Below are 72089 nucleotides of genomic sequence, written 5' to 3' on the forward strand. Positions count from 1 at the left end.
TGGCTTTTGTGGTAATTTTTGTAATCTTGTAATTTTTCAAAATATTTAACCATCAGTGGCAGAGGCACTGACCAGTCAGTACCAGAGAATGATACCATGTTTAGATGAGGACCAAGCAGGTTTGGTGGTTAGTCTATTCAGTACCAGTCTACATGCCCACCCAAAAGGTAGGAAATCATAGAAGCACTATTCATAACAGCCAAACTATGGAAATGACCTGTGTCCATCAATAGATGATTGCATAAATCAAAATGTGTGGCATATCCATATAGTGGAGCAGTATTTATCCATTAAAAAGGAATGAAGTAGTGATACAAGCTACAATGTGGATGAACCTTGGAAACATTATTCTAAGTGAAAGAAGCCAGACACAGAGGACCACATATTGTATGATTCTATTTACATGAAATATCTAGAACAGGTCGATCCATAGAGACAGAAAGTAGGTTGTTGGTTGGGGGGGGTTGGGGGAATGTGGGGAGAAATGGCATAACGGGGATGGGATTTCTTTTTGGAAATAATGAAAATGATTTGGAACTAGACAGAGGTGGTGGTTATACAGCACTGTAAGTGTAGTAAATGCCATTCAATTGTTCACTTTACAATGGTTAATTTGGTGGTATGTGAATTTCACCTCCCAAAGAAGATATCCAACAATCCCTCTCTGGGTCTATATATGCAAAAGAATTAGAACCAAGGTCTCAAAGAGATACTCACGCACCCATGTTCATAGCAACATTATTCACAATAACAAGAAGTAGAAGCAACACAGAGGTCCACTGATGGAGGAATGGAGAAAGGAAACAGCGTATACATAGTAATGGAAAATTATTCAGCCTTAAAAAGGAAAGAGATCCTGTCATATGCTACAACATGGATGAAACTTGAGGACATTATACTAAGTGAAATAAGTCAGACACAAGACGAGTACCATATGATTCCACTTACATGAGGTATCTAAAGTAATTAAATTCATAGAAGCAGAAAATAAAATAGTTGGGGCTGGACGGTGAGAGAAATGAAGAGTTATTGTTTGATGGGTACAGAGTTTCAGGGTTGCACGATGAAAAACTTTCAGATTGCACAACAGTGTGAATATACTTAACACTGCTGAACTGTATACTTCAAAATAGTTATGATGGCAAATTTACATTGTATTTTTTACCACTGTTTTTCTTTTTTTGAAGATAGAAGGGAGTTAAACACACACTAATGACAAGTAGACACTGGCTTTCCTTTTTAATTTTTACCAATTTTACAGGCTAAATCAGTATCTACTTTTTCTGAGGTCCCTATCTTTTATTATCAGTAATGTTCATTCATTTGCTCAACAAAAGCTTAAGTGTCATCCCAGCCATCAGACACATGACTGGTGCTGGGGTTATGAGGTCACACAAGACAGTCGCTGTCCTGGTGGATTCACTAGTAGGGGCAATCCCTACCAACTCCCATTTGTCACACAGTGAAATAGAATTATACCTGTGTTAAGCACGGGGAAGGAGCCAGATGGGTGTTTCTCAGTTTTGTGATGGGCTCCTGACCCAGTCTGGGAGTTCTCCTTGAAAAAGTGAGCTTTCAGGTGAAATCTGAAGGATGAGCAAAAATTGGCCAATTCACGGGAGTGAATGGATGGGTTAGGATTGGCGGGGAGAAAGGTACATCAGTGTTTAAAGGCCCTGAAATGAGAAGGATCCTTAAAGGATCTTGATCTTAACATAAGTAATGGGAGGTCAGGGAAGGGTCTTAATGGTGTGTGGAGTTGAGATATAATTAGATTAATCTTTTTTTTTGTAAAGATTTATTTATTTGACATACACCGAGAGAGAGAGATCCTGGGATCATGACCCAAGCCAAAGGCACAAGCCCAACCAACTGAGCCACCCAGGGGCCCCCAGATTAGGCCTTTAAAAATGATCTCTCTGTGCAAAGAATGCAATGAAGGAGAGCTAGCACAATGCAGAGAGACCACTTAAGGGGTATTGCACTAGTCTTAACCAGCTAGGGTGATGACAGTGATGATGGTGAAGACACTTAGGTAAAACTGACACCACCTTGCAATATATTGGATATGAGGTTGTAGCAGAGGGTGAAATGAATGATGACTTCCTAGTTTAATATTTTTACATTCCCCCCCTTTTCTGACTAGTGTATTTCTATCCATTGCTCATAATTATTTGGTAGTTTTTCAAGTTTCTTTTGCTTTATAAAGATAATAAGTCCCGGGGCATCTGGGTGGCTCAGTGGGTTAAGCCTCTGCCTTCAGCTCTGGTTATGATCTCAGGGTCCTGGATCAATACTTGCATCGGGCTCTCTACTCAGCGGGGAGCTTGTATCTCCCTCTCTCTGTCTGCCTCTCTGCCTATTTGTGATCTCTCTCTGCAAATAAACAAATAAAATATTAAAAAAATAATAAGTCTCATTTTTTGCCTTTATTTCTTTTTTTTAAATAAAGATTTTATTTATTTATTTGTCAGAGAGAGAGAGAGGGAGAAAGAGCGAGCACAGGCAGAGACACAGGCAGAGGCAGAGGGAGAAGCAGGCTCCCTGCCGAGCAAGGAGCCCGATGTGGGACTCGATCCCACACCGCTGGGTCATGACCCTAGCCAAAGGCAGTTGCCCAACCAACTGAGCCACCCAGGCGTCCCTTGCCTTTATTTCTTTTGAAGTATGCCAATTTTACATTTTTCCAGTAATTAAATATTTTCATTGGCATTAATGCAATTTTTTAGATGCTTACAATAAATTCAGTCAGGTTATTTTAACAATTCTTTTGGTGGAAAGTTGACTATATATAAATAAGGCTAAAACAAATAGGTAGGAACTTAAAGCTGATGGCTAATGAACAACTGAATTAGTATTTCAAAGATGTGTCAAAAGGATGCCCCTTGCCCATCCCCTTCACCCCCATGAATGTGGCCAAAGTGAAAACCAGTATTTGAAATTTTAACTTCTGAATAGTTATGAGACATGTCTTGTATAGAGGTAAATGGTGAGCAAATCTCATTTTCTCTTCTGTGTCCATTCCACTCAAGGCTCCCTCCCTGCAGTCACTTTTATTAATTTTCAGAACATACTTATGCAAAGATAAACAAAGACTAATATATGATCCCATTCTTCCTGCTTATTTTTAAAATAAAAAGTAACATACTAAACACATTGTCCTACCCTATGGTTTATTAATTGAACAATATATCACATAGCCCTTTCCATATCAGAATACAGTGTGTCCTCTTTTTTCAGAGTTGTGTAGTATGTGCCTGTACTCCATAAACTGTTCAACCTACCAAGTTCAACCTTCTTTTATTACGAACAATTTGGCTCTGAATAATCATCATTTCACACCTGTGAAGAACAACTGTGTGAAGTTCCCACACTTGAGATTTTCTAGGAGTTGGGTAATTACAAAGATGGATTCAGGTTGTATGGAGTCTGAAGATTATAATTTTGTGGGCCTTCACTAAGAAAAAGGATACAGGGCGCCTGGGTGGCTCAGTGGGTTAAGCCGCTGCCTTCGGCTCAGGTCATGATCTCAGGGTCCTGGGATCGAGTCCCGCATCGGGCTCCCTGCTGAGCAGAGAGCCTGCTTCCTCCTCTCTCTCTCTGCCTGCCTCTCTGCCTACTTGTAATCTCTCTGTCAAATAAATAAATAAAATATTTAAAAAAAAAAAAGAAAAAAAGAAAAAGGATACAAAATTATCTCACTCAAAGTAGATACAAAGTGAATCTTTTTTTAAATATGAAAGGAAAGAATATTTACATAGAATATGAAAGGCAATCACAATAGCTTTTTATTTTTTTTATATAAAGATTTTTTTTTATTTATTTATCAGAGAGAGGGTGGGGAGAGAGCAAGCACAGGCAGACAGAATGGCAGGCAGAGGCAGAGGGAGAAGCAGACTCCCTGCTCAGCAAGAGCCCGATGTGGGACTCGATCCCAGGATGCTGGGATCATGACCTGAGCCGAAGACAGCTGCTTAACCAACTGAGCCACCCAGGCGTCCCACAATAGCTTTTTAAATTAAAAAAAAAAGAAAAATGACATGAAAATCACAGAAACTTGTAAAGTAAGATAATATCATTCCTAATGAACTACCCAACATATCTCTATAATGCCTTCCTCATTCTCCCCCACCTTTTTTTTCTTAGCTGCAAGCACTGATTACCTCTTCTTTGGCCAGACATTTGTAATATCATTTTAAAGACAGAAAGCAGAAAGATAATTTAGTCTTCTCTTTAACATGGTTGGTTGAAATTCCTTCTTAAAAATTTTTGACAGTTGGGGTGCATAAAGCATCCAATTTCACACAAACACGCTTCCAATATGTAGTGCTGTTACAAGTTTGTGTCCTACAACTCAGAAATTCTGATACATTCTATTTCACAGGATTCCCATTTAAAAAAATATTATAAATATATGGTGCATTTATAATTGCTACATTATCAAGTATATCCTAGCAGGTAAAAATATGCATTTTGATTGGATATCTGTGAGAAGTAAGCAGTCTGTATGTAATTTTACATATCTAATGATTAAAATAATTTCTCACAGATTGGTTTCTGGCTCCATTTATTTCAAGCCTCATTTTTCCCCCCACTATCTACATAATTCTAATACCAGTCACCGTAAGACATATTGATATTTTAGTATGATCTCCAGCCCCACAGCTTGTAGTCAGACTAGCAGGTGGTTGGCAAAGTGAGTGGTAGGAGTATTTGTGGAAACCAGTCCAATACCAGGACGCCTAACGATAAGCTGGCTCTCATGGAAGTGACTGCATACCACATAAATATACCCTACTACATCCAAGCTGAATGTGTCTTCAAGTCTGCTTCCTTTTACCTGATTTCCGGAGCTCCTGATGCCATTCCAATGCTACGCTTCACAAAGGAAAGCATGATGGAGACGAAGTCTGAGAGGAAAGAGAACAGTGGGCTTAACCAGTTGTGATTAAAATATCTTACTTTGCAAAGTTCTCAAAAACGACGTAACATGTTGAAAAATTGTTGGGACACTTCCCAGGGCCTCAAAAGGGACCTGTGCAAGTGAGGAGTCCCAAATTTTATCCTAAACTTACTGTTCTACCCATAACGCAAAGGCTTCCTTTTCCATGGTCTTGAATGCAGAGTGTGTTATCAAATTTGTAAATTTTTGCCAATCTGATGGGGAGGACAAAACAACTTAAAACAGTTGTATCTTGTATCTCTCAAATTCTGAGTTAAATTGAGCATTATTTCTTAGGCTCAAGAGCCATATGTGTTTCTTTTTCTGTGAATTCCCAGTTCATTTTTTCCCCTCTTGTTTCTATTGGGTTGTTGGTCATTTTCTTATTGATTGCTAGGAACTCTTTATACATTGGTAGATACATTTTTATCTTTATATGAACTGCAAATCTTTTTTATCTGTTGTTATTTATTATCTCTTAGACTCTTTAGTATTATTTTTTGGTTGAGGAATAATCGGCCTCCAACTTTATGTTAGTTCCAAATATACAACATAATGACCTGATATTTGTATACATTTCCAAAGTGATCACTACAATTAGTCTTGTTAATATCTGTCACCATACATAGTAACAAAAATTACTTTTTCCTTTTGATGAGGACTTTTGAGATCTACTCTCTTAATAACTTTCAAATATACGATATAGTATTATTAACTCTAGTCACTATGCGGCACATGACATCCCCAAGACTTTATTTTATAACTGGAGGTTTGTAAACTTTGACCCCTTTCATCCATTTTTCTTCCCTATGTGTGTCTGTTTTTGTTGCTCTTATTACCACACTGAAAATATTAAATTATTATATTGTTAACTTTACCATGATTTCATTTTTTATATTTGAGTATTTGATCCACATGGTATGGAAAATTTTTTGTTTTTTTTTTAATTGATGGTTTATATGAATATTCTAGCATCTGTAGAAGACGGATTTCCAGACATTCATCAAGGAAAGGGTAATGTTCCTAAGTCTCACCTTAAAAAAAAACTATACTTCTAATTGAAGTTTAATTATTAATATGCTTCCTTCAATGAGTTCATATTTATTGGATACCCGTTATATGTTAAGTCTTCACGTTTCTCTCGTTGAAAAATGAGACTCCATGAGTGGAAGAGTTCCAAGCAAAGGAAATAAAGACTCGTCTACTGTCAGAAATAGAAATAACAAATAAATATAATGCTCTGTGGCCAGAAATAAATATTCTTCATGCTTCCCAGACATCTTAACATTTATAGTATTATAGGTGGTTCTGTCCTTTCTTCATGGTTGGCGCCACATGCTTCCTGTGTGGGGACGAGCAACCTTTCTTTGTAGTGCAGGTAGTTATTTTCCAAGAAAAGATCAAATGCTCCTCTCAGCTGGAAACACCCACTCTCCATGTTGTTTCAAAGGGTTTCTCACTCCTACATTCCAGACATGTCCAAACTAAACCCTGGTCAGAAAGAGACCTGGCCCTGAGTTTCAATGCAACTTGTTGTCTTTTACTCTGGACTTAGATCAGAAAAATGTGCGTATTCTTCACTTGTGATTATAATTTATTAATTATGTAATAACTTTACAATACTTATTCAATATTCATCATTAACAAAAGTAGTCTTTATTCTTCTTTGGTGTTCAAAGATGAATCACGACCTGGATTCATTTAACATTCAGTTCTGTGGTTCTTCCCTCAGTGCTTAACAGATCTTTGAGCAAATTTAGGGAACTAGAACCTACTTATTTTTGAAGGAAAGTGCCATTTCTGTAGCATAATCAGGAACTAAAAGACTAAAGTAACATTACAATTGAGAGGTGCCTCTGAAATCACTTTGTTTGATCCCCTTATTTTTAAAGATGAGGAAGTAAAGACCCAGAGAACTCTGAGGTTAATGACATGTTTCTTATGCTTATCCCAAGTCAGCACACCCATAAGTAATACCTTCTTTATTTTTATTTGGTTAATTCATGTGGTTAGTATGTGAGTTTGGTTTCTTTTTAAAATGTGTAAGTGTAAAATAGCTGGGAGAAAAAAAAAATTATCCCAAATCTCTCTACCAAGGGACAGTCACTGTTAAAAGGCAGCATGATCATCACTAAGGGAATGAGCTTTGGAACCAAACAGTGCCAGAGAGAACCCCATCATTTAACCTTTCCAAGTTTCAGTGTCTTTATGGCCACATGGGAGATGATAGCATTCACCTCATGGTGCAGATTAGCATATATTGCATAGGTAAAGCATTCAGGTCAGTGAGCTAAATGATTGTATGCAATTCATATTAGCAATTATTAGTGGTACCGTTGAGATAGTACTCTATACATTTTTGTACCATGCTTTTTTCACTTCCTGGATCCCATGCATTTTCCTAGGGCCCCAAAAAATCTTTATTAATACACATCTTTTATGTCATGACCATCTTTGTAGAGAAAAAATGGAGGTATTTTCCATTTCAAAGCCAAGGTTACATATACCTTCTCAAAAGAAGAAAAGCTGAATCAGCAGCTGCCAACAAAGGGGAAAGGAAACAAGGGTTAATTAAGAGGAACTATTTTGGAATAAACAGCTGGATTTACAAGGGTGTGCATGAGAATGCTTTGATGCATGCATTCAGAGAGGAAAGGATATGGAATAATTGATGGCTATATTGGCAGATCAAAGTGTCTCAAGGGCATGTAGGCTGCAGAGTTAAACTGTTTGCACTTTTCTTGCATTTAGTGTGTGTATTTTGTGAGCATAATAATAATTTGTACGCACACAGAAGCTTTCATCTGGGGAGGAGCTCAGAGCACTTTGAAGACGTTAATAAGAAGAAGACCTGCTAATTAAGATTGCTTAAAAATAAAAACTCTCCTTTCAGCATGTTTACATGCTAGCCAGGAGGATTCCAACTTACAGAGATTTGTTATCCCAAGTGAGTTTTCCACGTTTTCTTTTTAAAACACATTGTTGGATTTAGTGTACGGATAAAATCCTTTTCTGGAGGGTCACACCACATGGAACAAGAATAATTCAACCGTCTCTGACATGTTAATTTGGAGATCATACCCAGAAAATGTTGAGGTTAGAGCAAAAGCAATACCATGTTGGATATTTGTAGTGACTTTTCAGTTTCAGACTACACCCACCAAAATATGCTTAGAAAGAAGGACAAAGCATTCCCAGACCTTTCTGAAATTATATTTGCTAAAGATAATTCAGGTAGCAAAAATCGTATCTCTGGGCGTGGTGAAAAGGATGACTTCGTTAAGGCTTCTACGAGCTTACCCCTCAACTTCCCTACATCCAACACACTAAAGCACATCTCTACATAGATAGAGTCAATTCATGAAACCTTTCCTAACCCAGCTGTTAAAACTGGATGCCTCCCTTCTCTCTGCTCCCCGGGCAGTGAGTGTTATTTGTTTGAAAATATTCTTTGTATAATGATTTAGTGTTTGAGTCTTTTTTTTCATATGTCAGATATTTATAGTTCTTCCCCACCAGAGAGGAAACTCCAAGTAGGCTAACATATATTTTATTCATCTTAATATCCTATAGAGGGCTTAGCACAGTGTATGATCCTTAACACCACATGCCCATTAATAATTATTTTCAAAAAAATAATTATTATTTATTTTCTCGTATTTTTTTTAAGATTTTGTTTATTTGACAGAGAGTGAGTGAGAGAGTGAGCACAAGCACATGGAGGGGCAGAAGAAGAGGGAGAAGCAGACTCCCTGCTCAGCAGGGAATCCAGCACAGGGCTCCACCCCAGGACCCTGAGATCAAGATCTGAGCTGAAGGCAGATGCTTAACTGACTGAGCCATCCAGGCGCTCCAATAACTATTTCTTTTAATTAAGAATTTTTATTATAGCAGTTTTGTAATAGAAAAAGAAATTGGATACAGCATCGATGTCCATCAACAGGGCAAGGGCTAAAACAGTTACGAGACATCTGTACGATGGGATACTGTGTCACTATTAAAAAGAATGAGACAAACTTGAAAAATTCCATGGTCTACGGAATGAACAACTCAAGTAGAAGAATATGTATTTTAGCATCTCCTTTTTGCAAAAATAAGACAAAACCAAACGGGCAATTGAGAGATGCATGGGATGAATAGATATATGGAGAGCTAGCTAAATTTTTTAATTATTCATAGAAATTAGAGGATCTGGGGGAGCCTGGGTAGTTCAGTCAGTTGAGCGTCTGCCTTTGGCTCAGGTTATGATCTCAGGGTCTTGGGATGGAGCCCCATCTGGGCTCCAAGCTCAGTGGGGAGTCTGCTTCTTCCTTTCCCTCTGCCCCCTCCCCAAATAAATACATAAACTTTGAAAAAAAAAAAAAAAGAAAAGAAAAGAAAAAGAAATTGGAGGCCCTGAAAAATATGAGCAAATCATCAACAGTGAACATTCCTGGCACGTGGGACTGAGGGGAGTGGGCTGGCTGTGAGAAGAAAGTCCCTCACTTGTTACCCTTACCTCTGTATTGTTTGAAATTTTAGCAGGGAGCAAGTATTATTTTTGGTCATTAAAAAAACGGAAATTTTTTATTGACTTCAAGTTTGGATTTGTTGAACTTGCCTTCGGTCAGGCAGATGACCTAATATCCCATATTTCTGCACTTCAAGCCTGTCTCCCTGACAGAGCATGGAGCGAGCTGGAGGGGACAAAGCCTTCCTTTTTCAAGAGTAAGCATTTAGCTGGATTCACACTGACTCCCTTGGGCATCCTCCTGGGGCACCTTTCCAGGGCCTTGCTTTCTAAATTCAGTATACTAATGGGCTGGGACAGATTCCCTGGCTGACTTTGGAAGTTGTCAAAATCTCTCTGGTAACTTTCCTAGGCTTTTTGGTCTCTAACAAGACATGGACCTTTTTCAGTTGTAAATCAGCTTACATCAAAATTCAAGCAGGAGGCCATGCTGCCCCTGAAATCCCTTCTGCTCCCTCATTCTAGTCTCTGAGTTCTCACTCCCTTAAAACTCCTGCCTCTGGGGTAATCAGAAATAGCCACCTGGGCTAATTTCCTAAGTGGCCATTCTCTTGTTTTGACCAGCAGGAGGGGTGTGATCTGTTTTCCACATACAGTGTGTGTCGGTTGGCTTGCTGCCAGCCTGATTCTCTCAACTGAAAGAAAACCGAACTCTCTCTAAAATCAGAGGACAAGGGGCGCCTGGGTGGCTCAGTGGGTTAAGCCGCTGCCTTCGGCTCAGGTCATGATCTCAGGCTCCTGGGATCGAGTCCCACATCGGGCTCTCTGCTCGGCAGGGAGCCTGCTTCCCTCTCTCTCTCTCTCTGCCTGCCTCTCCGTCTACTTGTGATTTCTCTCTGTCAAATAAATAAATAAAATCTTTAAAAAAAAATAAAAATAAAAAAAAAAATAAAATAAAATCAGAGGACAAGAGGGAATTTGTGGGAATATTGCAGATTAATCCACTTTGCTGTGATCTGGCCTGGCCCATTTTTAGTGGGGGCTGGTTCAGGGTTAGTTTTTGGTTACATAAACTTGCCAGCCATCCGGAAGAGGAAACAATACCCTCTGGTGGTAAGATTATATCCTGCACCATGTACCCTAAATTTCAGCTCTAGGCCAGGTTGCCTTACTTGCACTTGTACCTCAGTACACAGGAACATTTTTAATCACAGAAATCTACGCTTTTTTAAGTTTGTTTGTTTGTTTATTGTAATCTCTACACCCCACAGGGAACTCGAGCTCACAACCCTGAGATCAAGAGTCACATGCTCTACAGGAGCCCCCAGAAATCTATACTTAAAGAAATCAACCCCATCTTTTTTTTTTCTTAAATTTTTATTTATTTATTTTGACAGAGAGAGATCACAAGTAAGCAGAGAGGCAGGCAGAGAGAGAAGGGGAAGCAGGCTCCCCGCTGAGCAGAGAGCTCGATGTGGGGCCTGATCCCAGGACCTTGAGACCATGACCTTAGCTGGAGGTAGAGGCTTTAACCCACTGAGCCACCCAGGCGCCCCTCAACCCCACCTTTTATCTTGAGCGATAGTATAGAAATACAAACAGTAAAATTTCCCTTTCCCGATTACGCTTTTATTGTTCCAAGTTACTGTGTTAAACAATATGCAGATCAAAATTATTAAGTGCGCTATCATTCTATTATGGAAAAAAATTCCCGTCATTCTGCAAACTACAGAGCTGAAGTTGATTTTGGAATATACCATTTTTTATGGTGGTGTTATTGTTATGCTTCTTGAAGGTCCATTTTGTTTTCAGAATGTGTCTATTGGTATGGTATAGGTTTTTGTCGCTCAGAAGGTATGCCACTATGTTCTGCTGCATGCAGCAGCGTTCAGATGTGTTCATAATCCTAGGTTCCAGTTTTCTTGCTAATGTATCCACTCGAATTGTCACAGCTGGGTTGATTACAGGGGAACATTATCACACCAGCTGCTCTGGCTCTGCAATTAGCAGCCCTGGTATGGAATGTTTGGTGTAAGCTGGAGTTCTCGTGGACTCTGGACGTTTGCCTTCCTGAGTCTCTGCCTTTGACTTTCCCTTTGGGAATCATGCCATAAAGGTCACTGTTTCCTGTTCCAAATATTCCTTTTAGTTTCTGTTTTGTGAGAACTCTGTATAAAGCTTTTTCCCTTGACCGTTTGTCCTCCCAGGCCTGAGACTGCTTCTGAAGTCAAGAGAACTGAATACACCCAGGATTCCTTCTTGGGAACTGGGTACTTGTCTTTGAAGAGTAGAGTGTCTTTGGAGAAGCTTGTGGCACCAGGATTTGAGGTGAGAGAGGAGGAAGAGGGGGCTCAGCCCATCATTTAAAACTTGCATTTGCTTCTTGTCAGAATGCTCATGGGCACTTGGTAGGTGACCGACCGCGCTGGTCTGTCTGGGATTGAGGGATTGTCCAGGACATGGAACTTCTAGTGTTAAACTGACAACGTCCCAGGTAAACTGGACTAGTTGGTCATACCGGTATGGGTTTAGGACTGTATGAATCCTTTCTTTGTTCCTCTCGCTCTCTGTAGGTAATTGCTCTTCCCTTTACCCCAGATCCACTGAGAGTTGTTTCTTACGCAACCTATTAAAACCCATGATGTCTGGGGTCGCCTGGGTGGCTCAGTGGGTTAAAGCCTCTGCTTTTAGCTCAGGTGATGATCTCAGGGTCCTGGGATCGAGCCTCATATCGGGCTCTCTGCTCAGCAGGGAGCCTGCTTCCCTTCCTCTCTCTCTGCCTGTCTCTCTGCCTACTTGTGAGCTCTGTCAAAGGAATAAATAAAATCTTAAAAAACAAACAAACAAACAAACAAACAAACCATGATGTCTGAAAATGACAACCTATTAAGGATATACTACCTTTCAAACATGTTAACCATGGAAAAACCTTTCACTGGGGTTTAAAAATTACATAGACTTTACATAAGCATGAACTTGAGACAGACCTGCTTACACCAGTCTAAAGAATTTCTCATCGTTTCTAGGCACAGAGTGAAGGTTGACTGTTAGGTGCCACGTCTGATGCTGGGGATGGGGAACTGAATGGATACACAGATAAATGGCACAGAATGACCAGCGCTACGAGAGTGGTGTAAGAGGCTGAAGAACAAAGTGATTACTGTGGGCTGGGACACCGGGAGAGGCTTAAAACAAGAAGTGGGATGTGGAGATTGCTAGAGAGGAATCGGAAGAAAGGGTAGACTCAAGACAGAGGAGAAGACTTTTCCAGGCAGTGGAAAAAACAGCCTATAGACTCAGAAATGCCTGGGAAGGATGTGCCTAGGCGAGTTGCTCTGAAGCTAAGTTTTCAAATGAGGGGTCGGTTTGAAGAGGCTGTGTAGGACAATTCTTGTATTTCTATACGGCTGCTTTTGCGATCACCGTAGACCCAGTGAGCACATCTTTACCGAACAGAGGGAACCCTTCTTTTTCCTCCTGTCCCTCTGCCAGCTCTTTGAGGTTAGGCCTGGAATCTCCAAAGAATGACCTGACTGTCTCAGTAAATATTTGGGATGCAAAGAACTAGACCATTGTGCAAGCCCTGTGTGCCCACTCCACCCTTCCTCCTATTGAGTCCACTGCAGAGTGGGGCGGCTCACAGAGTATGGCCACGGAAGCCATCCTTCCCCTCCTTGTAAACAAGCTTTGGCACAGAGATAAGGCGCGTTGGTCCCTGCACCCTGTTCTCAGCAAAAGCAATGAACATTTGTGCATGAAATGGGACTGTTAAATGACTGCTGGTTTTCTTTACACTTTATGGTTCATCAGTGGGTTTCCAATGACCTTATCGTAGACTGGACATAGCAAAATATCACGGCACAATTTTACCTAAATGGCCTTTTGCTTACACAAATCCCATTGTTCTGTGTCGAAAGGAAACCCTTTCCTTTCCGGGCAAAGACAACGTGAAGGTATGTTTATGAACTGGATAACAACCCCTGTCATGAATGAGACCAAGGAAGACGGAAGTAAACATAGAAGGTGCCTTCAGTGAGGTTTGGGAGAAAGGACCTGAGGAAGGTTCTCGTGCCTCTTCTACAAGCTTTCCATCTAAAATTTCCTTCTCATGGAAAGAAGAGCTTTATTCTGTAAATTCTCCTGGGAAGATTATGACCGTCCTAATTCTTACACTGACAAGTCCATATCAGTGTTTTCCCTTTGGTGAGTAATAGGTAGGGCCTTGAATGCTTAAAAAGAGGTATCTGCAGATATGAGAAAATGCTGCCGAAAAGGAAGGCTTAGCATCTTAAAATCAGATTTCTTGCACCTAATTTTTTTTGGGGGGGGGTGGAATTTGTCATAGCTTTTATCTGAAATGGCTTGAATCACAACCACACTTGGGAAAACGGTCTTTTATTTTCTTTGTTTGGGACTTGTAGTTTCTTAATACTGTAAGGTCTCGACCGTCTACCACCTTCCTTTTGTTGTTCAATGTCCTTCCTTTTCTCTCAAAGTCTTTTGTAAACTATTTTAAACTGCCCCATTTCTGCTCCTGAATTTCCCCCTTGATTCCCGTTGTATTTATTAGCTCACAATGATTGCTTTCTTTCTCAGGTCTGGAAGGGCATAACTGTGCTCAGGTATGACTCTGGCCCTTAAAAAACATGAATACAAGGCATAAATATCATTAAGTTGATGACTGCATCTGTTAGAAATATTTTGATCACCATTCTGCTGCCATTTGTTTTATCTGCAAACATAGGTTGACAACTAATACGTATATGCTGTAAAAAATGGGAGGATAATTCCTCTAGACAATGTGGATTAATCAGAAGCATTTTTATTTTTTTAAAAACCCTAGCTTTATACTTCTTTTTGTGCCTGTTGGCCCTTAATCATAGCTACAGCTGAAACTCCTTCTCTCCCCATTCTTTGAGTCTCTGGTATCTCCTTACCCACATCTCTTTGTAAATCATTATTATTTCTTTTAATTTTGCCATTGTTTCTGCCCTTGGTCATGTCAGTTAGATCACTGTCATCTGAATTAAATGCTAAGACAGAGGGTTTGCAATTAAGTTAAAATGTTTCCTTGGAGTGGGTCCAGTTCTTCTTATCTTTCTGGATAAGCAATAGCTTTCAAGGTCCTGGCTGGAAGATTGTTATTTTGAATTAAGGATCCTTATCTCCACATAATTTGAACAATCCCAGACTACAGGGGCATTACCCAGGTCCACCAGACCATTCTTCATTAGCGCTGTTCAGTGTGAAAGTCTAGAGAAGAAATTGGGCAGCCATGGTGGACCAGGCAGCTCAACAAAGAACATCCGAAGAAGCTACTAGGAGAATATTCTACCATTTATGTCCATTTAAATTCCACTTCCAAGTCATACTGTTCTCTAAAAGTTCAGTTAGTCCTGGTTCATGGCTCAAAGCGCTTTGAATGTATCAGCCCATTAGCCCTCTGAGGCATTCCCCTGAGTCTGAGAGCGGACAAGTGGAAATAACCCAGTTTCCAAATGTGGACTCAGAGGCACAGGAAGCTTAAATAACGTCAACAGGATCACTAATTCAGGCAGCAAACCAGTACACACATGGGACCGAGAGAGTGTCACAGTGTTCCATAGGCCTGAATGTGGTAACCTCTGCTGGTGTTCCTATAACTAGGAGATCCACAATACTGTGGTGAGATAACCCACCTCTGTACTGAACTCCTCCTTATCCCTGACACTTGGGAGTAAACAGGCGGACTTTAAGGAACATCATTCACAAAGGAAAGTTTTGTTTCCTGGGCCATCTTCTCTCTGGACTAGAAATGCCAGAATTCAAAACTTGGCCCTACCAGAGTGACCCTAAGCAGGTTTTCTAACTTCACCATGACTCAGTTTCCTCATCTGTAAAAGCATGATTAGTAATAGTATGTCCCTCAGACAGGGTGCTGTGGGGACTGAACAAGTTAATTCATGTAAAGCACTTAGAACCTGACACATAAGTATGCCATAAACATGAGTTGTTTCTCTTGCTCTTCCTTTCCTTCTTTGGGAAGCTTTTTCATGCCAGGACCTTCCCATTCTCTTACTTCCTCTTCTTATCAAAATAGCAAAGGATCCAGTATCAGCTATTAATATTTTAGTGAGAAAGAGTTTCATGTTACGTGGGCCAGCTGGTTTGCTTATCAAGCGTTATCTCTAATTGTGGGATGAAAAACTTGATTCCCGGTTTAAGGAAGGTGGGGTACCATAAATGTTTTGAGGAAGTAGGGGAAAGTGGGAGATGAGAACAGGAAAAGCCTCAGTTAGCCTTAAAAATGTCTGAAGGAATCTTCTTAAGTATTTGCAACGTTCATCTTCTGCTTAAGACCAGTCTATCCACTTGACCAGAACCCCTTCCTTCTTTTTTTTTTTTTTAAGATTTTATTTATTTATTTGAGAGAGAGAGAGAGAGAGAGCATTAGTGAAGAAAGGTCAGTGGGAGAAGCAGACTCGCTGCCGAGCAGGGAGCCCGATGCAAGACTTGATCCCGCAAATCCGGGATCATGACCTGAGCCGAAGGCAGTCGCTTAACCAACTGAACCACCCAGGTGCTTCCCTTCCTTCTTTTAAAATCCCTCTCCATCCCTATTCTGTTCCTTCTCTTCTCAGCATGAACAACTTTTCCTTTACTCACCATTAGTATTTTATCCTTCTTTCCTCTTACTCTAGACCAAGACCTTTAATTGCCAGGAATTCAGGGCCTGTTTTCAACTGTCTTCTGCTCTGCTCCATGAGCCAAATCTAGCCTTGGTTCTCTTCACCCCAACCCTGCTTTGCCTTGATGACACAGTTGTGTAGGCCAAAAGTGAGAAGATTTAAACTATGAAAGTATAATTTGCATATACCTATTATGACTGGCTGTCTATTGGCATAATCATATAGAGTTTATATTTTTAAATATATAAAACATTGACTTTATTAGACTGTATTCGGGAATAATGAAACTGTTCTCATATGCTTGGCGTTCTTAATGAATCGTTGTCTGTGGCCTTATCGTTTGATCACAGCCTTGTCCATGGCATTTTTCCTGCCAGGCATGTGTAATTAAATACATGAAACTCAACTCCTAACTCTTTGCTACATGGGGGAGACGAAGGTAAAGAATGGAGAGGAGAGAAGACCAGGGGAGGGGAGATGAGAAGAACTCCCAGAGGCCAGAGATAACTTTCCCCCAGGCCTTCCCCTCAACATCACCACCCAGGGGTAATATTTTAAAACCACAAGCCATAAAAATTAATGGTTCTCAGATTTAAGCTCTAGTCATCTTTGAAAGACAATCTACCTTTCAAAGCCTTTTTTTTTTTTTTTAAACAGAAGTAGAAATTACAGTTTATGTCGCAGTTTTAAATGACCTAAAAACTTAACAAAATCCCTGGCCACTTCTTATGGCGCTGGGCAAATCTGAAGTGGTTGTTAATTTCTTAGTCAGTGTTTCCCAATTTGTTCATTACTCTTTTTGTGTCCTTTGTTTAAAACTTTCGTATTAGTATATGAAATTCACAGGCACTTAATTTTTTTTACTCACTATCTCACCAACATCCTATTATACATGTCTTAGAAGCTTCCGTGTGTATTCACGATAACCCCAAATAACAGATTTTTATTTCCTCTGCAGTGGTCTCCTGTTAAATGTTTTCCTTGGCATTGTCAATCATAAGCCCCTTATATAAAATCAAGATCACACCTGTTGGCATAGGCACCAAATGTCAGAAGGAATGTGTTCAGTGGGCCCAGCTTTTGGGCCTCTGGTTATTTCAGCTAGAGTGCCCTCAACTATAATCGGTTCAGGATATATTACTTTTTTTTCTTCTAAGATTCTATTTTTTTAAGCAATCTCTGCATCCAATGTGGGGCTTCTACCCACAACTCTGAGATCAAGAGTCACACACTCTACCAACTAAGCCACCTAGGCACCCCTAGAACATAGAGCTTTTATTTTTGGTCCAGTAATGCAATGGTTTCCAAACTATGTACTATAAATATTTTAGGTCAACAAGGGATTTTTGAGTATCTTAAAAAAAAAAAAAAAAAAGAGTGTATCACAGAGTATGCTTTTGATCGATGCATGTTTCCTGGTTCATCTTCTCCAGTGACCACTCCATAACCAACTATTGCTCTACGGGCAATTACGTAGGAATCTTGCCTATGTTTGGACACATAAGATAGGATTCACATTTTATAAGTCAGGTTGTATTTTGCATGTATGATAATGTTTATCAAGTACTTTGTATATGCTAGAATTGACTTGCATTACTTACAGTAGTCTTCTTAAACGCCCTGTGACATAGGTGCTCTTGTTACCCCCTTCAACATAGGAAGAAGTAGAGACCTAGGAGATGAGAAAACTCACTCAAAGTCTCAGAGTGAAAGAAATGAAGAGAAGATTGAAGCCCTAGCATTTGGCTTCCAGGTCCAGGCTCTTAAACCCCCTGCTGTGCTACCTCCTTAACACCGGAGGCAACTGCTGCAGAATAATCTTCTATGGATCAACTTTCCCTTTGTATGGTATGTTTGGCCCTCCCTTCCAACATAGCCACCTTAATATATGCATGAATTACAAGCTTGGAATTTGTGTGAATCATGTCCCAGGGGCCACCACCCTTGTGCAAGTGAGTCCCAGGGCTGTTCTCCGTGCAGTGAGATGAGAGTTCCCAAATTCCGCAGGCCAGGAGAATGGCAAAGACTATGTTGACTGATGACCATTCTTGTGCTACGACCTCCTCCCAAAGGCCAGCAGGAGTCAGGGAGGGGAACCGCAGGCCCCTGCATTCCTCCAGCTCTTTCATTTCCTGGATGAACTGTCTCCTTCTGCCTGCTCATATGTCTGCAGGGGCCTTCGCTAGGGGACATTTCTCCATTTTTTGGAGGGGCTCAATGAGTTAACTGTTCTCTTGTTATTCCGTCTTGTCAGTCTCAGTCTGAGTTGCCCTGGGAGGAGATGGATTTTGCTGTGGATGCCCCACGGCGCTGACCTGACCAAACCCCTTCATAGCAAATATGGTCCCTGGAACTCACCACTGCCACTCTGAAGTCTGCAGGCAAGGCCACGTGGACTCTATTCATAAAGCTCCTCCACCCATCACTCCCCACAGTCTATCCATTATGAGGACTGCGCTGTGGCCTAAGACACCCATAACCCAGAATAGTCCAGGCAGATGGAGCCCTTGCCTCTCAGGATAGCTACTCCATGGATAGGAACGAGGTAGATAGGCTCTCTGCCCTTCTCAGAAAGTCCTAATGCTCTTACTTGTTCTTGGTCCTCCCAAGGTCGCCTTATTTATCCAATAGCAGCTTGCTCCACTGGAAGGACAGTGCAGACTTCTAGGATGATGGATTAGGAGAAACTATGGCAAAAACAAATCCAAATTTTCTTCTTCCCCATGACTCTGGATGAGATCCCTCCTCAGTGATTCTTACGGGTCTAAGTCAAACAGGCTATTTTGTCTTCCCTTCACTTCAGCACCATTTCCTGTATTTTTATGGAATTTCTCTTTATGGCCCAGGAATCCGTCGATCCATCCATCCGTTTGTTCACCCCCCCTTCCCTCCATTCATGGATCCACTCGCTTACTATGAAGTGTTTACAGAGCCTCTCCTCTAAGAGACTTTTCAAGTAGTTGGGGTTACGATGATTAATAATAAACAGTCCCTGCCCTTCAGGAGCTTCTAGTCTATTGGAAAAAATTAAAAAATAAATAGGCAGTTACAGTTATCATATATTGTCACAAGTAATGTTATTGCCTTTCTGAGCACAAAGGGGGGCACATGTAAACGGCTTTGATCTTCCCCTTTTCTTTCTGGGAATCAGGCAAATTCCATCTCATTGTGACTTCTGACCAACCTCATTAGACTCTCCAAGGTCAGGGCTAAAGTTCAGTTTATAAAAGGGAAGTGGAAAATGCACACTCTGATAATGAAACCAGCTCACTTCAGAAGCAAAAGTAATACTGAGAGAAAACATGTTTTCCAGCTTGAGTCAGCTTGTCTTCCTTTCTTTTTTCAGATGACTTATTTGGAGCACTGGAAAATGCTAGTATCTGAGTTATCAAGGCCCTTACCCAGTCAATTCAAATATTTACCCTGAATTGCAAATTTACTTTCCAGGCTTCGTTGGGTGCATTGCAGTGTTTACAGTTGAAGATGTCTCCGAAGTACAATTATTTTGTCACGCACCTTAACTCTGAACATGTTGATGAAGCAAACTACCTTGTAGTTCTTTCCAAATGTTCCAGACCTAGTAGGGCACTCACATTTCCAATGGATCTCAACTTGGAGCCCTGTGGTTGCTTCATTGCACCCTCCACAGGTTTCTGAGGCTAGCTTTAACTTAGACCTGCTTCATTTTCCCAAGGGCAACATTTTGCTTCCAAAATGTATTAAGTTAAAGGTCTCTTCAGTCTTGAATCCCTTATTCAGTCAATTCTTTTGCTTTGCAAAACACCCTGATATTTGTAAAAACACTCTGAGTGTCTCGGCTCATTGTTGGCCTGATCCAATAATAGCTCAAATATCCAAAAAATCCTCTGGTATAAAAAAATAAATACAATTAGCACCTGGTAGATTCTGGACACTGTGCTAAGTCTTTTAACTTAGGTGATTTCATTTAACTCTCAGAATAATCTTATAAGGTAGGTAGAACAGTACCTGGTACACAGTGGACACTCATAGAACACTTGCTGAATGAACGAGGAAATGACAATTCCTATCTTACAATCTAGAAAACCACAGATGAGAGAGGTCATGTCGTTTCGAGACCTCTTAATGGCCAAGCAGTTCTGCCTCTTCCTTGTCTGTGCCCTCTGTAGCATGTGCTTTAGACCAGTAAGTCGTTAAATATACTCTCTGAGAAGGCTTATGTTGCATCACCATCTGACGCCCTAAGGATTTTCTAAATCATTGTAATCAACACTTACTAAGCCCCCTCAAGTAACCCAAATCCTTTAATCCTCAAATGTGAAAGCAAAAAGTAAGGCTTTATCTTTGTGTCTGTGTTAGATAAAAATCTCTCCTGAAACTCATTGGTCTTGGGTATCAATTATCCAGAGAAGCATAGAAAAATTCTCGGAAAATTCACATGGCAAAATTAGTTTTAATGGCTTTAATTGACGTAAGAGCCATGAAGTAACTCTAGCTTCCTGACAAAATCTCTGCCACATCACCCCTTGTCTGCCCCGTTGAGCTCCAACTCTTTTCCAGGCTTCAGGTCCCTCCTCCCTCTCTTCTGCTCCCAGCATGCCCCTCCTCTGTCCTGAGCCTTCCACCGCTTCCCCTCAGTGTAATGTTACCTGTGAGCCATTGCTTATGATCCATCCCACACCTGAAAGACTTCTGTGTCTCCCCATGACTCATGTGCATGTGTATGTCTGTGTCTCCCCATGACTCAGGTGCACATGTGTGTGTGCATGTGTATCTGTTTCTTCCCAGGACTTATTAAAAGTAAGGCCTTTTCTCATTTCACTTACAGTCCTGCCTCCTTTTCCAATAGTGGACAGGTGCTTTTGTGGACATTTGTAGCACTGGCTGTATAGTCCTTAGTCTTGTCTTCCCAAGTGGACTGGACATTTTTTGGTCCCATCTTAAGATACTCCTAAAGATGTCTTAATTATTCCTGGGTGTAAGAGGTAGGTGGTGTTAAGTCCTATTAAATACTTTTGATAAACTACCTTCATCCCCTACTGGGCACCAAATAAAAGAGGAAACCTGACGTTTTCCCACCGATCATGGCCTTAGTTCTGAGTTTTTTCTACAACAAAAGGATAATCTTCCTGGTAATGTCCATTTACAGTTTTCTTTGTCTCCTTATACTGGACTGTGGGCTATGTTCCTCAAATCCAACAAGCCCAAATATGAACTCTCTATTTCCCCAGATCTGTTCTTCCTCATCTAAATTAATGATACTACCTCTTCCATGTCACAACCTAATTTAGTCATTTTACTCTTCTCCACCTCCCCCAACTTCTCTATCTCCTAAATTCAATCAGTCAGCAAGTCCTTGTTATTTATCTACTGAATATATTCTAAATTGTCTACTCTTTCCATTCCCCATTATTCCTATCTTAGTTCAGACCCACATTACTTCTTTCCAGGACTGTTGCATTATTTCCTTATGTGATTTTCCTCCTATCTCTCCTAACTCCCCTCCAACCCATTTACTATATGGTTGTGTCATTCTCTTGCTTAAAAGTCTTTCAGTGACTTCTTATAAAACCCAGTCCAATTTTATTATGATTTCTAGCTTAATTCAATCTAATCAGAAAAAAAATCTATAAAATTTCTATGTAAGAAAACTTGTTAAGATTTTCTTTGTAGCTAAATGCATGACCAGTATTAGTAGATGTTTCATCAAAATAGGAAAGAATGTATATTTTTTTCTCTAATTCATAAAGAGAATGGTCTATATTCCTTATTTGTAGTGTTCGTATTTTGACATTTTTCTACTAAGTTGGGTCCAATTATATTTTTCAGTAGAATGTTTGTTCTTTTGTGTTTATTTGATATTTGGAATTGAAAAACCTACTTACCAATGGCTGTGTAGTAATGGTGTTTTGTCAGTTTCTTTATATTTCTAGTTTGTTGGTTTGTTTTTGTTTTTTAGTTGGAAGATATATTTCAAGCATTCATTTTTGCAACTGGGAAAACTTCTTTGTTGAGAAGATTTATACCATTATTATTTTTTTTAATTTTAGAAATAAAAATGTCTCTCATGATATGACTTCCTTTTAACTCTCCAGGCTTTTCTTCCGCTATTCCCTACTTTTCTCTTACATACCACTAATATAGCCTGCTTCTGGTGCTTCAGCTCTTTCCAAATATACTTATAATTTTGCCGTTCCTGACATTCCTATGTAACTATGACTCAACCTTCGCATCCGGGCTCAGCAGTTATATCTTGAAACTCTTTGTAAACCCTCAGCACCGGTCTCCTCACTTCCCACCTTATGTTATCTGTGTACATGTCTATGTTTCTCACTAGAGAAACAGCGGGTGCTGCACGGCTCAGTCATTAAGCATCTGCCTTCAGCTCAGGTCATAGGTTCCTGGGATTGAGCCCCGAATTGGTCTCCCTGCTAAGAGGGAAGCCTACATCTCCCTCTTCCATTTCCCCTGCTTGTGTTCCCTTTCTCACTGTCTCTGTCAAATAAATAAATAAAATCTCTAAAAAAAAAAAAAAGAACATGGGCCAGATTTTCATCTTTTTTCTCTTTTGCTCCTATACAAGGCCTGAAACGTAGTAAGTCGCTTGATTTTCATGTATTGTACCCGACCAAACTGAACTCACAATGGTCACCACACTTGAGACTTGTCCCATTCTAACCCATCCTCCTAAGGTCCAACATGATCATCTTGGGTTTCCATCATCCCTTCACTTCCCATTGGATGTTCGACCTGACTTCTCCAGTATAAACTGGAGTGCTTAACCAAGAGGTGACCCCTTGTCCAAGTTCTTTTGCCTCATCTTCTAGGAGTAACCACCTCAGGGTTTGTGCTCTCTTGCCTCAGAAGTGGTTTCTTATGATCCAGCATCACCCTCTAGAGACTGAGTGGAAGAGAGATGGGTCCATCAGACACCATGGCCATTCAATACTTTTTGTTTGGGATCTATGCTCTTCAAGCCACTTTTTGATTATTGTTGGACTTACTATATTGAAAAGTTGTTGATCCATAAACAAGAACATCTATGATCATTTAGAAGTTTCATTTTTCACTATAATGGCATTAATTTGCATTCTGTGGTAATTAATTCGCTTCTTGAATAATTAGATGTTTTTAAAAAGATTTATTTATGAGAGAGAGAGTGCAGGGGGAGGAGCAAAGGGAGAGGGACAAGCACAGAGCATGGAGCCTGATACTCCGATCCCAGAACCCCAAGAACATGACCTGAGATGAAACCACAAGTCTGGTGCTCAACTGACTGAGCCACCCAAGCATCCCTTGAAGATTTAGTTTGCATAACTATTACTGATTTATTCAGAGTCCTTAAGTTGCAAGAACTAAAACTCAATCAAACTAGCTTGTGTGTGGAGCAGGGGGGGGATCCTTTAGGTGCAGCAATAAGGGAGCCGGATATCATGGGAATTCATGAACAGAGCTTATGATAGAGTTGAAACTTTGGGGAACTGAACCAGGAAAGCTGTCAGAACCTGGGCTGGCCCTCCCTCCCTCTCTCATGGGTCTTCTTTCCCATTACCCTTTTCTTTCCCTATACTCTGCATATCTTTCCATTTCTTCATAGCATCTACATATTCTTACTGCATTATAAATTTGACTTCCATAATCTATCATGGCCTCTTCAGCTTTTCTCTGTGTTCATTTCATTCTCTCTCTCTCACTTTCTTTTTCTCCCCCCTCCCCCCCCCCCAATTTTTCAGAAAGAGAATTGGTGTCAGGTTAAGCTATGGATAAATGTGTCTGTAATTAGTCTACTTTGCTTTATCTCTCTGACTACTATCTTGGTCAAATGACGATCATTTCTCACTTGAATCAGTACAGTGATCTTCCTACTACCATCTTCCTCCACTCCCAATCCATTTCCCATATCTTTCAGAGATTTCCCATTACCTACATGATAAAATACAGCTACTTTAACTTCCTTATAAGACACTTCATGTTCTAGCCTTATGACCTCGTCCCCAGGTACCTCACCAGCCTCATGTCTTAACTTCTCAATCTTGTACTCTGCCTCACATCATACTGAAATTATTTAAGTTGCTTAAAATACGCTGTGTTTTCTCTTACCTCTGGTTATATGCTCTTCCTTCCATTTGGAAAACTCTTCCTCCTCTACAACTGGCCTTCTCTTACTTAGCTTTCAGCCCCCAGCTTAAACATCACTTTTTCCAGGAAGTTTTCCTTGATCAGGTTAATTGACTATGCTGCTAGATGCTTCCATAACTTTCTCTATCATAACAGAGCAATTTATGTCTGCCTATTTAATCATCAGCTTTCTAGAAAGAGTGTAAGACTCATGATAGCAAGGAATGTGTCTGTTTTGTTCACCATTGTATTCCTGCTATATAACAGTCACTTAATAAATATTCGATAAATGAGTGTAGGTCCTACCATAGGTAATTGATATTATTGGGAGCAGGGTCAGTTCATGGCATGTGGATGTACCTTTATCCTAACTAATGTGTCTTAAGCAGATATGTGAGAAGAGAATCTTCCCTTAGTAGGGGCTGTGGTGCTGTTAGACAACATGATGGGAGCGTTTAACACAATTACCCAAAATCTGATTTGTCAGATTTGGTGACACAGAAGATTAAATGACAACTAGGTTGTAAGAGTCCTGTGGAGCTCAGCCTGAAGCAACTTAGTGACTGCCCTCTGCACCCCCATCATAACAAAACTAAAATTCCAACTCCTTGCCATGACCTGCAAGCGCTCACATGATGAGGCCTCTGTGTGACACTCTCAGCCCATCCCACCCACAGTTTCACTCACTCAATCCCTCCAGTAACGCCAGATGTTTCCCATCTTGGGGTCTTTGCACTTGCTGTTCATTCTGCTTGGCGCTCTCTTCCCTAGATCACTGTATAGTGGGGTCTTCCTTTATTCTTCAGTTCTTACCAAAAACATCACCCTCTTCAGTGATGGATTGGATTCCCAATAAAAGGATTGGATTCCCAATAAAAGGGCCCTGATTCCTTTATAATACTCATCATAAACTAAAATTATCTGGTATGTTTGCTTTGCCATCTCTATTTAGAAGGTAAGCTCTAAAACAGCAGGGAATCTAGATGTAATGTAAGAATCTAGAACAGTATTTGTGACAATAGTTGCTCAATACATCACTGAATGAATGAATGAAGGAATGGCAAGGCTTGGGCCCAGAGTTAACATAGGACTTTTTTTTTTAATTAAATTGATTTATTTTCAGAAAAACAGTATTCATTATTTTTTTCACCACACCCAGTGCTCCATGCAATCCGTGCCCTCTAGAATACCCATCACCTTGTACCCCAACCTCCCACTCCCCGCCACTTCAAACCCCTCAGATTGTTTTTCAGAGTCCATAGTTTCTCATAGTTCACCTCCCCTTCCAATAAGACTTTTAAAATCTGAACCTTCTTCAGCTTTGCACTACTTTACTGTTTCCTAAAATAAACATAAGAAGGAGACAGTCTCATGAAATATATGTCAACTATCCCAGATAGAGGCTTGCATGCTATCCACTCTTCCCTGCAGACTCCTCCAGGATCCCTCATCTCTCCCTGACCCACTTCTGACATTGACCCTCTATTCCGACAGCCCAGGGCAGGGTCAGACATCAGCAGTCTCTTTTTTCCTGCTGACTAGGGCCATTCTGGGTACTACCCAGGCTCCTGGGGTCCATGCACAACAGAAGCTATATGAATAACAAGTATTCCTTGGAATAGGAAAGAGAGTTAGAGCTTTATGGTTATGATACCTGGACTTCTTCCTGTCTCACTGTCCTGGCTGCACAGACATGGGCCAGGCTCTTCTTTAGAAGAGCATGTAAAGTTGACTGACCAATATCTTGGGATGTAAACTATCCAAAAAAGTACAATTCTGCAAAAAGATTTAAATATGCATTTGTCAGAATGGTCACTTGTCAAATGTTTCTGTTCCACCATTCCACCACTTCATCTGTAAATCTGGCATCAAACCCACAGCAGTGTTGGTATCTATAGATTCAGGGAGGAATCACTGATGCCACTAAAACCAAATGATCTCAGTTACCTTTGAAACTGTAAGGCCTTTGTTGAGGAATGACACGGTAGTCCTGCCAGAACCTGAGAAATACCTTTGGAGCCCTTTGCACAGCACATTGGCCCGGCAGGAGCATTGTGTACAAGTCGATCTTGGAAGTGGATGGATTGCCTGGTCATCCAGCAAATGAGGCATTACGCGTTTGTCTGGTTGAGAAGAGATAAAAAGCATGGATCAGACACAGTGAAATGTGGCCAACGTTTGGCAGGGGCTTTCCAATGAAAATAAAAGGTCTTAACAAAGAGTGGAGCTTGCATTTTCAGATCTCCTAGGAGAGAGAATTTGGTGTCTGTAATTAGAAATTTTATATCAGGTGTTAGATTCACAAAATGGGCCGGCCACTCTCTGGAAGCCTGACTGCCGAGGACAGAGAGTCACTGTGCTCACGGCTGGGTTGGGGCTGCCTGAGGGGAGTAACTTGTGGGTTGGTTTGAGGACCAGACCTGGCTGAGGCCCAGCATGTCGAAGAGCAACAAGTTATCCAAGAAGAGGCAAGGGCCAAGCACCAGAGAATCTGCAAAGACAAAGAAGCTACTGTTCAACCCTGACAAGTGCCAAGAAACCTCCTTTAACCTCATTGCTTTTATTCAAACATTTAGCAGGAAACTCATCCTTATGCCTTTCATGGTAAAAATCTTCTGGCCAGCGTTAAAATCAGATAACACAAGGATAGATGTATTTGAAAGTAAATGGAAAAATGGGAAAGAATGATGATGTCGTTCTCTTAAGAAGTCTCAGTGGGCTGGGAATTTGGTGGTTTTGAGGTGAATTCAATTCTTCATTTCCTGGCACTTGGATATTTATCTCTGCCTTTGCAGGGGATACAGTGACTCATTTGCACACAGGGTCATACAGTGCTTTCTGGATGGTGATAAACATTCAGAGAGACAAGGTTCAGGTGATCTGAGGCCAATTTTACCGATTGAACTACAGTGTTTAGCTCATAGGGTGTTTTCCTAAATTAAATCAAATCAGTAAACATTTATCAAGCATCTGCCTATCATATGAGGGGCTAATATGCAAAAATGAACAGGATTTGAAATGCAGGGAAATGAAAAACAAACTGGCAGCATGGAGATTATAGTTAATCTTTTTCTGAATTGTCTCCACAGTTAGATACAGGAAGGGAAAGAACTTTGTAACAGCCAAAAGGGAAACTTTTCTGGGAAATCTCCCTTAATCTAGCCAAAACAAATATTTAGATCTGGGAGAAAACAAAAGTTAAAGTGAATGTAAAACTGGTCTCCACATTAATATGCTAAGAAAGTCAACCAACTTTAATAAAAATACTGAACCTTTACTATGCAGTAGGTACTGGTTCTATGAAATTAATAAGACTTGGCCAACATGCAAATTTAAACATGTATTATTCCATGTATTATTCCATACAGGAAGATGTTCCATTGTCCTCATTTGGGGGGGGGGTTGTTGTTGTTGTTTAGAGATATTAGTTAAAGAAGAATTTTTTTTAAATATTATATTTGAAACTCATGAATTTGGCAAAATCTATTATGGATTCCCTGTGTATCGACAGAAGCCATGTGGGTCATGGTATAATTAGGTGGATTTGTACTTGGTTAATTGGCCATAACCAGCTGCATTGGTTTGTTGAATGATGGCTGCAGCACCCCTGAAGATTCTTTTCTTTTCTTTTTTTTAAGATTTATTTATTTATGAGAGAGAGAGAGTTTGCAGAAGGGAGGGGAAAGGAGGGGAGGGAAGAGGGAGAATCTTTTTTTTTTTTTTAAGATTTTATTTATTCATTCGATAGAGATCACTAGTAGGCAGAGAGGCAGGCAGAGAGAGAGAGAGAGAAGCAGGCTCCCTGCTGAGCAGAAAGCCAGATTCGGGGCTTGATCCCAGGACCCTGAGATCATGACCCGAGCTGAAGGCAGAAGCTTTAACCCACTGAGCCACCCAGGCGCCTGGGAGAGAGAATCTTAAGCAGACTCCCCGCTGAACCTGGAGACCAACACATGCAGAGCTCAATCTCACAACCCTGAGATCATGACCTGAGTTGAAACCAAGAGTCAGATGCTTAACCGACTAAGCCACTCAGGTACCCTGTCCCAGATGATTCTTGAAGACATTCAGGCTGTTGGGGCTAACTGAAATATCACATACCTTTGTTTTGCATTGGAATTATACTGACTTTATTCAGCCAACACTAGCTGAGAAAAGCAGCAATGAACATTTAGAATGTATGCAATTCATTCATTCCTCCAGCTAACCTAAATTATATCCTTAAATCAGATTATACCACTAGAAGGTATATTCCAGGACATTAAGTTAGCCTTTCACAAAACTGTCTTTCTTGGCCCCAGAGGGTTCTGTGAGGCAAGGCTTCCAGAAAAAAAGGGATATGAAAACTCCTGATAGGTTGGAACTTCTGTAAAAATAAATAGAGAATTATTGTGAGAGATTACAAGAAGAAAAAGAAATAGACATTACTAGAAAAACCAAAAGCTGTATAAGAGGGGATAATGACATTAATATCCTGCTTTGTTCTACTCAAATGACAATTATACATATTATTATATCATAAACATCGTTGAGCACTTAGCCATGGTTTAATGGTAGTTTACCTGAAAAATACTAGATTTTTATTTTTAAGAGATAGACCTTGCACTCTCTGGGGAGTGGGGAGGAAGGACGGAGGGAGCGGGAGAGAGATATAAGCAAGTTGCACACTCAGTGTGGAGTACAGTTCAGGACCCTGAGATCATGACCTGAGCTGAAAACAAGAGTTGAACACTTAACCAACGGAGCCACCCAGACACCCCCAGAATTTTTTTTTAAATATTTTATTTAGTTGTCATGTCTCCTAGAGCGCCTCTTGATTGGGCCAGTTTCTCAGACTTTCCTTGGTTTCAATGGCCTTGACATCTTGGAGAAGTCAGCTGCTTTGCAGAATGTCCCTCAGTTGGATTTGTTTGATGAGGTTATGAGTCTGGAGGAAGATTACAACAGAAAAATGCCATTCTCATCATATTATATCAATAGCACTTACTACATATATATATACATATATATGTATATATATATATATATACCACATCTTCTTTATCCGTTCATCTGTTGATGGACATCTAGATTCTTTCCATAGTTTGGCTATTGTGGACATTGCTGCTATAAACATTCGGGTGCATGTAACATATAATGTATTATTTGTTTCAGAGGTGCAGGTCTGTGACTTATCAGATGATTTTGCCTGCATTCCCTCCTAGGGTCTTCCAACTTCCAAAATAATTTGTTATATTTGTATACATTAAGGTTCACTCTTTGTGCTGTAAAGTTCTATGAGATTTTATAATGCATAGTGTCATGTATCCATTGCAACATCATACAGAATAGTTCACCACCCTAAAAAATCCTCTGTGCTTCACCTTTTCAACCCTCTCCACTTCCTGAGCCCTTGGCGACCACTGATCTCTTTACCATTTCAACAGTTAAGCTTCTTTTAGAATGTAATATAAATGGAATCATAGAGAAGGTAGCCTTTTTGGACTGGTTTCTTTCATTTAACAATATGTATTTAAGATTCTTTCATTCATCGCTTGGCTTGATAGCTCATTCTTTTTTATTGACAAATAGTAATATATTATATGGATATATATTCTATTGATTATCCAACATATTGAAAGACATACTGGTTGTTTCCACTTAAAAATTATTTTTTTTAGGGGCGCACGGGTGGCTCAGTGGGTTAAAGCCTCTGCCACGGCTTGGGTCATGATAATTTTTTTTAAAGATTCTATTTATTGGGACGCCTGGGTGGCTCAGTTGGTTGGACGACTGCCTTCGGCTCAGGTCATGATCCCGGAATCCCGGAATCGAGTCCCGCATCAGGCTCCCAGCTCCATGGGGAGTCTGCTTCTCCCTCTGACCTTCTCCTCTCTCATGCTCTCTCTCTCACTGTCTCTCTCTCAAATGAATAAATAAAATCTTAAAAAAAGAGATTCTATTTATTTAACAGAGATCAAAAGTAGGCAGAGAGGCAGGCAGAGAGAAGAGAGGAGGAAACAGGTTCCCTGCTGAGCAGAGAGCCGGATGCGGGGCTCAATCCCAGGACTCTGGGATCACGACCCGAGCCGTGGCAGAGGCTTTAACCCACTGAGCCACCCAGGGGCCCCTTAAAAATTATTTTAATAAATTGCAAACTTAAAATGAATCAGCAAAAATTTATATATAAATATCAAGCACAATATTTAAGCCCTTTAAAAAAAATGAATTATTCAAGTTTTATTTTGAAATCTAAAACTAAGATTTTTGAAATGTATATTTGAAAACATAACTTCTTTAGTTCTGTAAAAACAGTTCACATTGAGAAAAAGAATGAAAAAAGAAAAACCTTGATGGTCTGTTCTGTGAAAAAGAGTATAAATGTATAACTTGTGTAATACATTTGTAGTACTTATGTATTACTTACTATTCAGAAGACAGGTTAGACCCAATGTGTGGTAATTATCTTGATGTACCTTTGGGCTTAAAATGAATGAAAATGGCTGATAGGTGAGGAGGGCAGCTTTCTTCTACCAGGAAACGTTTAATCACGGGCTGGGGTCAGACCAGAGCAGATGACCTCTCAGTTCTCTTTCAGCTTTTATTCCATAACCTGGGCTTCTACTAATGAGCGCAACATGTTTTTAATTGCTTTAGCTCATCATGCACAAATTGATGCTGCTAATGTAAATGCATTTAGTTTAGTACTTTTCATGCCCCCCAAGAAACCCTTAGCAATTTGCTTTATGTATGAGAAGAAATGAACCCCTATCTCCTTAGAATCAAATTGAGAACATCTATTCATTCAAACCAGTAGTATTAGTTTCCTAGGGCTGCTGTAATAAATTGGCAGAACCAGAGGCACCTGAGTGGCACAGTCAGTTAAGCAACCAACTCTTGGTTTCAGCACAGGTTGTGATCTCAGGGTCTTGAGATCAAGCCCTGCATCAGGCTCTACACTCAACACAGAATCTTTTTCCTCTCCCTCTGTTTCTCTCCCTGCCCTGCCACACCCTCCCCCGCCCCCTGCCAGCTCACTCTCTCATTCTCTCAAATAAAGAAAGAAATAAAAATCTAAAAAAAAAAGTTGGTGAGATATTTTTATCATTCTCTATCTGACATTAACTCCTTAGTCTAGTTTTTCCTTCCTGTAGCCCTGCCAGTCTTTCTGCCCCAAGTGCTTTCTAAGAAATTTCTGCTTTCACTTCCTCCAGGAAGACTTCCCTGACCACTGTTGTCTTACTCACCCTTACAGGCCCAGCATCTAGTGTGGTCCCTGGCATGTGAACAGAGTTTAATGAATATTTGTTGAAAAAATAAATGAACCTATGAAAGGAGAACAATAATGTTATCCACCTTTCTTTTGAGTTATGGAGAAGTGGTTAGTTTTCAATGATGCCTGGGGAATTTCAGGAAGATGAGACTTCATAGGAGGTCTGTTCATTCTAGAAAACCTTTCCATTGAAACCACATCACAAATATTTAAAGAAAATAAGATGTTTAACCTAAACTGTTTTGTTTCTTGTATTCTCGAGGACCAAGAATGTAGGGAATTAAAGATAAATGCCACGCTTTCCATGGAGCCAATTATTTTAATTAACATCGAGCAATTCTGGACAATGGAAGTTTTTTGTTGTGTCGTGTTTGGGAATGAGGAGGATTGAGTTCTTCTGATGAGGCTCCATGATATCACTAGGACGGTGGGTGAAAGAGATAAGAGGCTTTATTCAGACTGTGAAACTTCTGTTGTTGTAGAGAAGCCCCAGTTGGATTTACCAGAGATAACTGGCTTAATGAAAAGGAGTTTAGGGCCCCCTGGGAGGTTTAGTAGGTTAAGCGGGTGACTCTTGATTTTGATTCAGATCATAATCTCAGGGTTGTAAGATCGAGCCCCACATCTGGCTCCATGCTAAGTGCTGAATCTGCTTGAGATTCTCTCTCTTCCTTTCCCTCTGCCCCCCTGCCAAAGGCAATTTAAGGGCACATTTGAGGCTTTGAAATTGACTTAAAAATTGAAGTTGCTGTCCTAAAAGCCAGCTAGTTGCTGAGAAACCACCTCTTCCCACAGTAGCTTTTTGAGAGGTAATTCATGGTTTCAAAAACCATAAATGGTGTTTTTGAGACAGAAGCTTTATCCTGAATTGAATGTTATTTTCACCTGGGGTTAGAGGCTCGGAGGCCCAAGTGCTAAAGTAGAGTTTCAAGGTTTTTTCCTCTTGAAGAGAGTTAATGAATGTATTGGACTTGTTTTCTCATGGTCTGACTACTGGGAGAGAATTGCCTGACTCTAACTCTCTAGCCCACACTTAATGGGTTTGACCTTGAACATGAACCCTCAAACTTACTCTGGTAACTGGCTGGGGAAACAAGCTTCAGGACTAGTGTTTGTTGGATTGCAGAGTAACCGTGACCACTGTCAATGGAATATTCCACTTCTGGTGGAGGATTTTATAAATATTTGGAGTTGCTTTTGAGAATCTCCAAGGTGAATATGGACAGAAAAGACTGAAAATAAGGTTTTACCATTTAGAGGCAAAACTACAGATATCTAAGTTTGTTTGGTGATTTTTAGCACCTCTGTCAACAACAAACCCAGCAACAATCATTGGTGCCCACTTTGCGTCAGGCAACATTTTGGCACTGGGGTCATATCAGTGCCCCCACCTTGCTTACATTCCAGAGGAAGCGATATTTAGCAAAACACACATCAACTAATAGAATGTTAGAAGATGACAAATGTTATGGAAAAAAGCGGAGCAGGGTAAAGAGAATGGAATGTGGGGGTAGAATGCAGTAGGAAAAATGACAACCAGATGGGCCTCCTTGAGAAAAGGAGATTCCTGCAGGAAGTGAGAAGTTAGCCATTTGACTAATAAGGGACCAACAGATGAAGGCAGGGAGACTAGCCAGTTGGGGGCCACTCAGGCAGGATGGTTCTGGTATGCTGTAGAATGGAATGGCTGGAGCAGAGTGAAAAGAGGGAAGAAGAAAAGGTCAGAAGGGCAATGCCAGGTCAAATGATGCTAGGTCTCATAGCCTAGCTCATGGTTTTACTCTGAGTGGAAGGGGAGCCACAGCAAAACTTTGATCAGAGGAATAACATGATCTGACTTGAGTTTTAAAGAGATCCCTATACTGCTGTGTTGGAAATAGCCCACAGATGTGAGGGGAGAGCCAGAGAGAACAGTGGGAAGGCAATCTCAGGAAGTGCAGCTGAGGGATGATGGAGATGTGGACCTGTGATCAGAAGTAAAAAATCGAGATGTGGACCAGTTATGGGCATGTGCTGACGGTAGAACTATCTTGATTTCTGGGTGAATGTGGTGCATGAGAAACAAGGAGGCAAAACCCTATGTTTTTTTGCCTGGACGAGGAAAATGAAGAAGCTGCTATCAACTGGGTTGAGGGGGGCCGCAGGTAGTGCCGTGTGTCTTGGGAGCGAGGGGTGTAGATCAGGAATTCAGTTTTGTCTACCCAAGTGCAAGTAACAGCCAGTCTTAAGAGCTAACTTGCCTCAAGCTTATGCGCTCCTTGCTTGCTGACCCAAGCCCCTTGGCGTGCAGGGGACTAACCTACTTCCCTTGAGACTCGCACACCACTGGCCTTGAGGAGTGAAGGACCAGAATTTCCCAGAAGATAAGCCTGACCACACTGGAAAGAAAACAGCTGCAGCTGATGCCAGCAAGGCTATTCAGGGTCATGTCCACCCTGGACTAACTGCCCGGGCACCTGCTTCTCCTGTACAGAGCAGCCCCCTTCCCTGCCCCCCCTCACTATCCTGCCTTCCCTTTTAAGCCCTTGCGGCTTCTCCTGGACAGGGAGGATGGTCTTCGGGGCATTAGTCCACTGTCTTCCCAGGTTGCCTCCTTCCTGAAATAGAACAACCTTTCCCTTCCCAAAAGTACTGCCATCTCAAGTATTGGTTTTCCAGGAGGGTGTTAGCCCTACCTGAGTTCAGAACTGTTTCTCTGTGCAGTAACAGAAGGTAAGTAGTAGGAACTGAACATACAAACCTGAGTTCAGAGGTCAGGTCAAGGTGGGAAATACACATTTGGGAGTCAGCTTACAGGTATTATTTAAAAGGACACCTGAGTGGCTCAGTCGGTTAAGCATCTGTCTTCAGTTCCAGTCATGATTTCAAGGTCCTGGGATGGAGCCCCACATCAGGCCCCTGCTTCATGGGGAGTCTGCTGCTTCTTTTGTCCCTAGCCCTGTCCATGCTCTATTTCTTTCAAATAAATAAGTAAAGTATTTTTAAACTTTTTTAAAAATAGAGCCTCTGGGCTGGGTGAGATGACCAAAAGTGAGTTGGTGGAAATGAGGACCAAGAAGTGTCCCCCAAATGCTCCTCTGTGTAGAGTCAGGGTGGAGAGGAGGAACCACCCAGAGAGACTGAGAGGAGAGACCAGGGAGCAAGGACAAAAATGAAGAGAGCCTGGCATGCTAGAAATCCAAGTGGAGAAAGTGTTCTCCAGGATAAGGGAATGATTGACAGGCGCAGGGCTGCAGAGCCTCGAGCACAATGCATGCCCGCCGTTACCTGCAGCAACACGGGGGTTTTCAATGACCTTGCAATCTGAGTGAGGATGAAAACTAATTGAAGTGGATATAAGGAAGGAATGGAATTGGAATCAAAATATTTAGATAACTCTTTGTAGGTGTTTCGCTGCAGAAGGAAGCAAAGAAGTGAAGCGGTTGCTCGTGCAGAAAGTGGGGTAAGAGTGTTCTAAAAACAGGAAAATAGCAGCAGATATGGTGATGGGAATGATAAGTACAAGATGAAACATTGACAGTTGGGAGGTGGGTGGACCACTGGTACAAAGCCTTCAGAGAGAGAGGGCTACGGGGAGAGAATGTTCTCTGACTTGGAGCAGGGAAAGGGCATGGGCAGTAGCTGGTCCAGCTGCAGGGCAGAGGGGAACAATGCTGGTGGCCAGACACTCGTGGTGGCTGCAATGTGTGGGTGTTCAGGTTTCTCCTCTTTCTCAGCGAGTTAGAATTCAAGGTCCTAAGTTGAGAGTGGGAATCTAGGGGAAGGAAGTGTTGAAGGTTTGGAGAAAGAGGAAATAGTGAGAAATCGTGTCTAGGGCAGTGGAGAGGGTCTGAACAAGGACGCACAGTCTCATGTACAGCCATTTGCAGCTTGTGTAGCCTAATGCATGCTCTAGCCAAGGGACAAATAAAAATAAAGTCAGGGAGGTCAAAGGTATATGCAAGGCATTGTTTAGAAATCTCCAGATGTCCATTGACTTGCAACCTCTCTGCGTTAGTCTGTTAAGGTTCTTATAACAAGATACCCCAGACTGGCTTCAACAACAGACGTTTATTTTCTCACAGTTTTGGAGGTGGGAAGTCCAAGGTTCGGTTTGGTTTCTTCTGAGGTTTGTCTCATTGGCTTGCAGAAGGTCACCTTCTGGCTGTCTTCACATATTTCTGTAAAAACACAGATCAGATTAGACCAGGACGACCCTGTCAGGGTCATGACCCTGTTAGCCTCATTTTAACTTAATCCCTTTGAAGGCCCTATCTCCAAACACAGTTACATTTGGAGGTACTGGGGTATCAGGGCTTCGTTACATGAATTTTGAGGGCACACAATTTAAACCACAACATTGTCCATCTATGCAATGCATCCCAGAGAATCATCTCAACATACACTTTACTTGTGTATGTTTGCTTTAACTTTCTGTCCGCAGAATACAAAATTTATACAGATTCTCCCTTTGGGAGCCTTAGATGGAAGGAGCTGTTTTTCTAAGAGGTAGGGTTGGTATCTTCCTTACTCTCCAATGTTTGCAAACTTTTTCAATCCACAGTAAAAATATAGACTTTGTATTTGACTCAGTACAGACACATATAAATATGTAACTGACAAGTTCGCACAAGTCAGTGCAATGTGCTTTGATGTCCAAGACATTTTCTGTTCTTCTCCATTTTATTTTTCAAATTTATTTGAGATAAACAAATAATAATTACATAGTTATAGATAAATAATAGTGCAGCAAGAAAAGAATGGGCTATTGATTTAACAAAAAATTGGATTCTATCCATTGAGAGGCCAGAAGGAGGGGAATGGGGCAGGAAGGAGAGATAAACTCCCTATTCAACATAACAGAAAAGAAATTCCTCAAAGAGTTGAATAGAGGTATAGAAAACATGCCAATTACTTTAAAATAGGGAAACAAAGCATAGAAGAAACAGTTAAGAATGGGCAGAGAAGCTGCCACTAGGGAGAGCAGGATGTCACAGGATATGAGGGCTGAGGAGGTGTGACCGAGAGCTTTTTGTTTTTTGGTAGCTTCTGAGCGGTATTTGACTTTTTAAACTTTATATATAGATTGCTTGATAAAAATGAAAAAGAATGTATAAAAATACACATAAGATATGTAGCCACCCTGTTCTGCAGACTTTTAGGGATAGGCCGGTTGAATTTCCTGCTACATACCCAAACCTCCACACCAAATGTTTATAGATTTTTACTCAAAATGCCAAACTGTGTATTCGCAAGTGCTTGCATTTTAGACCAGAGGTTCCCAATCCTTTTCCAATGTATGAAGACACCTGTTTCTTTAAAAAGAGAGATAGGCAGTTCTCCAAAAGAAGACTGTCCACTTGGTTAATTTTTTTTTTTAATCTATCTTCATTCTTTCAAATCCAAGTTTACCAAGCAACATTCTGGTGATAATTTTTCTTCCTGTATAAATTTGTCTGTAAGTAAAATTGTGTTTGGCATTATTACTTTTCCTTGTAAGTGAATAAATCAGCATTCCGTATTATACAGCAGTTTCTATGAATGGCTTTTTTTTTTTTTTTTTTTTTTTAGCATGAGTCTTCAAGAAAATCCTCAAGTCTGGGTGCCCAGCAGTAAGAAGGTTCAGCACTTCCAAAAGAACAGGCCGAAAGACAGGATGATGGAATGATGGATACAGGTACTCCTGCCTTAATCCCAGCTGTTCTGTAGGTGACATCTCTCCATCTTGTCTTTTAAAATCTCACACCCTAACCTGATACAGAACCCGCATTCCCCATACTGTTGCAACTTTGAGTTTTCCTGGTAGGGAAAGTCCCCAACTATAGTGTTCTCTCCAGGAAAAGTGGGCTAAGGTGGAGTTTTGACTTTAATTTGGAATCTATTTTATATTGATTATTTAAACCATTTTCATAAACTACCACTTACATATTATCTTGATTCATTCAACAGTCATCTCAATCAATGAACAAAACACTTTGTTGGGAGATATATGATTACAAAGATGGATTATGAGAATGTAGAAGTAACCCAAGTGTCTGAAAGGATAAGCCAAAGGTGGTATCTATATATAAGGGAATATTATTCAGCCTTGAAAAAGAAGGAAAGACTGACTCATGCTAAAACAGGGGTGAAAGTGGAAAACATTCACTAAGTGAAATAAGGCAATCCCCAAAAGACAAATACTGTATCATTTCATTTATTTGAGGTCCCTAGAGTTGTGAAATTCAGAGAGAGAGAAAGTAGAATGGTGGCTGTTAGAGGCTGGGGTAGGAAGGAATGGGGAGTTGTTATGGCACAGAGTTACAAGATGGAAAGAGGTTATGGATGATGAGGTTATGGGTGGTGGTCATAGTAGCATTATTACCACATGAATGTGCTTAATATCACTGAACTATATATTTAAATATGATTAACATGGTCAATTTTATGTTATGTATATTTTACTACAATAAAGAAAAAAAAAAAAAGACAGATTATGGCTCCTGTCATAGGGTGCTTACAACCTCTAGGAGAGGCCTAACAGCAAGGTTAGCATTATAGAGATGCAGACTAAAGATGTAGGTTAATGCTGAGGCCAGCCCATTTCACAAAGAAACTAATACGAGACGTAGGTCATTATACAATTTCCTCAAATGCTTCAGATCCGTTGAATCTCCCATTCCTACTTGAAAACCATAAGGCACAGGGCAACCTGACCGCCTTGCGCCTTTGTTTTCTGGCTCTCCTCCCTGGTTTGGACCTGAGAACCCCTCTGGCTCATCAGATGGCGCCGCCGCCCGCAGTGCATCTCCAGGTGCATAGGTGGCGCTGTGACCCTGGCCTCTTTACCACCACCACCTCCCCACCCTAGCCCACCCCGCCCCGCCTCGGTGACCCTTACTTCCGCCTCCGGAGCCCGCCTCTCCTCGTAGGAACCCAGCTGCGCAGTCTCCGGCCGCGGGCCTGTGGCGAGCATGGCGGCGTCTTCAAGTGGAGAGAAGGAGAAAGAGCGGCCGGGAGGCGGTTCTGGAGCGGCCGGCGGTAACAGCACGCGAGAGCGACTGCTGTCTGCCCTGGAAGATCTGGAGGTCTTGTCGAGGTAATGCCGTCGGCCTCAGGGCCTGACTGGGCTGGGCCCGGAGGACTGACTGTGGGTCTGCCGCCCGGGGTGGCAGGGTGGGTTCGCTTCTGGGGCTCCCCGGGGAGGCCGCGCTCCCAAAGACGGTGAGCGAGGTATCGTGGACTTGGTGTCCGCAGTCCTCCGGCTCTCCGAGACGGCAGCCCACTCCACCCTCCTTAGGGGACATTTTAGAAATGACAGTGATGCTGGAACCCCGACGTCGTCAGAACCGTAGCGGACCTTACAGGTCGCCAGTTGTGAGTACCTTCGTCCACGGACTCTCGACACACCTTTAAGGAAACCCCCCCTGGGTCCCAAACGCTGGGAGACGGTAGTGAGGGGGAGACTAGTTGCGGACACAGAGCACCTAGTGTCAAGGGGAAGTAACAGACGTAAACAGACATCATGGTGCGGAGCCTGTTCTTAACAGAGGTGTGCGCTCCGGGTTACTGAAACTCGAGGACTGTAGGTTCCCGTCTCAGTTGTAGTCAGGGCAGGCTTCTCGGAGAAAGGACTGCAGGGGAAGAAGGAGTTCACCGCATTCTGTAGGTAGCAGGTAGTTGGAATAGCAGGTGCAAACGCCTGGAGGCACGAGCACTCGCGACTTGGTGCAGTTGCAAGTTTGGGGCGGCTGGAGTTCAGCGAGTATGGAAGAGATAGAAGCTGGATGTCACTCCCCTTATTCTGCCATCGTTCGTGGTAGTTTGTGAAGTTGAAGCCTTTAACTCTGTTACATTCACTTGGATGCTGAAATTGTTTTGGTTCTTCCTCCTCAAAGGTTGCTCAGATTTGACCTATTGTTCCCATCCCCACCGTCCTATCTTTTGATGCAGCCTCCCTACAGTTTCACTTGGCTTTATGCTTCTGCGCTTTCTGTATTGCCACAGCAGAGCTATCTTTTTTTAAAAGCATCTCATGCCACTTTTTTCTGCTTTAAAAGAGTTGGTAGGTTCCTGATGCTCAGTGAGATACAGTCCAAATGTCTAGTCTAGTGTGTCACTTTTCCGTAAATAATGTTTACTTCTGAAGAAGTGACACCCCCTTTGGGAAGTAGTGGCTGCTGCCTTTTGTTCTGAGTGAATCTTGGTCTTTGAATTTCAAATCTTTGTCTTAGTATATTCAATGAACTATTACTTCTCACCCTTCTACTCTGGAGCCCAGTAAATTCATTTCTTTTCTGAGTTTACATGCAGTAACGTAATTTGTCTGTTTTGTGACCTGGTATATATTTCACATTCATCAAGTTCGGAAACTTTTTCTGAACCTAGGCATACAGGGTAAAGGTCTTTGAAAATTTCTTCTGACATTGGACAGCTTGGTAGTCAGTCTTAAGACCTTGCCTCTGGATTATTTGGCTATAGCTCTGTATACCTGAAGTGGTTTCCTGACGCTGTTGGTACCAACAGGAGTACATATACATGATCCTCACGCACTCTTCCACTTGAGATAACATAAATAAGTAATTTATCAATTGTGTAAAACTTGAGACCAAATTGAAATTGTCTTGTAAATTGATCGGTTTATCTCTCCCCCTCTTTGATTGTTTCCTTAATTCCCCAGTATAGGGTTTTCTGTTTGATGAAATGTATCAAGAATCTGTTTCTGAAACTTTCCCACCTCAACTTTCTAGCTGTGCATGATTAGTTGAGGTGCTGAGTTCTCTTTTGCTTTCTCTAAACGTAGCTGTAGTTCCATTGCCCTTTCCCCAGGAATGCTAAAAACACTTTGTCATTGATTTGCAGTCCTCACTGAATCTGTTGACAAACTAGAGATAAGCTTCTTCTTTCTTGGGGTCCTTGCAGCTTGGTAATAACCGTTACTTTAAAAGTTTTTCTTTTCCTCTGATTTTCTCATGACTTAATCGGACATATTATTTTTTTTGTTCATCTCTAAAGAAAGACTGGGTGACGGTAAGTGAGTGAAAATTTACCTCTTTTGTGACCCTGGAGATGGTTGTTGGTGGTAGTGGGAGAGATGTCACTTTGTGGTTTGCCCCGATACTCACTGAGACTTCACAGAATGAGGCTATTCCAGTGTGATTGGCTTTCAAAAAAATCCCATTATATTAGCAATCAGATATAGCTACATGTACTGCTTGTGATCTGTGATATGTGTCATTATCCTCTTAGTGAAATTTTTCTCTTGTTTGGTTTTTTTTATGAAAAATTGGAAAGAAAAACTAATGTAACTTGCTAACTTTAAAAAATAGTGCATTTGAAATTTAGGATATATTTTTTGCTGTTACTTGATTATATAGCTTTTCAGTATATTTATTACTTTGTAAAATGTGATAGAATGAGGTAATCTTTGGAGGAATTTTTAAAAATAGAAACACAAATTATAGCCTACAAAGTTCTCTTTTTTTAAAGATTTTATTTATTTGACAGAGACACAGCGAGAGAGGGAACACCTCTCCCTCAACAGAGGGAGAGGGAGAAGCAGGTTACCCGCTGAGCAGAGAGCCCAGGGGCTCGATCCCAGGACCCTGGGATCATTACCTGAGCCAAAGGCAGATGCTTAATGACTGAGCCACCCAGGTGCCCCACTACAAGTTTTTGTTAACATGTTTGTGACTCAGAACTCAATTGTTCTTCAGAAACCATGTTGATAGGAGTCTTGAGGTTTCCACACCAGCCTAATGATGTGTTTATCTAGAATTTACCTGAAGTGTAGTATACCACTAATAATATGGGATCTAACCTTCAAGTAAATTATATTTCTATGGGGAATTGTGGGTGGATCCTAATTTGATATGCCAGGAGTACAGCTTCTGTAGCTGGACAGGGCTCTGTCTCCCACACCTGTAACCAGAGAGTGGACTCAGGGGTTCCTCCAGCCTCCTTTTACCATTGGGGAGGACAGAGGTTTCCACTTTGTTCTAGACTGGTACTCAACAGCACTAAGTCTTACAGCTTTTTCCTTCCCACTGTACTCCTGTACCTAAGGCAAGCTCTTTTAAGGTTTTCTGTGGATATATACTCCCCGATTTGCAAGAAAAGCAGAAAAAGGCTCATTCCACATCTCCCACCATACTTCCCATCCCCACCACTCCCACCACTGAAACCAGCCTTTGTGTAGACTCGAGGTTCTCAGCTGTTTATATCTCATCTATGGGGTAAAGAAAAAGGTTAATATAACATGCTGTCTTCATAAAATGTCTGTTAATCCATCAGCAAGTCTTATCAGCTCTACCTCCAAAATATATACACATACACATACATACATATACATATGTAAGTGTATATATACGTACATATTTAAGATTTGATTTCTTTATTTGACAGAGAAAGAGTGAGAGAGGGAGACGCAGGCTTCCCGCTGAGAGGGAGCCCTACTTGGGGCTCTATCCCAGGGATCAGGACCAAGCCTATGGCAGATGCCCAACTACTAAGCCACCCAGGTGCCCCCCAGAGTATATTCTGTGTCTGTACACGTTTCACCTGTTTGCATTACTATTGCTAAATCTTAGTGGCTAGGACTTCATCAGAGCCAATGTCATTTTTTGCCTGGAATACTACAGAAGCTGCTTAACTTGATTTCCATTCTACCCCTCTTAAAATCCTTTCTCCAGGTAGCTTAGCAGGTTGCTTAAAAACATAAATCAGTTCATGTCATTTCCCTGTTTAAAATATTTGGTCATTTCTCACTGTACCTAGAATGAAATACTGGTCCTTTGCTGTGACCTAAAAAGCCCTAACACGATCTGGCCCCTCCCTCCCTAACCATGTCCTCATTTTTGTATCCTGCTTCCCAGTACCTACTGCTGTATTCTGACCACACTTCTCAGACCCATCTTTGGACCCCTGAACTATGTCTTTTACAAGCATTCTTCTTTGTGGCTGATTTTCCTCACTCAGAGAAGCTTTCCCTAACTCCACCCAGTGTAAGTGGGTGTTTTATTTAAACAACTCTTTTCTGTTGACAGTCATATTTCATTGGTATTTATATACTGGATATTAATTTATGTAATTATAGTAATAGGTTAAACTTGCATAAATGGATCTGGTAACAAACACAACTGAGTCTTGCTGGTGAGAGCCCAAGTCACAGTGGGGCAGGGGCTGTGAATACTCAACATGCTGTGGGTACCATGAATCCAGCAAGTCAGTTAGGTAGAGATCAGTTGATAAAGCTTCTATTGTATTTATTTTGCAAAGTTGTTTCGGTTTTTTGTTTTTCCTTTTTAGAGAACTTATAGAAATGTTAGCAATTTCAAGAAACCAAAAGTTGTTGCCACCTGATGAGGAAAACCAGGTAAGTGGCTTCTTTTTAAATTACAAACAAGAAATCCCCATAATTTCTGCAGTTTCCCTATTTACATTTACTTTGTGTGAGACAGGAAGATTGGAATATGTTAAATTATTAATTGCAACTTTTAAATTGATAGTTTCTTTGAATCACTTAATATTAGGTAACATTGCTTAAAAAGAAAATATTTGGTTGGATTATGGACATTGGGGAGGGTATGTGAGATGGTGAGTGCTGTGAAATGTGTAAGCCTGACGATTCATAGACCTGTACCCCTGGGGCAAATAATACATTATATGTTAATAAAAATAAGTAATAAAAAACAATTTAGGATAACTTAAAAAAAAAGAAAATCGTTGTCTAAGGGTTTAGCAGTATTATTTTCTCTTATAGTTCTAGTTAGACATTTACTCATTTTTGTCCTTTGAATTAGCCAACAAAACTTGTTAAGTAGAGATTAAAACAATATTTGAAAGATAAAAGGTTAATGCTTTCATAAACCAATCTTTAGTTATAGGCTTGGTTCCCCTAATGCAAATTAATGGAAATAAAAGAGCATGCATTTGTTAATAGAAATTATTTTGTAGATGTTAAGTATACAAATTTTTATTTTCTTTATTCCTTTCTGTGTTTTGTAATTTTCTGCAGTGAGCAGATTTTTTTTTTCTGATCCAAAAACTTATTAAAGAGGGTAAATGTCATTTTATGTGTTTTTTACCATAATTTTGAAAAACTTAAAAAGAAAACATCTGGGAAGGACTAACCTTTTTAATGATACGAGACAGCTCTGTGCCTCATCTTATCTTAGTTTTATCTTATGATAGGTTTTGAGGGCAGAGGAATTTGATTGACTGTCAGTAGAGAAGTATCATAAAACTTGTTTTCTTCAGGGACACCTGGGTGTCTCAGTCAGTTGAACATCTGCCTTCAGCTCAGGTCATGATCCCTCAGTCCTGGGATTGAGTCCCAAGTCGGGCTCCTTCTCCATCTGTCTGCTTCCTCCTGCTTGTGCTCTCTCTCTCTCTCTCTGACAAATAAATAATCTTTAAAACTTGTTTTCTTCAAAGATTAATCCCCTCAAGTGGAGAAAGGGAATTAGATAAGGCTATAAGTAGAAAAGTTGGTAATTTTAGGGATATTAAAGTTGTTTTATGTATGTTGTTTATTTTGTTTTTAGGAAAAGCTTATAGAGAAATATGTTAATAGGGGAATGCTAGTCTCAGATACTTTATTGATAAATACCCGTGAAACTAAATAAGAATTTATTACAAATGAGGGGCGCCTGGGTGGTGGGTTAAAGCCTCTGCCTTTGGCTCGGTCATGATCCCAGCGTCCTGGGATCAAGCCCCACATCTGGCTTTCTGTTCAGCAGGGAGCCTGCTTCCTCCTCTCTCTACCTGCCTCTCTGCCTACTTGTGATCTCTGTCTGTCAAATAAATAAATAAAATCTTAAAAAAAAAAAAAAGAATTTGTTACAAAATGAGCAAAATGAAATACAAGTTTTGACTTTATTTCCTAGGCATTTATTATATGCTTTGTAGGCATACTGATTATTCAGTAGGTCATAACTAAGACCTGCCAGTCAGCACTAACCTTTCTTATACTTTGTAAGGACTAGCAGTTCTGTTCTTAAAAAACAATAGTACCTTGTCACATAATGTCGTTATGAGGATTTATGATACTGCATGTTAAGTACAGATAGGAAGAGCTTATTAATGAAAGGTTATTATTATCACCACCCCAGGACAAAATTAAACCTCATATTTAGTACCATAAATTCCTGTTTAGTTTTCACTGAAACTCTTATATATTAATGGGATGTGCCCATTTGAAAATTTATTTACTATTTTTGGAAATTCTCTTTTTCAAACCATCTTCATCATAAAGTAAAACTATTCATGACATTACAGGTTTAATATGAGTTATAAGTTTTCTTAAACATAGTAGCACAAATGTGCAACTTTAGTATTTTTAAGCATCATACATTTACCATTAAAGTATTTCTGAGATCAGTTCAACTCTGAGACAGCCATATTGAAGCATTTACTATAATTATATTGTCAAGTTTCCTTACATTATTGTTTAATACTCTGCTCATTTATTTGCTATCTAGTTGATTATGTACAATTCTGTAACTTTAAGAAAAAATTGTGCATTTTCTCATAATGTCTTTGTATCCTGTTTAGTTTTTGAGTTTTTTGTTTAAATTTTTTTCTAGTTTAATTGAGATATAGTAGAAGTACAACATTGCATTAGTTTAAGACATACAACATGATGATTTGTTATATGTATGTATTGTGAAATGGTGTATCGCTAAGCTTAGTTAACATGGATCACCTCACAAAGTTAGAATTTTTTTTTTTCTTATGATAAGAACTTTTAAGAAGATAACAGGGAAACCATGGCACTGTTTCATGTACCTATTGGTGATTTCGGTGTCTTTGGAAAAATTTCTGTTCCATTTCTCTGTAACATTTTTAAAAACTTCTTTAAAGTTGCCAAAATTTACCATCTTAGCAGGTTTCAGGTATACAAATGCAGTATTGTTAACTTAGTCACCATTTCTATACATTACATCCCCAGAACTTATTTGTCTTATAACTGGAAGCTTGTACCTTTTGATTATCTTCACCCATTTTGCCTACCCCCATCCTTGTCAGCCACCAGTCTCTATGAATTTGGCTCTTTTAGATTCCACATGCAAGTGAGATCATACAGTATTTGTCTTTGCCTGACTTACTTCACTTAATATAATGGCCTCAGTGTCCATCCATATTTTCACAAATGGCAAGATTTCCTTCTTTTTTATGGCTGAATAATATTTCTCTCTGTGAGTACATACATTCCACATTTTCTGCCAATTCAAAGATATACAGGTACCCAGTATTTATAGCAGCATTATCAGCCATAACCAAATTATGGAAAAAACCCAAATGTTCATCAACTGATGAATGGATAAAAAGGTGGTGTGTGTATACACGTAAGCGCGCACACACACACACACACACACAGGAATATTACTCAGCCATAAAAAGAATGAAATCTTGCCATTTGCAGCAACATGGGTGGAGCTAGAGAGCATTATGCTAAGTGAAGTAAGGCAGTCAGAGAAAGACATACCATAAGATTTGGCTTTGTAGAATTTTTTTTTTTTTTTAAGATTTTATTTATTGTCAGCGCACAAGCAGGAGGAGTGGCAGGCAGAGGGAAAAGTAGGCTCCCCTCTGAGCAAGGAGCCCAGTGCAGGACTCAATCTCAGGATCCTGGGATCATGACCTGAGCCAAAGTCAGATGCTTAACGAACTGAGCAACCCAGGTGTTCCTCATATGTGGAATTTAAGAAACAAAACAAATGATCACAGGAGGGAAAAGGAGAGGGAAACCAAGAAACAGACTCTTAACTATAGAGAACGAAGTGATGGTCACCAGACAGGAGGTGAGTAGGGGGATAGGTGAAATAGGTGATGGGAATTAAGGAATGCACTGTGATGAGCACTGGGTAATATGTAGAAGTGTGGAATCACCATATTATATACCTGAAATTGATATTACACTGTATTTTTTAAAAGATTTTATTTATTTCTTTGACACAGAGAGATCACAAGTAGGTAGAGAGGCAGGCAGAGAGAGAGGGGGCAGCAGGCTCCCCACTAAGTCCCTGCTGAGCCGAGAGCCTGATGGGGGGCTCGATCCCAGGATTCTGAGATTATGACCTGAGTTGAAGGCAGAGGCTTAACCCACTGAGCCACCCAGGCACCCCTCACTGTATTATTACTAACTGGAATTTAAATAAAAACTGAAAAAAAAAAAACCCACCACATTTTCTTTATCAATTCATTTTTTTTTAAGATTTTATTTATTTATTTGACAGAGATCACAAGTAGGCAGAGAGACGGCAGAGAGAGAGAGGGAAGCAGGCTCCATGCTGAGCAGAGAGCCTGATGCCGGGCTTGATCCCAGGTCCCTGCGATCATGACCTAAACTGAAAGCAGAGATTTAACCCACTGAGCCACCCAGGCGCCCCTCCATTCATATATTGATAGATGGTTAGTGTGCTTTCATGTTCTGGCTATTGTAAGTAATGCTGCAATGAACATGAAGGTGCCTATAACTTTTTGAGATAATAATTTCATTTTCTTCAGAAAAGTGCCCAGAATTGGAATTGCCAGATCATATGGTAGTTCTATTTTTAACTTTTTAAGTAATGTCCATACTGTTTTCCATAGTGATTGCACCAGTTAACATCCCTACCGTCAGTACACAGGGGTTCTCTTTTCTCCACATCTTTCACAACACCAACTCTTCTCTCCTGTTTTTTGATTACAGCCTTTGTAACTGGTGTGAGGTGATATCCAGTTGTGGTTTTGATTTGCATTTCCCTGATGATTAGTGATGTTAAGCACTTTATCATGTACTTTTGGTCATTTGTGTGTCTTTGGGAAAATGTCGATTCAGTTTCTTTGCCCATTTTTAATCAGACTGTTTAGTTTGTAGAAATTTTTTTAAAGTTCTTCGTGTCAATTAAAATCATCTCAAATACCAGATTTTGGGGGAACCTCCATTATGTTATATTTTTAAGGATAAACTTTAAAATTTTTTCTTAACCTGGGAAATGAATAAACCTCATTTTGGCATATTGGTACTTCTGAAAACTAGTTTTTTATGAAAGAATAGCATATAATTAGAAAAAGTAGAAAGTCTTGATATTAATCTGTTTTCCAAAATAATCATAGGTAGGTTATTTTTATTCTTAACATTGATTGGATGATACTTTAAGGGTGTTAAAATTTTATAACCTAACCAATTCATATAGGAGTTCTTTGCCTCATTGGAATGTCACTTTTCAGTATTCTGCTGTCTGCTTTAATCAGCTGTTATCTGACAGGTCCTGGAGTTGTTAATTCACAGAGATGGGGAATTTCAAGAACTGATGAAATTGGCACTCAATCAGGGAAAAATCCATCATGAAATGCAAGTTTTAGAAAAGGAAGTGGAGAAGAGAGACAGTGATATTCAGCAACTACAAAAACAGCTCAAGGAAGCAGAACAAATACTGGTAAGTTGATAGAAGATAAGGTAAGAAAGGATATTAATCTATTTCTGAAAAAATAAATCTTCAGGTATTTTGAAGTGGCAGAAAACTTGACTTTCCAAGTCTAAAAGTGACAGCTAGTCAGTTTGGTTAAATGAAAGGCCATTGTCATTCCCTATTTTACTTAATATTTTCAGATGTCTTCATTGTTTTTGAACCATGTTTTCATTATTTAAAGGTTTCATAGGATTGAATTAATAGAACTGGGAATTTTACTTTTATCCTGTCCTATTAGAAGTTTTCAGTTATTAGTAGTCTAAATCTTCAGTTTTAAAAATATTTTTAAATCAGTATAAATATGTATCATTTTATAAATGGATTAAAATTTATATTAATTTAGTCTGACACTCTAAGTGGGATCTGGTTTTTTGTTTTTCTTCTTCTTGGCTATTGTTTGAAAACAATTTCTTTGCTATTATTTGCCCAGTTATTTCACTAAATACTAAACAGTGTAACTGTTATATGGTGGTATTGCAGAAATAGCTGAGTTTGATTCTCATATGGACCAGACATTGAGGGAATTTTTATCCCTGATCAATCTTCAAAATGTGTCAAAACAGGCTCCAGTAAATAGAAACCTGAGGGGTTCAGGGTGAATTAACCACTCCTGCTGCAGAAATGACCCCAAGTAAATGCTTTTTAAAAAAATATGTAATGAAATCTATTTTCCATTAGGAAAGTAATACTTACTAAAAGATATTCAGAAAATAAAGAGAGGTAGAAGGAAGAAGAAAAAATTGTGTTAGTCTCTCTATTCAGATTGCCATTAGTCTTTTGTGCATTTTATTTCAGTCTCAGACTTTTTTTTTTTAATTTTCCAGTAGGCTTATAATTGATTTTTAAATTGAAGTCTGGTTGACACACAATATAACATAGTTTCAGTTTACAGTATAGTGATTTTTTTTCCCAGACGTTTTCTATTTTTTATCTCGTAATTAGTAGGATAGTAAGTGGATTTCTATTACTATTTTTTAATTTTTTTTAATAAAGTATTTTTTTAAAGATTCTATTTATTTATTTGACAGAGAAAGATCACAAGTAGGCAGAGCAGGCAGAGAGAGAGGGGGAAGAAGGCTCCCCACCAAGCAGAAAGCCTGATGCGGGGCTTGATCCCAGGAGGCAGAGGCTTAACCCACTGAGCCATGCAGGTGCCCCTTATTTTTAAAACTTAAGCATTTTTCTTATATTGTATTCTCTTTGTTTAGCTTTTCAACTTTCTGTTATAAATAATGCTTTGAAGAATATCATTGCAAAAAGTGGTCTTTTTCTTCTGCATTTCAGATTTTGTTCTTTAGATTTGATTTCCAAAAATGTTGTTAATGAGTTAAAGATAGTTAACACAAGGACTGTAAAAAGACTGAATTTTATGATTTAGGTAATAACAACTAACATTATTGATCACTTGTGCATCAGGCCTTGTGCTTGTTTGCAGATTACATGGATTATCTCAATCTCCTTAGTAATTATGCTAGGTTAGTACCATTATTCCATTTTACAGATGAGGAAACTGAGGTTTTAAATTAATAGTTACCTTGCCCAGGAAGAGTGAAAAGTAGAGAGATGGAACTTAAACCTATTTCTCAACTCCATACTCTTAACCACTGTGTTAACCACTGTGAAAAGTAGAGAGATGGAACTTAAACCTATTTCTCAACTCCATACTCTTAACCACTGTGTTGAGGATGTATGTACTAACATAACTTCATTTTACCCTTTAATGTAACTGGGGGGTTGGGTTGTTATGGGAGTTTTCATTATAACAGTCATTAAGCATAGAGGTAATGGTAATGTCTAAATGAGTAAGACTATCAATCCAAGAATGTGTCTTGTAAATGAGAAAAAAATATTTTGGTATTTTTATCTTTGAACTAAATGTGAGAATAGGATGCTTTGGGACTGGTATATGATGTGGATCTCTTATACATGTCTGATAGAAGGCATAAAGAAAAAAAATGTTAGGGGCTCCTGGGTGACTCAGTCAGTTAAGCGACTGCCTTTCAGCTCAGGTCATGATCCCAGGGTTCTGGGATTAAATCCCGTATCAAGCTCCCTGTTCAGCGGGGAGTCCACTTTCTCTCTGTTCCTCACTCACTCATGGGCTCTCTCTTTCTCTCTCTTTTAAAAATAAATAAAAATCTTAAAAAAAAAAAAAAATAAGAGCAGCGGGGTGCTAATTAAAATTGGTTACAGCCCCTCCAAAAAAGTAAACAATCCAATCTGCGCATTGTTTCTAACAGTTTGTAGATGAAGAGTGATTCATGAATACACATTATTACTTTCATTAACCACCTGATACAAATGATTCCCAAATAGTGTCAGAACATTACAAATAAATTGTGAGGATCTCCAGCTTTTGCATTTTGTTCCTGTGGGATTATGATTTTATGAATTAAGGCAAAAATTCTGCTTGATATAGTTAAGAGTAAACCATGTTTCTTTTTTTAATATTCAAATTAGGCAACAGCTGTTTACCAAGCAAAAGAAAAACTCAAATCAATAGAAAAAGCAAGAAAAGGTAAGAACTATGGGAATATTGAATGACTTTCTGAAAAGTCCCAAGTTTTGGTTTCAAGAAATGAATGAGAGTATTATTGGTAATCATTTGCTGCTATTGAAATGATTCCAATAAATTTTTATTATAAAGTGTCTACTAGATGCTAGCACTGTGCTATGTATTATTGGGAAGTTTTCACACTTTTTCAGGCTCTAGGAAGCAATAATATAAGGCAAGTTATGGCTGTGTATCCATATGTGCAGTAAAGAGAATGAGTTTATAAAATTGTTGGGAGAAGGGAAGAGAACTGTGAGCTGGAAGCAAGTGGGATGTGAATTGGATCTTAAAAGACAGGACAGAAAGTGAAAGAGAATGTGCAGTGGGCAGCTGGGGTGGGACTAGAGTGTCCTGAAGTCAGAAGTAGATGTGCTTTGGGACATGTGCACATTTAGTGGTGCAGATGCCCAGCCTGCCTTTTCCTGTCCTCCTCCTCTCTTTAAAAGACTTCCATTTTGGATTTTTGAGTTTAGGTACTAAAAGTTAGAGTGAAAATTTTGGTTACTTGATTTTAATGGTTTGTAGATGATTTGCTTATAGTCATCTCAAAATTTTGTAACTCTCCTCTTCTTTTCCTGTTTCAGATAACTACTGTTCATGTTTGGTTTTTAGATGTTTAGATGTTTTTGTTTTTTAGATGTTTAATACAAATATAACAGTACAAATACATATATGTACATATTCAAAAACAAAAACCGGGTCATGCTACACATATTATTTAGCAGCTTACTTTTTTTAATCTAATGAATATATTGTGGACATGTTTCTACATAGGCCTACTTATAATCGTAGAGTCACATCAGGCCAACGATTGAGTGGTAGAGTGTGAACTGCTGCTCTAACTTAATAGCTTAGATGTCACTGGAAGACAAAACACTCTTTCCTCTTTTATTTGTACTCATTGTTGCTTTGAGAACAGTAAGAATATTTAATGGTGGTTAATAATTGAGATTAGTGAATTTAGTCATGCTAATGTACCAAATTCGATACTTTGTTAGCTGTTTTTTCTAGATGTCTTGTTCTTTAGTTGCGAAATCTTATGTTAAGTTTAACAATATACATATTATTAGATATTATTAGGGAAGGTGGGCAACTCAGACTATCCTGTTTTCAGATAATTTAAAATTAATTATGATGTGTGCGTCTATATAGTTGTAAGTTACTGGACTAACGTTACTCTCTCCTCTTGACTCTCAGGTGCCATCTCCTCTGAAGAAATAATTAAGTATGCACATAGGATTAGTGCAAGTAATGCTGTATGTGCCCCACTGACCTGGGTTCCAGGTAAAATACTTCTCTTTTTATTAGGCATATTGGTTTTAAAAATTTTTAGGTGACTGTAATTTTAAACAGAGGATGTATTTATCCTTAGAAACATCTGCTATATATTTTCATATCTTTAATATCTTATAAGAAATAATATGGGTCATGAGTTTTATTAGTTTGGTTTTCTACAAAACTTTTGCTACAGGGACTGTGTGTCCTTTTTTTTTATTCTATAATAAAAAAAAATTTATTCTATAAATTTATAGAATTTATTAGAGTGAGCGAGAGAGACAGTGAGAGAGCACAAGTGGAGAGGAGAGGGAGAAGCCAGCCGCATGTGGGACTCAGTCCCAGGACCCTGAGATCATGACTTGAGTTGAAGGCAGTTGCTTAACCAACCGAGTCACCCAGGGGCCTCTGTTTCTGTCCTTTTTAAAATCATAAATTAATGTTTTAAGTACAAATGATATGTGATGATTCTAAAGCTATAGATTTATATGACAGTAACACCCAGGCTGGCCAAAAAGCCCACTTTTTAGAATCATTGGAATTTCATCAAGCGTTCTGGCCTTGGAATCAAGACAGTCCCAACTGGTGAGCACCCAATAGCAAACACATGGGACTGGATAAAGCTGGGGTAATTAGAAAGGGTTAAAAAGAGTAAAAAACTGCAATATATATTGATAGTACATAAGACATTTATAAGACAGGGACCTAAGGTGGAGCAGCAATCTTCTGGGAGGAGTGGGAAATAGTATCTCAACATCAGTAATTCATGATGGTGGTATTTTACTATACTAAAAACACTATGGTTAACTTACAGTTTTGGGGGTAAGTGATCTGAAGTGAGTAAGAAATATTACCAAAAAGTTGGTCCAAATCTGCCAAGTTTTCATCATCCCAAAACGAAATGGTATGCTCCCATGATTAGAAGTGAACATTGGCTCCTGATACTCCTCCACTGGAAATTTCTAGGAATTAGTTTTTAAATGAAAAGATCATTAGGTTAGGAAAAGTTTTAATTTACACAGTCCTTCAAATAAGTATTCCAGTCCTGTCTTGTAAAAAAAAAAAGTGTATCATCTGTTTATTCTCTCAGTGTATGTATCATTTGTTATTTTCTTCTTGGAAATGTAGGTAAGTTAGAAGAATCAAGATCATTATAATTTTCTTAGTTTGTCATTTGGAATTGCTAAAATGACAGACTTTTCTCTTTTTTGTGCATAGAGAATAATATATTACTGTACAGATTCAAAGACAAAATGCATGTATTTTTAAATTTAATATATTATGCTCTTAATAGCAGTTGATAATATGACCTTATTGAAAATGGGTATTTTGAGTTTTTCAGAGTGAGTCAAGGAAAATAAGTACTTTAGAGATGATATTAATGCTTATTTTGCTTAAGAATAAATTAATTAAATTAAAAGCAGTCTTTTTTAGGGGACCCACGGAGGCCGTACCCAACTGATTTGGAGATGAGAAGTGGATTATTGGGTCAAATGAACAATCCTTCCACTAATGGTGTAAATGGTCATTTACCAGGGGATGCACTTGCAGCAGGCAGATTGCCAGGTAATGTTAATCAGAACAATGCTTTCAAACAGACCAAGGTTTTGCAGACATGATGAAGGAATATCTGGCTGTTGAAGAAGTTTGAGGTTCTAGACCCAGCTCGTTTTAATAGCCAGGTTTTCTGCCATTTATCCTGCTCTCTAGTGTAAAAACTATTCTAGCTGGAGTTCATGAAATTAGAATAAATTGACTTTTCTCTTATTTGTTAATAGGTTATTTTCCTCGGGCATTAGTCCTCTCTTTTATTATAAAAATCTAAACAGCTTTTTAAATAAAATTGTGAAATATACTGGACAAACAGAATAAGAAATACATATGTTCATTTTAAAGAATACAAAGTGAACCCACTCCTGGAAAACTCCCAAATTAACAAAATGAATACTAGCTTTTTATGGGCTTTTCAGTAACTAAATAAAATAGCACTTCTGAGAGACTTGGTTCATTCTGAATTTTGGCCTTCCTCAAGTTCTGCATATAGTTTTGTGTTATTTTTATATTTATTTTATGTTCCCCATCTTTTACCTTTTGTAGGTGACTTGCTTGGTAGAACATTTAAAAAGTATTTAGAAGATTATAAAAAAGCAAAAAACTGGGCTTTTGTTTGAGCACTCACTTTTAATATTACACCTATTTCATTTTTTCTTGTATTTTTTACAGTGTTAAAAACATGCTCTGAATAATGCTTTTCTGCTTCACATTTTATTGTAAGGATGTTCCTATGTTGTTATGAATGCTTTGTAAAACATCATTTTTTAACTATCTAAAGTACAAACTGAGAACTCACTGTGTGTTAATTCCCCTAGATAACTGCATTTTTCTCATTTTTATTATTCCATATCATATGCCAGTCATAGTCTAGTCAATAGGCAGAAACCACATCAGCAGTATGAACAAGGAAAATTTAAAGAATTACTGATTAGTAACAGGATACTCACTACTAAAGGGTAAAGAGAACTGCCTTTTAAAAATACAGTAATAACAGATGTGGGGAGCAGCTACTACATTTAGGACCAGGCAGATGACCCAAAGAAAGGACCCACTGAGAAGAGGTTTCTCCCACCCCCATCCTCAGGCTGCTGTTCATATTGTGGCACCCTTGAGAGGATGTAGCTGTGGCCCACAGGATGGCAGAGAAGTTAGATGAGGTATTCACAGGCTGGAGCCAGCAAGCAGGAAATTATCCACTAGGGTTCCAGGGATCCTTGCAGGGAAGTCACCTTTAGGGTAATGGTGAGACTTAAACACTACTGAAACTTGCTAGAGGGCGAGCAAGCTCACCGCTTGATGTCCGCATGCCAGCCAGGTACCACAGGAGTGAGAAGGGAAACATCTGATCCCTTAGTCCTTTTCCCCTTGCAGAGTCCCTCCAGTGCCCTCTATTGACAAAGATTAACATTGTGGCTACTGGCAGAGGAGAAATGTTTTCAGGGTCGGGGAGAAGAGTGGATTTAAAGCTTAAGAAGCAGTTTAAACTTGTAATAGTGTAGTACATGTTAGCTATTTAAAATATAGAGAGAGAATAGTATATACGACTTAATATATATAAAAGAAACATTTGATTTGTCATTGTGACAAATCTTACAAAAGAAAATCTTTTGTCTTACAAAAGAAAAATTAGGTCAACTGACTCTAAAGTTACTTAGATAAAAAAATATATATATAAATTTACTTAGATGTAAGCATGATTTTTAAAAAAATAAAATGCGGGTTCTGGTTATTAAAATATGCTTTTCTTTGATAACTTTGATCTTCGTTAATTTAGCCAAATGTACATTTTGATTCCTGGCCTTAAAAAATATTTACTTCAGATTCTGTGCATGAGGGGAAGAGTAATTAAGAAGTAAATTAATTATTGGTAGAAGTATTATTACATATTCTTCTTTCTTTTCTACAGATGTCCTTGCTCCACAGTATCCATGGCAGTCAAATGACATGTCAATGAATATGTTACCACCAAATCACAGTAATGACTTTTTGTTGGAACCTCCGGGGCATAATAAAGAAAATGAAGATGATGTAGAAGTTATGTCAACAGACTCCTCTAGCAGCAGTAGTGACTCTGATTAAACACACAAAAGACAAAATTCATACAGAATTGAATACTGTGGGGGCACTTGGGTGACTTAGTTCAGCGTTGGACTCTTGATTTTGGCTCAGGTCACTATTTCAGGGTTTTGAGATCAAGCCCTGCTTCAGGCTTTGTGCTGGGCATGGAGTCTGATTAAGATTCTCTCTCCCTCTGCCCCTTCTTCCACCTCTCTCCCTTTCTAGAAAACAGAACAGAATAGATTACTATGGAATTCTGTTTCTTAAACAGTTGCAAGCCTGTAATAAATAGCTAGGTCATACTGGCTATAGTGGAATTGTACAACCCATAAAAATCACTGGACTTTAAAGCCAAAAATCATGGTTTCAGTTCTAAACCACTAAGTAAATATTTAAAGAATAATCAAAATTTACTGTTGGGGGAAAAAAAAAGTAGTGCCACTCTACCCAGTTATGTTCCAGTTATGTTGGACTTGAACATAGTAGTTCTGGAAATAAAAGTTGAGGGAAATGACCCATGTACATACCACTAATCAGCCCCTGGAATTATTTAGAAAAGCATTCTAAATAAGGGCAGTGGATCACTGAATGTGTATCTTATCTTGAAATAACAAAGCCCTCATTTGAAAGTGAAAGCTGGTAGCTTCTGTCACAACAGGGGAGATTGTCTCAATTTGTACTATCTGTAATTATTGTGATTTTTGTAAATAAACTCACTTTTGTTTGTACTCTGTATGTTGTTTTTTTTTAATTGAAATATACCTTCAGTGTAGGTAAGAAATTACTTCTGTAAATCCAGTTGCATTTTATATGTACGTACTTAGAATTCTGGATTGTGAATGAACATGATGTACTACATACAGCTAAGCTAATAATCATAACTAGTAGGTTTCACAAAAGCCTACACATTCTTAGAAGAAATACAATGGAGTTGCTTTTTGTATTTTTTTCCATTAGTCTTCCCACGAGCTTTCTTTTTTTTTTTTAATAAGTGAAAAGCTTACCATAATGTCTAATCTTTAAAATAACACATTGGATTGTCTGAAAAGTTTTAGAATGGAAAGCACAGTCTCTTGCCTTCACCTTCTCTCTTACTGCATTTTCCAGAAGTAATCATTCTTAACCACTTTTAACTTCTGATGGTTAACCTCCATGTTTAAAGAATATGTTTATATAACCACAGCTTGATTTATTTTAGTGTACGTTTTACTTTTTTTTTTCAGATTGCAAAAGTAATACAACATTCATAGGGGAGTGTTTAGCAAATATAGTAAATTACAAAGGAGAAAATAAAACTAGCCTTCTACCAAGAGATCATATCAATTAACATTTTTTAAGTAGGTTCTTGATCTTTTTTAAAGATCCACATGTATACAGTTTGAAATAATGTGTATTTCCTGAGATTCTATATAGTTTTTGTTAATCTCCATCCTTGCAATGAACTGAGAATTCAATTTTTCCAACTTTTTTTCCTTTCCTTTTTTTTTTTTTTTTTCCATTTAAACGAAATGACCTCTAGAAAAACATTGGTCTTCCAACTCAGGCAGTTTTCCTGGAAACAGAATTACATTTTTAGATTGGTACCTTGAATAAAACAAGGGATGGAATGAGTAGCCTAGTCTGGAATTCAAAGTATAAATTATCTTACAGTTCAATTTCTTTACTTTTTATTAATGTGAATTCAACGGCATGCCAGTATAACATAAATTACAGTCATAACGTGTATTATGTGGTATAGGAAAATATTGGTTGTCTAAAAAATACACACACACACACACACAGAGCCAAGGAAAAGGAGGTGGAAAGAGAGCTAAAGCAAATATAGAGCAAATACTGAATCTGAGTGTAGGGTATATGGAAGTTCACTGTACTATTTCCTGTTTCTGGTATTTTTTTTTTCATGTTAACATTCTGTTTTCTGTAATAGAAGTAACATTACACCATTTTAAAATGCCAAGAAATAGAAAAGTTTGGACTCTGTTCTGCAGGATGGCTTTGATGCTGCTGAGGCTTCAATTCAAGGATGGCAGGCAGGGAAGGTGTGTGGGAACCAACAATAGCAAACATTTGAGGGTTCTGTTACAGTTCTTTAAGCCATGATATTTAGGCCACCTGTTAGTTAAGTTTCTTAGGTATGCTATAACAAAATAACAGACCCCTGACTTAAAGAGGAATTTATTTTCACACAGTTGTGAGGTTAGAAGTCCAAGATCAAAGCATTGGGAGGTATGGCAAATCTCTGGGCTTGTCTTCTTGCCAAGTCCTCACATGACATTTTCTCTGCACGCCCAGCCCTGGTGTCTCTGTGGGTCCAAATTTCCTCTAGTAGACAGACTAGATTAGAGTTCACCCCAATGGCCTCATTTTAACTTAATCCTTTAAAGGCCTTATCTCCAAATAATAGTCAAATTCTGAGGTCTTGGGGTTTAGGGTTCCCACATTGGGATTTGTGGTTCTGATACTAATCCCAGTATGTTGGGGGAGGGGGTGTTTCCCCCCAAAAACAAGCAATTTTCCGGACAATGGCAAGGCGTCCTACGATTCAATTCAATTCTGACACTACCTGGCCATAGAATCCGGTTCCTCCCTCCATGTGTCAAGCCAGTGATGCCAATCGCAAGTTGAGATTATTACCTGTATTTCTGACTGACAGGCTATAAATTAGAGGTTCCCCAGATTCCTTCCTTAGGTTTGGTTAATGTGCTGGAATGGCTCACAGAATTCAGAAAATATCTGTTTACTCACTAGATTACTGATTTACAAAAGGAATTCAGGAACATCAGAAAATATGCACTGGGCAAGCATAGGGAAAAGGCTGAGGTTCCATACCCTCCCCAGGCACGCCACTCCCCAGATCATATGTTCACCAACCAAGAACTCTCTGAATTATGCCCTTTTGGGTTTTTATGGAGGCTTCATTACCTAGACTAGATTGATTAAATTGTTAACATTTGGTGATTAATTCAAGCTGTAGGCCCCTCCCCGCTCCAGAGGAGGATTGCAACCCTGTAATCACAGTAATCACTTGGCTCCACTGGCACCAGCCTCCAACTGGGGCACCTTCCCAAATCCATATTAACATTAAAAAAAAAGACACTTTTTATCACTCTGCATGCTTAGGAAATTATAAGGGGTTTGGAAGCTATAAACCAGGAACTGTGGCCAAAAACCAAATTATATATGAGAAATTCAGATGACCAAAATCACAATAGCATATGGGGACACAGTTTGGCCCATTACATCACCCAAGGGCCTATATAAACTTTATTAACTAAATGTTTAATGAATATTTATCCTAGTAAGATATTTGCTTTTTTAGATTCAATTTGGCATATATGAGGTCATTTCTAAAGTCCCTTGTATAATATATATATATATACACTTAAGACCATTTTATTGAATTTGGTTAATCAGTATCAACTATTTTGTTGTATCATCATTTTTTTAAATTTGTTATTTTTTATTAACATATAATGTCTTTGTTTTTAAAGATTTTATTTATTTATTTGACAGAGATCACAACTAGGCAGAGAGGCAGGCAGAGAGAGAGAAGGGGAAGCAGGCTCCCACTGAGCAGAGAGCCCGATGCAGGGCTTGATCCCAGGATCCTGGGATCATGACCAGAGCCGAAGGCAGAGGCTTTAACCCACTGAGCCACCCAGGCACCCCAACATATAATGTCTTATTAGCCCCAAGGGTACAGGTCTGTGAATTGCCAGGTTTACACACTTCACAGCACTCACCATAGCACATACCTTCTCAGTGTCCATAACCCCACCACCCTCTCCCTCCCCACTCCCCCTGGCAACCCTCAGTTTGTTTTGTGAGATTAAGAGTTTCTCATGGTTTGTCTCCTGGTTCCATCTTGTTTGACTTTTTTCCTTTCCTACCCCCCTAACCCCATACTTGCCTCTCAACTTCCTCATATCAGGGAGATCATGTGATAATTGTCTTTCTCTGATTAACTTATTTAGCTCAGCATAATACCTTCTAGTTCCAACCATGTCATCGCAAATGGCAAGATCATTTCTTTTGATGGCTGCATAGTATTCCAGTGTGTGTGTGTGTGTGTGTGTGTGTGTGTGTGTGTGTATCACATCTTCTTTATCCAATCATCTGTTGATGGACATCTAGGTTCTTTCCATAGTTCGGCTATTGTGGACATTGCTGCTATAAACATTCAGATGCACGTGCTCCTTTGGATCACTACATTTGTATCCTCAGGGTAAATACCCAGTAGTGCGATTGCTGGATCGTAGGGTAGTTCTATTTTCAACTTTTTGAGGAACCACCATGCTGTTTTCCAGAGTGGTTGCACCAGCTTGCATTCCCACCAACAGTGTAGGAGGGTTCCCTTTTCTCCACATCCTCTCCAGCACCTGTCATTTCCTGACTTGTTCATTTTAGCCATTCTGACTGGTGTGAGGTGGTGTCTCATTGTGGTTTTGATTTGTATTTCCCTGATGCCGAGGGATATGGAGCACTTTTTCATGTGTCTGTTGGCCAACAAGATGTCTTCTTTCAGAAATGTCTGTTCATGTCCTCTGCCCATTTCTTGATTGGATTATTTGTTTTTTGGGTGTTGAGTCTGATATGTTCTTTATAGCTTTTGAATACTAGCCCTTTATCTGATATGTCGTTTGCAAATATCTTCTCCCATTCTGTCAATTGTCTTTTGGTTTTGTTGACTGTTTCCTTTGCTGTGCAAAAGCTTTTGATCTTGATGAAGTCCCAATAGTTCATTTTTGCCCTTGCTTCCCTTGCCTTTGGCGATGTTTCTAGGAAGAAATTGCTGCAGCTGAGGTCTAAGAGGTTGCTGCCTATGTTCTCCTCAAGCATTTTGATGGATTCCTTTCTTGCATTGAGGTCTTTCATCCATTTGGAGTCTGTTTTTGTGTGTGGTGTAAGGAAATGGTCCAGTTTCATTTTTCTGCATGTGGCTGTCCAATTTTCCCAATACCATTTGTTGAAGACACTATCTTTTTTCCATTGCACATCCTTTCCTGCTTTGTCAAAGATTAGTTGCCCATAGAGTTGAGAGTCTATTTCTGGGCTCTCTATTCTGTTCCACTGATCTATGTGTTTGTTTTTGTGCCAGTACCATACTGTCTTGATGATGACAGCTTTGTAATAGAGCTTGAAGTGTGGAATTGTGATGCCACCAACTTTGGCTTTCTTTTTCAACATTCCTCTGGCTATTCAAGGTCTTTTCTGGTTCCATATAAACTTCAGGATTATTTGTTCCATTTCTTCGAAAAAAAAAAAAAAAACAAAAACGGATGGTATTTTGATAGGATTGCTTTAAACATGTAGATTGCTTTAGGTAGCATAGACATTTTCACAATATTTGTTCTTCCAATCCAGGAGCATGGAACATTTTTCCATTTCTTTGTGTCTTCCTCAATTTCTTTCATGAGTACTTTATATTTTCTAAGTACAGACTCTTTGCCTCTTTGGTTAGGTTTATTCCCTAGGTATCTTATGGTTTTGAGCACAATTGTAAATGGGATTTACTCCTTAATTCCTCTTTCTTCTGTCCTGTTGTTGGTATATAGAAATGCAACTGATTTATGTGCATTGATTTTATGTCCTGACACTCTACTGAGTTCCTGTATGAGTTGTAGCAGTTTTGGCATGGAGTCTTTTGGGTTTTCCACATAAAGTATCATATCATCTGCAAAGAGTGGTAGTTTGACTTCTTTGCTGATTTGGATGCCTTTAATTTCTTTTTGTTGTCTGATTGCTGAGGCTAGGACCTTTAGTACTATGTTGAATAGCAGTGGTGAAAATGGACATCCCTGCCATGTTCCTGACCTTAGCGGAAAAGCTCTCAGTTTTGCCCCATTGAGAATGATATTTGCTGTGGGTTTTTCATAGATGGCTTTGATGATATTGAGGTATGTGCCCTCCATCCCTACACTTTGAAGAGTTTTTATCAAGAAAGGATGCTGTACTTTGTCAAATGCTTTTTCAGCATCTGTTGAGAGTATCATTTGGTTCTTGTTCTTTCTTTTATTAATATATTGTATCACATATGTTGATGTTGTAGGATCATTTTAACACATAGTTTTTTCAGCAGCTTTTATGAGACCAAATCTTAGGCAGGATATATCTCCCTAATTACAATGTTTATATGGTAAAATGATTTTCTTTGTAATAACAGAATTTATGGCCATTTAAATGAAATCTGTTGCCACAAAATGGGTACTTCTATTCCTGAAATAAGGCATACTGTCTTATAAATCTTTTGTGGAAACCTCCATTTTAAATGTCTTAGCTACTTTACCTTCTGATATATAAAGTCAAAGCATTAGCCATCATGGAATAGGTCTCAACTATGTTCATCTCGCATTGACTGGTGCTTCTGGCTGTGTTGAAAAAGCCTCCTAGACTGACATGAGGTCGGTGTGAGGGAATATTTGCTATTTGTAATGTAGTATAGAGGCCCCATGGCTAACTCCCCTCCCCTTTATCCCATTCCAGTGTCTTGTCAATTCTTCACAAACTTATTGGTTCTTTTCCCTCAGAAAAGCCTGTGTTTTCACTCACAAACCAACACAGACAAAGAACATGAGAACAAATAAACCCAAACAGTAAAATAGAGAGGATGAAGGGATATAGATTCCTTATGAGGGCTGATGGGGCAGGGGATTAAAGAAAAGGGAATTTCACATGTACCTTAAAGAAATCAAACTGCAATGTACACGTTCACTTTGCATTTATATATATAGCTCTACAATCCCTTACCCCAAACCCTGGGGTCTAAATGTATTTCAGAATTTGGATTTCTTAAAATATTCTAGGAAGTTGGGGTACCTAAGTGGCTCAGTTGATTAGGCAACTCCCTTCAGCTCAGGTCCTGATGGTAGAGTTCCGCATTGGGCTCCCTGCTCAGCAGGGAGTCTGCTTTTGCTTTTGACCCTCCCCCGTCTCTCATGTTCTCTTTCTCTTCCTCTCTCAAGTAAATGAATGGATAAAATCTTTAAAGGGGCGCCTGGGTGGCTCAGTTGGTTAAGCGTCTGCCTTCAGCTCAGGTCATGATTCCAGGGTCCTGGGATCGAGCCCCGCATCAGGCTCTCAGCAGAGAGCCTGCTTCTCTCTCTCCCCATCTCTCTGCCACTCTGCTTATTTGTGCTCTCTCTCTAGCTGTCAAATAAACAAATAAAATATTTTTTTAAAAATCTTTAAAAAATATTCTAGAAAGTTAATAGGATAGTGTATATTATATTATATTATATATCTAGAATTATATTCTATATCTAGGATTACACATATATACCCAGGATATATATATATATATGTGTGTGTGTGTGTGTGTGTGTGTATAATATGTTATATAATACCCCCAGCAAGGTCTGAAGAGGCACCTTATAAATTACACACATTAAGATTTCTTTGGCAAACATATGTACTCTCTGACCCAGCGTTTCCACTCATCAGTTTACATCCAACAGAATTAAATACACATGTGAACCCCAAAGAAAGCATGTATAAGTTTTCACAGAAGCTTTATTTGTAACAGCCTCAATTGGAAACAAGCCAAATGACCATTAGATTCAAGTTTTTGAAAAGTCTCTCTTTTCAAAAGAGAATACTTTGACAGGTATGCTGTCAAAAATAAGTCAGAGGGTAAATTTTGTCATGTGTGTTTTACCTCAGTCAGTTAGTTAGCCAACCGGAGAGGTGTGCCAAGTACTGTGATAGGTGTTTAATGATATTTATCCTGAACAATGAACAATATTAGTATGTAAAAAACCAAATACTTAAACTCTTTAAACATAAAAATGGGAAAAAATCTAAAATGGGAATTTGAGATTAAGTGTGATGGGCTCAAATTCAATACAACATAAATAGTCTAATTATTATTTTTTTAGAAGGCAGCATTGATATGTGATTGATTTTATGTTGGAAGAAGACTTTGTGTTCTCCCGTGCAGATGACTCCCTGAGCTTTCCTTCTCCACAGTCCCCAGGTAGTATGATACTTACTGCCCCAAAGAGAATATTTCATCTGAAAGTGTTTGCCTTATTTGGAAAGCTAGCAGTCAAGCTACCAGGGAACTGTCTCTTCCAGGTGGAGCTAAGGGAGGCTGAATTCACATCATGCTCTACTGGGAATGCTTCTGCTAGAATACTGCACTTGCTTATCTGGGGATACAGGACACTCAGGGCTCGATCTAGCAAATAGAAGAAGAGATATTTCAGGTTCCCCACCATCCTAGCAGGGTGAGGTGTACCTCAGGAACTCCAGCTGACATTTAATCTTAAGAGAATACTGCTAGTGGTCAGCATTAGTTTTTTTCCATTAAAGGCAATTCTCAAACCATCTGAGAATTAACCTCTTACATAAGAATTCTAAATCCTCCTCCATTCATCTGCTTATTTAGAGAAATATTTACTGAGTGATTATGGGATGCCAGCTGGGCATATTAGGTGCTGAGGTAAATACAATCCCCCTCTAATATGAAACTTATCATTTCACCTATTCCTATAAATAAGAGCCCAGGTTAGTTTTAATTTCCATCGAGATAAACCGTTATGTCTAATTGGGTGAATTTAAAATAACCTCACGAGCTCCAAATGAGTCTATTAAAAATTTAAAGTAGCTGATGTGGAAAAACTCTACAGGTTTGTGGTAAGTCTCTGAAGCTATAACATTCTACTTGGTAATAAGTACTAGTGTAAAGAATCAATGAATTCCCTACAACAGCCAAACTATGGAAGGAGCCCAGATGTCCATCAACAGCAGAATGGATAAGGAGAATGGAATACTACTCTGCCATCAAAAAAAGAGAAAGAAATCTTCCCATTTGCAATGACATGGATGGAACTAGAGGGTATTATGCTAAGGGAAATAAGACAATAAGAGAAAGATAATTATCATAAGATCTCGCTGATACGTGGAATTTAAGAAACAAAACAGGATCACGGGAAAAAGAGGAAAAAAAATAAGATAAAATCAAAAAGGAAGACAAACCATAAGAGACTCTTAATCACAGGAAACAAACTAAGGATTGCTGGAGGGGAGGAGTGTGGAGTGATGGGGTAACTGGGTGATGGACATTAAGGGGGGGCACGTGATGTAATGAGCACTGGGTGTTATATAGGACTGATGAACCACTGACCTCTACATCTGAAACCAATAACACATTATATGTTAATTGAATTTAAATTTCAAAAAAAGGGGTGCCTGGGTGGCTCAGTGGTTTGGGCTTCTGCCTTCGGCTCAGGTCATGATCTCAGGGTCCTGGGATTGAGCCCCGCATTGGACTCCCTGCTCCGCAGGAAGCCTGCTTCCCTCTCTCTCTTTCTCTCTCTCTGCCTGCCTCTCTGCCTACTTGTGATCTCTGTCTGTCAAATAAATAAATAAAATCTTAAAAAATAAATAAATAAAAAATAAATTTCAAAAAAAGAATCAATGAATTCCCAATCAACTATATTTGAGATAAACCTATGGAAGAGTTTAATCCATAAGGCTAGCCTGGTTTCTTCTTGCATTCAGTCTGTTACAGTATCATTGCCCCTCAGCATCTGGATAGCTCCTCTGTACACTCATTAAAGAATGTCAGTGGAAAAGGCAAATAATGTCCTAGTATTATGAAAGCAGGTTTGACCTTGAAGGCCCTTGAAAGGGTCTCACAGACCTCCCCAGACCACATCTTGAGAACCACTGCCTTAGTCTTATCTTCTTTTTACATATAAGGAAGTTAGATCCCACAGAGATTATGTGAGAAACCCAAAATTACATGGCCTGTTAATGACGGGATAATATCTGGGGCAGTTAGTCTCACTTCTCTTGAGGTAGGTTCTGAATCAGAACCTTGGGAAATAGACCCTAAAGACCTATCCTGTTGCTGCAGTTGCAAGGACTGTCACAATACAGTACCAAAAAACGTGTTTTAAATAAAGCAGAAGAGGAAAATCAAACAGGGTAAATTCTGCAGCAGGCATACTGTGTCAGCATCTGAACGAGGATCTCTATTTGAATGGAAACACTAAGGCAAATTCTACTGCCCTCCATTCCATGCAAGCTGGTATCAAAAAACTGCACAGTAAATATCACAGAAAAATACAGAAAGCAGAATTTCCGCAATACCACCATTTAATCACACTGAGTCTGCAGTGCACTTCATGACATAATGCCAGAAAATATTTCACAAGTACTGGCTGAAAGGGTGATGGATGTATTAAGAGAGATCAAATAAATTGACAATCATATGGAACTTCTTAGACAAAATGGAGTTGTTGTGAAATGCTGATACTTTTCACTCTCTAACAGGACCTTATCTTGTCTTTTAAATATAAATCAGGTTATCTTCTTGTACCCCTGAAGATGATGTCCTTTGTATCCAACCAAATGATCCAAATCTTCTTTAAATGGATTGTAGCCCTGTTCCTTTAAACAGCGCAGTGCCCAGAAAAGCTGGTCCAGTGGAGGAAATTTTTCCCAGGGAACCCACTCCCAACCTAGAAAAGAAAGATACCAAATCAATTAATTTAGCTGGATGGAAACAATATTTAATTTGGCAAGTTAACCTATCTTTAGAAAAAATTAATTAAATTTAAAAATGGCTTGCTACTAATAATAGCATGCTACTAATTATAGTGATGCTATGCATTAGCTCTGCTGTACCAACATAATTTGCATTTAGAATCATCTTAACATAATGGTGATCATTTAAAACATGCTGTTATTTCAACATGAAGCCAAGTTTATAAGGACCCTGTTATGGTAAAACCCAGATTGAGGACCATTCAATTTTTGCTTAAATATTTGGCTAAACAAAATGCACAGAACTTTATATATGACAGGTTACAACATTACATTAAAATAAACCAGTTACATATAGAATAAGGAGAATTACAACATTTCTAAGCTATGCTCCATCTTTCTAAAAGGTAATGGGAGCCATGCAGAGAATAAGAAGTATTCTCTGTGTTGTGGTATACTTTAGATAGAAAGACAGTATGGACAGGGCAGATTTTTAAAAAATCGTTGAAAGAGGAAAGATTTCACAGCATCTACCAGTTGTGAAATCCATGAAATTCTAGAAAACCATTCTAGAGAACAGTATTTTCTTCGATGATTTCTTTTTTATTTTTATTTATTTATTTAATTTTAGAGAGAGAGAGAGAGAGAGAACATAGGTGGGAGGGGTCGAGAGAGAATCTGAAGCTGACTCCAACGCTGAGCACAGAGCCGGACGGGGGGCTCCATCTCATCACCTGAGATCAGGACCTGAGCCCAAACTGAGTTGGCTGCTTAACTGACTGCACCACCCAGGCACCCCTTCTTTGATGATTCAAATGTCAATAACATAAGGGGCGCCTTGGTGGCAGGGCTGAGCAACCGACTCTTGGTTTGGGCTCAGGTCATGATCTCAGGGTTGTGCGATCAAGCCCCCAGAATGGACTCCCTGAGCTCAGTATGGCATCTCCTGAAGATTCTTTCCCTCTCTCTCCTTCCCATTCTGTTCCCCCACCTGCTCACATGAAAGTGCACTCTCTCTCTCAAATAAATTACATCTTTAGTTGTAAATAACATGGAAGGACAGATGCTCCTAAAAGGTGAATATATAGAGATTATATTCAGATGTACACTCCATGTTCAAACTACATTTCCTCATGATCACATGCATATACTTATGTTTAATTAAATGTAGTTACTTCCACTAAGTATTTTTCTCCCTATAAAATACAGGCATGTACTTTGGCTCTGAGAAGGCAGGGGATCGAGAATCCGTGAAGTTAGAACAAGTTCAGGAAGGAGTGATCAGCCCCTGTGAGCACAGACTAAAAGAAATAGGGAAGGAAGGAACAAGGGAGAGAGAGACAGACAGGTGTCACCGAACAATGTCAGGACAGCTGCTGAATTACCAGAGCCTCAAGAGAGCTGTCTGTAAAGTTTATCCTGTCTTGGGGAACATGAAGCATCTGGCTGGTCCTCCTAAGTATAACTGGCTGCAGGAGGAAAGATGTCCTAACCTGCAACCGGAAGTGGGTGATCCAGATCCAGGATCTAGTGAGCATGGGAGAGAGACTGCATATTTATACTATAAATAAAACCACCATCACTGAGCCACTGCACCTTGGCTATGGTGCAGCTGGCCATCAGCAAGGGCTCTCAACTGGCAAAACAGTGAAAATAATGTCCGTTATATTGTTATTGAGGGACAGAGTCGAATGATTTTCTTCTGGTCAAATCTGACTTGGTGCTAGTAAACTTGGGCCTTATAAAATCATACTGTTTGATTTCAGCTTATTAGCATGTGAGAGGGTCAACCAAATGAAAGGAGACATACTAAATTAAAAAAAAGTTACAGGGTGCCTGGGTGGCTCAGTGGGTTAAGCCACTGCCTTCGGCTCAGGTCATGATCTCAGGGTCCTGGGATCGAGTCCTGCATCGGGCTCTCTGCTCAGCAGGGAGCCTGCTTCCTCCTCTCTCTCTCTGCCTGCCTCTCTGCCTATTTGTGATCTCTTTCTGTCAAATAAATAATAAAATCTTTAAAAAAAATAAAAATAAAAAAAGTTACAGAAATGAAGAAAAAAAAATCACAAAGCATGTAAAAAGGAACCAATCCTACCATATTCTAGGAGGAGAAAAACAATACATACAATAGTAGAGTAACAAAAACCCTTATATAGAACTTCATAAAGTAGAATAGTGTTTTAGAAGTTGTTAAAAAGTAGGCCAGTCTAGATACCAGATTTGAGAACCTCATTCCCTCCCTCCCTTCTTCCTTTAACATATTCTGAAAGTACTCTGAATAGGAGCCAGGCAAAGGTGAATGAGCCCAAATTCTGCTCTTTATGTATTCACAGTTCAGTAAAGGGAAAACATTAAGTATGATTTGAAGCTGAACACTTGAATTGAACCTGAGATGCCTTCTGAACATCAGGGGAAGTTAACTAGAAATAGAGGCCAGCCAGCACTCTGCACCTGGGAGGGGGGGGGGCGCTCAGCTCCACAAATCTCTACAAATCCCTGCAAAACCCTGCAGACGCCAGGAGGAATGGGGGCCTGTGAGACACAGGCAGCTGGCTGGTGACAGGTCAGAGCTGATGCGATAGCCAGTCACTCCCTTGTTTTCTCCCCAGGCTTTCTCTACAAATTAACACTTTTCCTGTCTGCTTCTTACCAAGGACACTAAGAATGCAAAACTGAACTATTCCATTGTTTTGTCTCATCTTGTCTCAGGTTTTTTTTTGCCTGTAGCAGAGATAAAAATAAGGAAATGGTCATTCCTTCCAAGTTTAGGGTTCTGTTTTAAGACAACAATAATCTGCGCTTATTTATTACCTGAATAAATGACGCCTCAAACGAATTTTTTAAAATTCAGTTACATGAAATATATTCTGCTTCAGTTATATGAAATATACTCTGCTTTGTAGGAAACGGAGTCCTGCAAAAAGTGTTCCAGTGGAAATTTTGCATATTTACACTTCAGCTTGATGTTAAAAAGCCAAGTAATCAACTGCTCCTCCCCACAGCTTCAGGATATCAAGACTATTGAGTTTTGTTCCCACTGTTACTGTCCTGGACTCTCCTCATCCTCAACTTATCCAGGATAATTAGGGTGTGAGAGCAGAACCTGTAGAGCTCCCCCTGGGAAACTGGTATTTCTCACTTAAAAGTGTCCTGCTTTCCTCTCTTAAGGCATGAATGATTTTCGTTGTTACCCTAGGCCAACCGAAGACTTCTGGATACTTTTGGGGTATTTCTATGTATGTTACTGTGATGTGATTAATATATATCTGGCCTTCCTCCCTGTTTCCTGGCACAGAGTTCCTGAAATCTTTGTCATTTCCTAAGTGATAGGGATGAGAGGGACAACTTTTGTTACCCATAATAAACCCCTTTCAACCATACTTCAGTTTATGCTAATAAGCTGACGGGTTGCTGGAGGCCCCTAGAGAGCTTCCGGATGGGGGCTGGTGACCAGAAAGACTTCCCAGGCACCCACATCCCACCTAAGGTGAGAGGAGAGGAGCTGGAGATTGAGTTCATCACCAGCAGACAATGATTTAGTCAACTGCAAAAATAATAATGTGCAATAGTCCCATTACATAGGAGCCTCCATGAAAACTCTACACAACAGAATTCAGAGAGCTTCCAAGTTGATGAACACATCAAGGTGCCAGGGGGGTGTCATGCTCCTTGAGAGGATGGAAGCTCTGCCTCCCTCTCCACACCTACCTGGCCCAGTGCCTCTCTTCCATTTGGCTATTCCCGAGTTGTTTCCTTTGTCATAAACTGGTAATGTAAGCAAAATGTTTTCCTGAGTTCAGCAGGTCATTTGAGCAAATTACTCAACCTGAGGAAGAGGTGGTGGGAAGCCCGATGGATAGCCAGGCAGTCAGAAATACAGGAGGCCAGGACGTGCTACTGGTATTTGGGGGTGGGGCACTGTTGTGGGACGGAGCTCCTTAACTTTGGGGCTCTGAGACTAACTCCAGACACTGTTAAGAATTCGACTGAATTGTAAGACACCCAACTGATGTCTGGAGAATTATTTGGAGTGAGGAGAAAAGCCACACATTTGGTGTTAGAGTATAGTAAGTTCACTTTGGATGATTTCAAGTCAAAGTCAGACTTTGCTAGTTCACTTTAGATGATTTCATGTAGTTATCTGTTTTATTTAAAAAAATTGTATATGACTCAACAGACATTTGGGGGGAACATACCCTTCTGTTCATTCAATCAATTCAATCTGCAGAACACTTCAGGGATGATTTATTCATTCTGGAAAGATCACTTCCTCCAGGCCTCTGCATATATCCCCCTTCGCAGAGCCCTTCCTGATCACCCTATCTGAGGCAGCACCCAGGTGTCCCTATCCTTCCACGGTTTTATTTTTATCCTTATTCCTTATAATTACATGGTAACATACCTGTCAATTTGTTGCTATCCCTCCCGCTCAATAAAATGTCAAGCCTGAGAGGAAATGGACTTTGTTTCGCCCACCACTGCACTTTCTGTGCCTAAAACAGGAATGGGCACACAGTACCCAGGAACTAATTATTGAATGAAAAGATTCTTCCATATTAGAGAATCAATTAAATGTTTACAGGGTAGGTTCAGGACACAAGACCACTGGGGTCAGGTTTCATATGGCAAATAATATATGTGATGTTTGAATTTTATATTTTACTCTTTGTCATGGAGTTTTATGAAATTTGAAGAGACGTGATACAGGCAAAGCCCTCAAAACAATGCCTAGCACACAGTAAATAATACCACTTGTTACATACAGCTTTCAGAGCACTTGACCCAACACGGAGGAGAACTGTTTTGTCCAGTTAGTCCCTCCCTGTACAAGGAAATTTACACCCTTCTACAGGGGAGAACACTGACAATGGCACCTTACATCTTTTCCTTAAAATCAGTTTGAAGTAAAATCAAACACTAACAATAAAACTAAGATTTACTGAGTTCTTAGGGTGTTCCCTTGGTTCCTTACGCATATTAATTCATTTTAACCTTATCTTTATTACAACCCATCTGAGGTGGTTACTCTCATCACAGAGGAGCAAAGAAGCCCAGAGACTTTAAATAACTTGCCTAAGGTTGCAAATTTCTAAGTGGAAAAACCAGGATGCAAGTCAAGTAGTTTGGCCAGGGAGTCCATTCTCTTTCCTGCTGTGTCCTTATGTTCTCAGGATTTAAGTATATTTACATTTCTATACGAAGAGACTCTAATTCTCTTCCCATGGCAATAATATTGTAATACCCAGATGATACGCTTTTCTAAGATGATGCATGATTATATATAATTCTCTTACTTTCATTTTTTTCAGGCTCTGCGTTCTTTGGTTCTGGGTCATGAGTCATATCCACCTCTCCTTTCATTAGTACGGTCACATAATGGTAATTTTCTTTCTCAATAAAGGTATTCACAACTGAGGCAAAGCGAACATTTTTCAGGTGAAGAGCTGCTTCTTCCCAGGTTTCCCTCTGAGCACATTCTTCCCACGTTTCACTAGAAAACAGAAGCACGGCGCTGTATTCAATTCTGTTTATGTGACTTATTTTTCTGCCATGAACCTTAGCTAGGAATTTCTAGTTTAAAGCAAAAAGAACTGTAATTGGCTTATGTTTAAAATAATCAACAACCCTGTCTTTTACATTCTCTTCATCTGAAGTATAAGGAATCTTGAAGTTATCTGAAGACAAAAAGGACTTCATATTGAGCAAAATAATTAATGACCCTTTAGCCAATTCAGCACTACTTCACATGCCTGGAAGCTGTATGCAATCAGGAAACAGTTTAGTGTATCAGTTAAGAGCACAGGCTGGGATCCCTGGGTAGCTCAATCAGTTAAGCATTTGCCTTAGGCTCAGGTCATGATACCAGGATCCTGGGATCGAGTCCCACATCATCAGGGTCCTTGCTCAGTGGGGTGCTTGCTTCCCCCTCTGCCTGCAGCTCCCCCTGCTTGTGCTCCCTCTCTCTCTCTGGCAAATAAATAAAATCTTTAAAAAAGAAAGAAAAAAGCACAGGCTTTGGAGTCAGCTAGACCTAGGTTTGATTCCAAAGTCCATTACTTTCTACCTTGCACAAATAAAGAGATAATGCCACTCTCTCACCGAGTTGTTTTAAGTGTATCAAGACGTGGATGATGTCTTTTTTTTTGCAGTCTCAGAATTTTTGATAAAGCCTCAAAATTGAGGACAATAGGCAATAAGCACCTTTAAATTCTAAAGAGTATGGCAAAAGAGCAAACAAATGCCATCTAAACTCAAAGGTATCCAAAGGCCTGAGTAGTTTTTTGACCTCACCCCACCCAGGCTACATAATAAGAAGGATAGGAGATTTGGGGGAAG

The 72089-nt window shown here is 39.5% G+C and overlaps 2 protein-coding genes across 4 annotated transcripts in view; one reads left to right on the forward strand and one right to left on the reverse strand.

The window, feature by feature from the left end:
- The first annotated feature begins 11562 nt into the window (after positions 1–11562).
- On the forward strand, positions 11563–55998 carry MED4 (mediator complex subunit 4). Of its 3 annotated transcripts, XM_059377550.1 has the most exons (10): positions 11563–11720; positions 17719–17908; positions 36960–37065; positions 38300–38466; positions 42675–42741; positions 47621–47791; positions 50285–50342; positions 51576–51662; positions 53088–53219; positions 55114–55998. In XM_059377550.1, the coding sequence occupies exons 4-10, from the start codon at positions 38342–38344 to the stop codon at positions 55284–55286; spliced, it is 813 nt and encodes a 270-aa protein (XP_059233533.1). In that variant the 5' UTR covers positions 11563–11720; positions 17719–17908; positions 36960–37065; positions 38300–38341; the 3' UTR covers positions 55287–55998. The 3 variants fall into 3 exon arrangements, with proteins under 3 accessions (XP_059233533.1, XP_059233535.1, XP_059233536.1); XM_059377552.1 differs by lacking the exon at positions 17719–17908; XM_059377553.1 differs by lacking the exons at positions 11563–11720; positions 17719–17908; positions 36960–37065 and adding an exon at positions 42242–42370 and having other exon boundaries at positions 38376–38466.
- Positions 55999–65348: 9350 nt separating this feature from the next.
- NUDT15 (nudix hydrolase 15) overlaps positions 65349–72089 on the reverse strand; it is a 9634-nt gene continuing 2893 nt past the window's right edge. Inside the window, exons 2-3 of the mRNA XM_059377451.1 lie at positions 71048–71244; positions 65349–65731 (exon numbers count right to left, since the gene is read on the reverse strand). Coding sequence (XP_059233434.1) covers positions 65571–65731; positions 71048–71244 — 358 coding nt within the window. The 3' untranslated portion in view covers positions 65349–65570. The remainder of the gene's footprint in view (positions 65732–71047; positions 71245–72089) is intronic.

The sequence above is a fragment of the Mustela nigripes genome, chromosome 15 (assembly GCF_022355385.1).
Source record: "Mustela nigripes isolate SB6536 chromosome 15, MUSNIG.SB6536, whole genome shotgun sequence".
Classification (NCBI taxonomy): Eukaryota; Metazoa; Chordata; class Mammalia; order Carnivora; family Mustelidae; genus Mustela; species Mustela nigripes.

What these genes read in the sequence shown, in the direction of transcription:
- MED4 (XM_059377550.1), top strand. Translation starts at nt 38,342, where the DNA reads ATGGCGGCGTCTTCAAGTGGAGAGAAGGAGAAAGAGCGGCCGGGAGGC. An exon ending in GATCTGGAGGTCTTGTCGAG is followed by an intron (nt 38,467 to 42,674) that starts GTAATGCCGTCG and finishes TTTCCTTTTTAG; the next exon opens with AGAACTTATAGAAATGTTAG. An exon ending in AATAGAAAAAGCAAGAAAAG is followed by an intron (nt 50,343 to 51,575) that starts GTAAGAACTATG and finishes CTTGACTCTCAG; the next exon opens with GTGCCATCTCCTCTGAAGAA.